Below are 72,089 nucleotides of genomic sequence, written 5' to 3'. Positions count from 1 at the left end.
AATTGTTGAGGTCACGTGTGGGGATCCTGGAGGCCAAAATGTCAGCAAAGGAAGGAACCCCATGAGTATAGTGCAGAAACTGAAACTCGAGGAAGTAAACCAGCGAAGGAGGAGGGTAAAATGAGACGGGAGGCGGAGAGACATGCCAGACGCGCGAGTCCGCTGTGTAAGAGCCTGGTGAAGGAATGAATCGGGGGCCGCTGTCCACCCTGAGGTGCCATGCCCTTTCCCCTCCCTCTGGTTCCTAAACGATCGCAGCTGGACAGGTACATGTACGGTTATGGACTGCCTAGTTGTGCACTAAGACTTTGGCAGTGGGGCCGGGCAGAGGGCACAGATATGCACGTAGGTCTGGATGTGGTAAAAAGTTGGGGGAAAAAAAAGTGAAAGTGTTGATCACTCAGTCGTGTCTGACTGTGTGTGATCCCATGATCTGTAGCCTACCAGGCTCCTCTGTCCATGGGATTCTCCAGACAAGAATACTGGAGTGGTTTGCCATGCCCCTCTCCGGGGGATCTCCCTGACCAGGGATCGAACCCATGTCTCCTGCATTGCAGACTGATTATTTACCCTATGAGCCACCAAACATGAAATGTATGTAAATATTTCAGGCTGGAGTAGGGGAGAGGGTATTAGGGTTCTCCAGAGAAACAGGACTAAACAGTTTGTGTGTGTATAAATGCCAATTATCTACACTAAATCTGAAATAAAAATTAAAAACTTTAAAAATGCCAATTACTTATAATGAATCATGTATGTATGTATGATTTACATGTATCATATATACTCATCTATATTATTTATATATAATCATCTATGTATTTTGCATATATAGTCATTTTATGATAAAATCATTTCTGTATCTCTGTCTCATCTGTATAGATTGTAAAATGTTGTCAGAAATTGGCTCGTGTGATTATGGAGACTGAGAATCTCCATGATCTGCCGTCAATATGCTGGAGAGTTGAGGGAGAAGACACTGTCCCTGCCCAGAGTCCTGGGTGATTCCCTCCTGGTGATCTCCCACTCAAAATGCTAAGTTGACCCTATTCTTTTTTCTTAAAGTGAAATTAAGTGTTTGATTAGAACAGAAGTAGAAGCAATGAGTTGCCCCTATTTAAATGCTTTAAGTTTAGGTAGCTGCATCTTTAGGGCTTCCCAAGTGGTGCTAGTGGTAAAGAACCATTTGCCAAAGCAGGAGACACGAGAGACATGGGTTTGTTCCTGGGGTTGGGAAGATCCTCTGGAGGAGGGCATGGCAACCTACTCCAGTATTCTTGCCTGGAGAATCCCATAGACAGTGGAGCCTCTGGAGGGCTACAGTCCATGGGGGTCATGCAGAGTTGGACACAACTGAAGCAGCTTAGCATGCACACACCTGCATCTTTAAATTTTACTTTTCTTTATTTGCTGTTAATTCCAGTGTCTCCTGTTCCCTGACATTAAAGTAATGGAGCCATTGATACTGACATCATTGATATCACATGAGATCTTCTCACTCTTTGGATTCTGGTCCTAAATCTCCTAACTGTAATGTATATGAAAACATTGATGACTGAAACTTATTCTGTATTTATAAATGAGGATTAGGCTACCCACTTAATGCTGCTGCTGCTAAGTCACTTCAGTCGTGTCCGACTCTGTGCGACCCCATAGACGGCAGCCCACCAGGCTCCCCCATCCCTGGGATTCTCCAGGCAAGAACACTGGAGTGGGGTGCCATTGCCTTCTCCAAAAGATATAGTAAGATAACAAAAAGTATTTTCAACTATGAAGCACTCTGCAAATATAAGGTATTAGTAGTTTCAAATAGTCCTCTGTAATGCAATGTCATCCCACAAACCTTTATGAATTAGGTACATCAATGATTTAAACATAATTTAAATTCATCCCACATCTAGAGAAACACATTGTGCTTCAAAATCTTCCTAGAAGACAACCCTGTTATTTCTTTGCTTAGAAATCTTCTATGCCCATTCATTAAAGTCCACAGTTATGAAATGAAATATTCTAAGAATCCATGTGGGCATAGTGTGGGAATAAATTTTCTGCAGGTAAATGATTTTTTCTTTTTTTGCAAGTCCAGTATGTATGCAGATTCTGAAACCCAGAAGAATAAGTAAGTATGAAACACATACCAGTTTAATAGTTAAAGTGAAAAGCAGTCAAGGATGGAGACAGGAGCCCTGAGAATTGTCATCTTATCACCATGCTCAGAAAGGATAGTGTCATTGGTGTTACACATTTCCTATTAGCACTATTGGCTAACTGTTCTTTTTTTTCACTCAGTAGAATATATTGATAAATGCGAGGAAAGGAAGATGATTGCATTTTCCATACTGCTTCTGATAATTTGACATTTATTTGAGTTGGCATCCTTTCTTTATTTTTCTAAGTTTGATATGAACTTCTTTTCTGTTATTTTTCAGTAGCTATGAATTCATGTATGTTGTGATTAACATGATATTTATCATAGTTCATAGAAACAGAGATAAGTCTCAAAAGCTCTTCTTAAGGGGTTAAGAAAAACATTAGTTGCTTCAGTTGTGCCCAACTCTTTGCAACCCCATGGACTGTAGCCCACCAGGCTTCTCTCTCCTTGGAAATCTCTAGACAAAAATAGTGGAATAGATAGCCATTCCCTTCTCGAGGGGATCTTCCTAACTCAGGGATAGAACCTGGGTCTCCTGCATTCCAGACAGATTCTTTACCAGCTGAGCCACCAAGGGGTTAAGAAGATGGCAAACAAATAAGCAATTCTGGGCTTAACTGCTCTGAAAGTTTTTCATGGGGTCTTCCAGGCAAAGTCTTGTGGTGAGGGAAAGTGGCTACAATTTAATGGGGGACTTTCTACTTTGAAAGCACAATAGAGAAAAAACAGGAGACAGATTTGCAGCATTTCCCAGAGAAGTCAAGAAGGGAAGGGACATAGAAGGAGAAAGACAGGGTGAAGAGTGGAAGTTATGAAAAATGCAAGTATGTGTGAATGAATGCCTGAAAGAACTAGTGAATAGAGGAATACGGACATGAGTCAATGGACAAACTATTGAATGACAGCCAGACGAACAGGAACTTAAATACTTAAGTGACTAAAATAATTTATACAACATGGGCTTATACAACAAAAGTATTGATAGTTCGTTTTGATTGCTTTAAAAACTCTGAAGCACAGAAAGTTAGATGAACACAGCTGTTAATTGTTTATAGATAGTAGCTGTGACAGCATTTATCTCAATTAATTCCAATATTTCTTCACAGGGTACTTCAGTATTTTTTCCATTTTAAGTCATTCATCTTTATTCATTGAGTCATCAGTATATATTAAGCATCAGCTCCATGCTGGCTGCAAGGGAACCTCGGCTAATACCGTGTGATTACATCAGAATCGTGTGATTACATCAGAATCGTGTGATTCAAAATGTATTAACAATTACTGTGTAATCACCATAAGCTCTGCTACTCTGGGCACTCTACACTTAGGAAGAAGTCAAAATGTATTGATTTGTGAGTTTTATCCCAGTGTTCATATATCGATACCTTATCATCTGTTTGTGCTTATCAGTGCTCTTTCGCTACCTGTAGAGTTTCTTAAATCAGACACACGGCAGGTGATGGATCAACAAGGGGAACTGGCCTTGCAAGTCCTGCTGTTTCCTCTATTATTACATGTCTTAACTCCTTCATGGTATCAAGTCTCCCTGTGGTTGCCGTTGTAAGTCATTTCTCTTTTCTACAGGCTCTTCATAATTTTTAGGGATGACCAAATACATTTTTACTTGTTATTGCTAACTCCCTCCCTCCCCCCCCCACCACAAAACAAAACCTCCTAGGATTTGTATCTGAGCCCCTGAAGGAAATGTGTTAATGAATAAGGATGGTCAAGGCTGCTCTTGTAGGTCAAAGTAAATATCAACTCTAAAATATGCAGCTTAGGTACTAACTAATTCCAGCCATGTCTCAGCTGTTCTCCTTCCCCAATTCATCACTTTCAATGAGAAAGTCTGAAGCAGGTCAGAGACTCCATCATTTATCAGCTCTTTGACTTACAGATGCATGTGAGTGAGAGGTGCATGTGTGAGGCCCATTTTTCTTGTGGCATTTCCTGGGGATATTTTCAGACACATTTTGTAAGATACAGTTTAATCTAATGTCCCCCCAGTTTCTTGGAGGGGCTGATAGACTCCAGGGTGAAAATTACATTGAGTTGTTTATTCTTTATTTTATTTGCTTATCCTTTTTTTTTTCTTTCATAGACTCGTTCCTTCCCACGTAAGAACAGTGGATATGTAATACAATAATTTTAGACTTCCCACTTTTACTTCCCTGTCATACATTTTAGTTTGAATGTATTTGCTCTTAATTTTTGTCTCATTGCATCTTGTCATTCCAAAGCCACTCGTTAGGAAGCTACAAAATGCCATACGTGGATTTCTGTGATGGAGGTACAGTGATGAGCAAGGTGGGCATGGCGTCTGACCTGGAGACTTGTTTCTTTGGGGGGGGAGTACCTCATTTTAAGATTATCTTCAGGGTATCTGCAAGTGTTATCTTGTGAATAAAAAATTGCAGTTACACTTTGGGGCATCATCAGCCTGACTCTGGATAGTGTCCCTTGAAGGCTTGTGGGGGAACTTGTCAACTGTGCCGTCTCTTTAATGTACGTCTGTATCTTGTGCTATATTCTGAAACCTATTCTTGCTTCAACTGCTGAAGAGTTAGCAGGAGACCATGTCTTCCATTAACTCCATAGTTTATCATCTGTGGCAGTGCTCTGGGGCTCTTCCTGAGCATTCTTTTTCTCAGGAGGGAGTAGATCTGGGAGAGCATCTAGAATTCCTTCCTGGGAAATATTATGTTTGTCTCTGTTTCCATGTTCTGCTGGCTTCCCAGGTGGTGTAGTGGTAAAGCATCTGCCCACCAATGTAGGAGACTCTGGTTCTATCTCTGGGTTGGGAACATCCTCTGGAGTAGGAAATGGCAACCCACTCCAGTATTCTTGCCTGGAGAATCCCATTGGCAGAGGAACCTGGTGGGCTAAGTCCATGGGGTCTCAAAGAGTTAGACATTACTGAGCACACATGTACACCCATTTTATGCCAATATTTGGTCTTTGATTTTGGTTCCTGACATGGAGCTCCTAAAACCTTTGTAATTTTCTGAGCCATGGGTGTGATAGGATCACCTGACAAGAGCTCCTGAATTCCTTGGAATTTCCTGGGTGGTAAAAGCATCTTTTGTTTAGATGAGCTGACTTCTGATGACTCCTGCGTGGGGACTGTCACAAGAAAAATCAGGTGTGATTAAAACTTAGGACTTGTAGTCTCACCTCTGTCCTTTAGAGATGGGAAAGAGGCTGGAAACTGAGTTAATAATTAATCATGCTGATGTGATGAGGCCTCTAAAAAATCTCTAAATTATGGGCTTCCCTCATAGCTCAATTGGTAAAGAATCTGCCTGCAATGCAGGAGACCTGGGTTTGACTCTTGGGTTGGGAAGATCCCCTGGAGGAGGAAATGGCAACCCATTCCAGTATTCTTGCCTGGAGAATCCATCCCATGGTCAGAGGAGCCTGGCAGGCTACAATCTGTGGGGTCCACAAGAGTTGGACATGACTTAGCGACTAAACCAACCAACCAAATGGCTTTCCAAGAGCTTTGGGGTTGGTGGACATATCCATGTACTGGGAGGGTTGTTGTTTAGTCTCTAAGTTGTCTCTAAGCTCCTCTGTCCATGGGATTTCCCAGGGAAGAGTACTGGAGTACTGCATCTCCGTGGGAGCAGACATTCTGGGCCCTTCCAGACTTGCCCTAGTCACCTTCATCTGACTGTTCATCTGTATCCTTTGTCATTGCCTTTATTATATAATAAGCTGGTAAACATAAGTAGTGCTGCCCTGAGTTCTGTGAGCCATCCTAGCAAATTTTTGAACCCAAAGAATGGTTGTGAGAACCCTGGTTTACAGCTGGTTGATCAGAAGTGCATGTGATAACCTGAGGAAGGGCTTCTGAGCTGGGAGGGGTCTTTTGAGACCAAGCTCCTAACTGGTGGCGTCTGTGTGAACCCTGGGGTAGATAGTGTCAGAGCTAAATTGAATCCTAGGTCACCCAGCTTTTGTCTGGAGAATGGGAGAATTGATTGGTGTGGGGAACACCCACAAAACCAGTCACAGAAGTATTCCACATGAGCAGTGGAGGAGAAACGAGTGCTTTTTCTTTTCACCTCTGAGTCACCCAACTCTTCGCTATTTGTCTACTATTTTTATTGTGTGTCATGTTTCTGAACAACAACAAAAATTCCACTACAAACAAAAATCGAGGTTTTGGGAACGACTTCCCGGGCACAGACCATCCCTTTGCAGACATTTGAAGGAGGGCTGAACAGGGACCTGCAGGGACCGGGTGGTGGCAGAGCCAGGCTGGCCGATGTGCCCTCTGTCACCTGCTGTCCCCTCTGTCCCCTGTCAGAGGGGCTGCTTTCATCCACAGTCTCCCCTCAACCCATGTACTTTGCAAGAGTTGCTTCGGTTGCATAGTCAAAATCAGAATCCCCAGGTGGTCCCAGAGAATTTGAATGGTCATCCCAGGTGGTTTGCTCACAGGAGTTTGAGAGCAAAAGGCAGAGATTGCCTTTGAAGATAAAGGTTTTTGTGAATGGATGCCCCAGCCTAGCAGAATGTCTTCCATCACTTCTCTGGTGGCACAGGTTGTGTCTTGTCCATCAGAAGCATCAGTCCTTTCATGCTCGATAAACTCCTCTGCAGGAGGCACTCCCCTGTCTGTCCCTCCCTGGGAATACTGGCTGACCTCCCAGAGCAGACCTCAGTGACCTTGTCCAAAATGCCAGCTCACTCGGCAGCACCGAACTTGAGGACTGTGTGCTTCCTGTGTCCTGACCCACATTTCTCCAAAAACACATGATGTCTGACTTTGTCCTCTGCCAGAATGTGAGCTCCCTGAAGGCAGAGGCTGTGCTTGTCTTTGTGGCCTCAAAAATAACAGCACTTTGTCACTGGAAAGCTCTCAAATGAATGAGCAGATGAATACATAAATGAATAAATGAGCAAATGAATACATAAGTGAATGAATGAATGGACTAAATTCTCCTTGACTGTTAACTGTGTTGTATTGAACAGGTCATTAAACTATTTGATCATGCTTCCTTATCTTAAACATGAAAGTTTTTTCCTTATAAAGGGCTCACACAATTAAATGGCAAAAACAACAAATCACCTCATTTAAAAAAAATGGGCAAAGGACTGAAATAGGCATTTCACCAAAGACATAGGAAAGGTCACAGGTACATACAAAGATTTTCAGCATCACTAATTTGCTGCCACTGCTGCTAAGTCACTTCAGTCGTGTCTGGCTCTGTGTGACCCCATAGACGGCAGGCCACCAGGCTTCCCCGTCCCTGGGATTCTCCAGGCAAGAACACTGGAGTGGGTTGCCATTTCCTTCTCCAATGCATGAAAGTGAAAAGTGAAGTCGCTCAGTTGTGTCTGAGTCTTCGTGACTCCATGGACTGCAGCCTGCCAGGCTCCTCTGTCCATGGGATTTTCCAGGGAAGAGTACTGGAGTGGGTTGCCATTTCCTCCTCCACACTAATCATCAGGTAAATGCAAAATAAAACCACAATGAGATATCACCTCATGCCTGTTGGAGTTACCATCAACAAAAAGACAAGTGTTGGTGAGGATGTGGAAAAAAGGGAACACCTGGATGCTGTTGGTGTGAATGTGAACTGGCACAACCACTACAGAAAAAGGCATGGGGTTTCCTCAGAAAAACTAAAACTGGAACTACCTTATGATCCAGCAATTTTACTTCTGGGAATATAGCCAAAGGAAATGAAAACAGTAACTTGAAGGGAGTTCCATGCATGCAATGGAATACTATTCAGCTGTAAAAAAAAGTGAGGAAATTCTACCATTTGCAACAAAAAGAATGGGCCAAGAAAGCAGTATGCTAAGTGAAAGTATACACAGACAGATATACTGTGCTTCACTTACATATGGAATCTTATAAAAATAAATAATTTCTCAGTTAAACTTGGGAGAAAAAGAATGCTTAAAATTTGTTACAATGACCAGATGAGGAAAATACTATGTACAAAGCACTTTCATTATTGGATCTAAGCTCATACTGCTCACCCCATGACATGCAAGTGGTTGAGAGATGAGTCTTGAGGGACGAATTGTTGGGGAAAGGAATAGCAACTTTATCCAGAAAGCCCAGGAAACCAAGAAGATAGTGGGCTTCTGTCTCAAAACACCATCTTCCTGAGTTCGGGCTCTTCTTATACTAAAAAGGGAGGGAAGAAGTCAAACACTTACTGGTTCACATCAGTCTCCAGAGGGGGTGTGTGGATTCCTCCCACCTGTAGCCAGTCATAGGTGGGCCTGGTTAGAATGTGTCCTGTGAGTGAAACAAAGGTGTTTTAGCTTAAAGCTCATTACCTAAGAGGCAGGATTCTCAGAAACTGGCCATTATGTGTAATTTAGGCTTACAGGCAGCATCCCTTTAGTGATTAACTTGTTATAGAATACAAAAAGTGCTTCTCTATTACGCTTTCACATTTTTTTTTTTCACATTAGGACATTGTAACAAAGTTAATAAATTTATAAGTATCACCTTAAATATATTTGTTATATAAAATACTGCTGTTTAATTAGGTCCCATTTGTTTATTTTTGCTTTTATTTCCATTACTCTGGGAGGTGGGTCATAGAGGATCCTGCTCTGATTTATGTCAGAGAATGTTTGCATATGTTTTCCTCTAAGAGTTTTATAGTTTCTGGTCTTACATTTATATCTTTACTCCATTTAAGGTTTATTTTTCTGTGTGGTGTTAGAAAGTGTTCTAGTTTCATTTTTTTACAGGTGGTTGATGAGTTTTCCCAGCATCACTTGTTAAAGAGATTGTCTTTTCTCCATTGCATATTCCTGCCTTCTTTGTCAAAAATAAGGTGTCCATAGGTGCGTGGATTTATCCCTGAGCTTTCTATTTTGTTTCGTTGATCTATATTTCTGTCTTTGTGCCAGTACCATACTGTCTTGATGACTGTAGCTTTGTAGTATAGTCTGAAGTCACGCAGGTTGATTCCTCCAGTTCTGTTCTTCTTTCTCAAGATTGTTTTGGCTATTCGAGGTTTTTTGTATTTCCATACAAATTGTGAAATTATTTATTCTAGTTCTGTGAAAAATACCATTGGTAGCTTGATAGGGATTGCATTGAATCTATAGATTGCTTTGGGTATTATACTCATTTTCACTATATTGATTCTTCCAACCCATGAATGTGGTATATTTCTCCATCTATTTGTGTCATCTTTGATTTATTTCACCAGTGTTTTATAGTTTTCTACATATAGGTCTTTTGTTTCTTTAGGTACATTTATTCCTAAGTATTTTATTGTTTCCGTTGCAATGGTGAATGGAATTGTTTCCTTAATTTCCCTTTCTGTTTTCTCATTGTTAGTGTATAGAAATGCAAGGGATTTTTGTGTGTTAATTTTATATCATGCAAATTTACTATATTCATTGATTAGCTCTAGTAATTTTCTGGTGGAGTCTTTAGGGTTTTCTTTGTAGAGGATCACCTAATTAAATGTTTTTGCACAATGAAGGAAACTATAAGCAAGGTGAAAAGACAGCCTTCAGAATGGGAGAAAATAATAGCAAATGAAGCAACTGAGAAAGAATTTATTTCAAATATATAGAAGCAGCTCATGCAGCTCAACTCCAGAAAAATAAATGACCCAATCAAAAAATGGGCCAAAGAACTAAACACATTTCTACAAAGAAGACATACAGATGGCTGACAAACATATGAAAAGATGCTCAACGTCACTCATTATCAGAGAAATGCAAATGGAAACCACAATGAGGTACCATCTCACGCTGGTCAGAATGGCTGCCATCAGAAAGTCTGCAAACAATAAATGCTGGAGAAGGTGTGGAGAAAAGGGAACCGTCTTACACTGTTGGCAGAAATGCAAACTAGTACAGCCACTATGGAGAACAGTGTGGAGATTCATTAAAAAACTGGAAATAGAACTGCCATACGACCCAGCAATCCCACTGCTGGGTATACACACCAAGGAAACCAGAATTGAAAGAGGCACGTGTACCCCAATGTTCATCACAGCACTGTTTATAATAGCTAGGACGTGGAAGCAACCTAGATGTCCATCGGCAGACAAATGGATAAAGCTGTGGTACATATACATAATGGAATATCACTCAGCTATTAATAAGAATGCATTTGAATCAGTTTTAATGAGGTGGCTGAAACTGGAGCCTATTATACAGAGCAAAGTAAGTCAGAAACAAAAACACCAATACAGTATATTAATGCGTATATATGGAATTTAGAAAGATGGTAACAACAACCCTATATGTGAGACAGCAAAAGAGACACAGATGTAAAGAACAGTCTTTTGGACTCTGTGGGAGAAGGCTAGGGTGGGATGATTTGAGAGACTAGCATTGAAACATGTATATTATCATATGTGAAACAGATCGCCAGTCCAAGTTTGATGATGCGTGAGACAGGGTGCTCAGGGCCAGTGCACTGGGATGACCCTGAGGGATGGGATGGGGAGGGAGGTGGGATGGGGGTTCAGGATGGGGACACATGTACACCCATGGCTGATTCATGTCAATATATGGCAAAAGCCACTACACTATTGTGAAATAGTTAGCCTACAATTAAAATAAATTAATTAAAAAATATCATTGTTGTTGTTCAGTCTCTAAGTTGTGTCAGACCCTGCGGACTGCAGCACACCAGGCTTCCCTGTCCTTCACCATCTCCCCCAGTTTGCTCAAACTCATGTCAGTTGAGTCATTGATGCCATCCAGCCATCTCACCCTCTGTCACCAATCCAGCCCCCGTCCCCGCCCCCCCCCCCCCCCCCCCCCCCCCCCCACCGCCCGCTTTTCCTCCTGACCTCAGTCTTTCCCAGTATCAGGATTTTTTCCTTGGGTTGGTTCTTCATATAAAATGGCCACAATATTGGAGTTTCAGCTTTAGCATCAGTCCTTCCAATGAATATTCAGGGTGATTTCCTTTAGGATTGAATCGTTTGGTCTCCTGGCTGTCCAAGGGACTCTCAAGAGTCTTCTCCAGCACTGCAATTTGAAAATATTATATTAATTTCTTTATTTGCATTTATTACATTTATTTCTATATGTTTATTTTGTATCTCTATGTCTCTATGTATATGTCTGGATATATTTTATATACTTGTATATATGTAAAATATTTCTGTATTTGTTTATAAAGCACTTTCACATAATGTTTTCTCATTTTGTCATTGTAATGTACTACATATATAATTGTGTGTGTGTGTGTGTGTGTGTGTGTATCTTCTTAGGGTTCAAAAAAGAAAAATTAAAGAATACTAAATCCCTAATCTGTTAACTGAGCAAGAAAAGAAAAGCATTCATGGCAACAATCCCTCTTTCCATGCAAACAGCTGATTATGCTAATTCCCTTCTTCCTCAGTGGTTTCTTCAACTTCTGGATAAATTATATACCTTTCTTCAGGAACTGTACTCTCTCAAAGTAAATCAACCTGACCTGCAAGAGTCTTTGGTTTTGCCTCTGTATTTGTTGTGCCAGTTTTTCACACCAAGCAGCAAAGGCAACTCTCTGGGGTGGGCAGGGGTTGGGAAGGCTGAGTTTATACACACAGGCTCATAAATACTGAGGCATGTCACCCAGACATAAGCAGGAAACATTTCCTGTGGTTGTTGTTGTTATTTCCTACCATTTTCTGAGCCTTGCTAGATCTATGGACTTAAAACTTCAACTGAATCTTATATTCATGATTAATGTTGAAATGTGAAGAATGAAGCATATACAAAGCAAATACAATGATCAGGGAGGTTTACCTTTTAACTGGGAACCCGTGTGTGTGAAATTTGTTGTTTTGAATAGGTAATACATGGAAAGGATTAAAAATCAAAATAATATAACAAGAGATAGAGTAATCTCCCCATCTCATATATGTGAGACGCTATCCTATAAACACAGTTCTGCCCTTTTTGATTATTAGTACATGAAAACTTCTTCATTCCTTTTAAAACTGCATATAGTTTTCTCTACTGCTAATTTTAGCTTTAGTCTGTCTGATGCATTGTAGCCCACGTTCTGCTATTCTTGGCCTTGCTCTGCCCTGTATAACATAGTCAGTATATGAAAATGCCTATTTTCTAGCTGGCAATTTTGAATAAGCAATGCTTTCTTTAATTTTTTAATCTTCTCTCCCTTTCTCATTTTCTGTCTTTTCCATCTTGTTCCACAAACTCTAGTGACATTAAATAACAGCCCTAAAAATGCCCTAATATTTATGTTTCCTGTGAGCATTTAACATTTTGATTGTGCTCCTTTCTGACCACAGGTGAGTCTGTCTGTCGGTCTTTTCTCTCCCTTTCCCCTGCGCTATTACTGAATGATTCTGTATAGCTCTGGCATATGTCCAAGCTAATGGAAATGACAAGATTCTTATTTCCTTGGATAATCTTTGGATCATCATCTTGATTCCCTCCTTGATGCTTCTGAATTCAAGAATATAAAGGCTTAATCATAAAGTATTTTATTGACTTTTCTGGGTTATAGTGACCATTATCCACTATTATCTGCCCATAAAAAATAAGATCATAAACTCTGAATAGTTATAGTTGAATTCTCTTTCAGTTCACTTATTACTTTATGTAAAGTATTCTGTTGGGTACCCAATGGGAAGAGGAGTGGAAAGAAAAAAAGCAATAATCTTTTTTTTTTTTTTTTTTGCCGTAATCAGCTTATCATGTAGAAAGGAAGACTATATTTCCCCATGTTATAGATTAGAAGTAATTTCCTTATTTATTAAAACCTCTCTATTAGATGCAATTAATGTTTGCATGTCTCCAGCAATACTGAACCGTGAAGTGTTTTTCACTCAAGGTCAGTTCAGTTCAGTCGCTCAGTTGTATCCGACTCTTTGCAACCCCATGAATCGCAGCACGCCAGGCCTCCCTGTCTATCACCAAGTCCCGGAGTTCACCCAGACTCATGTCAATTGAGTCAGTGATGCCATCCAGCCATCTCATCCTCTATTGTCCCCTTCTCCTCCTGCCCCCAATCCCTCCCAGGATCAGAGTCTTTTCCAGTGAGTCAACTCTTCGCATGAGGTGGCCAAACTACTGGAGTTTCAGCTTTAGCATCATTCCTTCTAAAGAAATCCCAGGACTGATCTCCTTCAGAATGGACTGGTTGGATCTCCTTGCAGTCCAAGGGAGACTTAACTTTCCATATTGTTACAACTGACCCTGATTTTGACCTTTCCAGATATCTTTATATTATAGATTTTTAATTTTATTGAGTTCAAACAAAACATTTGTTTGATTTTATTTGTTTTGTTTGATTTTATTTCTTTTAATTTGATTATGACTTTTTATGGCACAGATCTGTTCAGTCTTGGTGAATGCTTCCTTTATATTTTAAAAGACTGAATTCTGCTGATTTTGACTAGACTGTTCGCTAAATATATATTAAAACCCATCCATAGCATTCACCTATTCTAAAGCCTATTGTCCACTATTCTGTCACTTATCAGTATTGAATTCTTTGACTATTCCTTGTTTTTCTTCATGTAAGAACTCTGTTATTTCATGCATAAATATTTAGGGTTGTTATGTCTTCTTGATGAATTAATTCACCCTTCACTGTTATGAAATACCTTCTTTGTCCCTGCTGATATCCTTTGTTCTGAAATATATTTTTCTGATACTCATATAGCCACTCCAGTTAAAAAAAAAAAGCTTTATTATGGGAGATCTTTTTCTTTTCTTTTACTTTAAACTAGACATGTCATTGTTGAACTGTGCCTGTTGTAGTCAATAGTGTGTCTTGCATCATATTTGGTCTTACAATCTATACCTTTAATTAGATGTATAGACCATTTACATATCATATGATAACTTATATTGCAGAGTCTAAATTGACCATTTTGCTATTTGATTTCTATTTGTTTTATTTTTCTTTTCTCCTGTGTACTTATTTTCCTGCCTTATTTTGAATTGAATGTTTTAAAAAATTTTGTCCAATTTGTTGGATTATTAGCTACAAATCTTTCTGGTATTATTTTAATACATAGCTTATAGCATATAGTAAGTTACATATGTTTTATATGTTATATATACTGATATGTAAGTTTAGCATATATATTAGAATAAATATGTATTGGGTTGGCCAGAAATTTTGGCCAACATCTATAACATCTTATGGAAAAGCTCAAGTGAGCATTTTGGCCAATCCAGTAATACATAATACAGTATATATGTACCCATTGTAAATCTACTTATACATATATACTACATTACATAGTACATATTCCAATGTATATGCTATTATATGTTATAAATATAAATATTTATTGAAACCTGTCTTCAAATAATAATGACCACTATCCATAAAATATATTAGAACATAACACGGAATACATGCATGTGTTGGAGATATTTCAGGTTTAGTCCAGAACACTGCAAAAAAACATATATCACAGTAAAGCTAGTCACACAAAATTCTTTGGTTTCCCAGTGCATATAAACGTAATGCTTACCCTGTAGTCTATTAAGTGTGTCATAGCATCATGTCTAAAAGCATAGTGTGCATAGCCTACTTAAAAAAATATTTTATTGCTTAAAAATGCTAACCATCATCTGAGACTTCAGCAAATCATAAGAGTAACATCAAAGATCACTGGGAACAGATCATTATAACTAATATAATAAATAATGAAAACATTTGAAATATTATGAGAATTATCAAAATGTAACACAAAGATACAAAGTAAACAAATGCTGTTGAAACAATGCCATCAATAGACTTGCTCCATTCTGAATTGCCACTAATTTTCAGTTTGTAAAAAATGAGTATCTTTTTTTACAGTTCAGTAAAGTGAAGCACAATTAAATGATGTATGCCTGTGGTTTCATATTTTTCCTCTTACATAATTGGTGGCATACATATTAAGAATGTTATACTATTCACAGTATATGCTATAATAGTTATATATCTTTATATCATACATGTAATAAATTCTTTGTTAACTTTTTTTAAATTAATTAACTTATTTTAGTTGGAGGCTAATTACTTTACAAAATTGTAGTGGTTTTTGCCATACATTGACATGAATCAGCCATGGACGTACATGTGTCCCCATCCTGAACCCCCCTCCCACCTCCCTCCCCATCCCATCCCTCAGGGTCATCCCAGTGCACCGGCCCTGAGCACCCTGTCTCATGCATCAAAACTGGACTAGCGATCTGTTTCACATATTATAATATACATGTTTCAAGGAAATGGCAACCCACTCCAGTACTCTTGCCTGGAAAATTCCATGGACTGAGGAGCCTGGTAGGCTACAGTCCATGGGGTCGCAAAGAGTCGGACACGACTGAGCAACTTCACTCACATGCTATTCTCTCAAATCATCCCACTCTCACCTTCTCCCACAGAGTCCAAGAGACTGTTCTTTACATCTGTCTCTTTTGCTGTCTTACATATATGGTCATCGTTAACATCTTTCTAAATTCCATATATACATGTTATGGCACCCCACTCCAGTACTCTTGCCTAGAAAATCCCATGGATGGAGAAGCCTGGTAGGCTGCAGTCCATGGGGTCGCTAAGAATCAGATACGACTGAGCGACTTCACTTTCACTTTTCACTTTCGTGCATTAGAGAAGGAAATGGCAACCCACTCCAGTGTTTTTGCCTGGAGAATCCCAGGGACAGGGGAGCCTGGTGGGCTTCCATCTATGGGGTGGCACAGAGTCGGACACGACTGAAGTGACTTAGCAGCAGCAGCAGCAGCAGCAGTATACTGTATTGGTGTTTTTCTTTCTGACTTACTTTGCTTTGTATAATAGGCTCCAGTTTCATCCACCTCATTAGAACTGATTCAAATGTATTCTTTTCAATGGCTGAATAATATTTCATTGTGTATATGTACCACAGCTTTCTTATCCATTCATCTGCTGATGGACATCTAGGTTGCTTCCATGTCCTGGCTATTATAAACAGTGCTGCAATGAATATTGGGGTACACGTGTCTCTTTCAATTCTGGTTTCCTCAGTGTCTATGCCCAGCAGTGGGATTGCTGGGTCATATGGCAGTTCTATTTCCAGTTTTTTAAGGAATCTCCACACTGTTCCCCATAGTGGCTGTTCTAGTTTGCATTCCCACCAACAGGGTAAGAGGGTTCCCTTTTGTCCACACCTTTTCCAGCATTTATTGTTTGTAGACTTTGATAGCAGCCATTCTGCCCAGAGTGAAATGGTACCTAGTGGTTTTGATTTGCATTTCTCTGATAATGAATATTGAGCATATTTTCATGTGTTTGTTAGCCATCTGTATGTCTTCTTTGTAGAAATGTCTGTGTAGTTCTTTGGCCTATGTTTTTGATTGGGTCATTTATTTTTCTGGAATTGAGCTGCAGGAGCTGCTTGTATATTTTTGAGATTAATTCTTTGTCAGTTGTTTCATTTGCTATTATTTTCTCCCATTCTGAAGGCTGTCTTTTCACCTTGCTTATAGTTCCCTTCATTGTGCAAAAGGTTTTAAGATTAATTAGATCCCATTTGTTTATTTTTGCTTTTATTTCCATTACTCCTGGAGGTGGGTCATAGAGGATCCTGCTGTGATTTATGTCAGAGAGTGTTTTGCCTATGTTTTCCTCTAGGAATTTTATAGTTTCTGGTCTTATATTTATATCTTTAATCCATTTAAGGTTTATTTTTGTGTATGGTGTTAGAAAGTGTTCTAGTTTCATTCTTTTATAAGTGGTTGATGAGTTTTCCCAGAACCTTTTGTTAAAGAGATTGTCTTCTCTGCATTGTATATTCTTGCCTCCTTTGTCAAAGATAAGGTGTTCATAGGTGCATGGATTTATCTCTGGGCTTTCTATTTTGTTCCCTTGATGTATATTTCTGTGTTTGTGCCAGTACCAAACTGTTTTGATTACTGTAGCTTTGTAGTATAGTCTGAAGTCAGGCAGGTTGATTCCTCCAGTTCCATTCTTCTTTCTCAAGATTGCTTTGGCTATTTGAGGTTTTTTGTGTTTCCATACAAATTGTGAAATTATTCTAGTTCTCTTAAAAATACCGTTGGTAGCTTGATAGGGATTGCATTGAATTTATAGATTGCTTTGGGTAGTATACTCATTTTCACTGTATTGATTCTTCTGGTCCATGAACATGGTATATTTCTCCATTTATTTGTGTCATCTTTGATTTGTTTCATTGATTCTTTGTTAACTTTTAGAGAGCTTTATTTCATGAGAAAAAAACTATAATAACCCACGTTGTTACTATTTGCAATTTTCTTTTCTTTTTTTTTTTTTTTGCACAGATCTAGATTTCTACCTGTTTTCTATCATTTTTATTCTACATGATCAATTTAACCTTGACCTCCTATAGTTCCCTCAGATGAACATGGAAGGGTACCATGTTGAGACTGCTGGCTGTCTCTCCATCTATGCATATTATTCCTTCTGTTGTTCTTACCTGGACAATCTGGGCACATTCATTTCAGTTTAGTTGCTCAGTAATATCTGACTCTTTGCAACCCCTTGCAGTGCAGCATGCCAGGCTTCCCTGTCTGTCACCAACACCTGGAGCTTGCTCAAACTCATGTCCATCGAGTTAGTGATGCCATCCAACCCTCTTATCCTCTGTTGTCCTCTTCTCCTCCTGTCTTCAGTCTTTCCCAGCATCAGGGTCTTTTCCAAGGAATCAGTTCTTCACATCATTTGGCCAAAGTACTGAAGTTTCAGCTTCAACATCAGTCCTTCCAATGAATATTCAGGACTGATTTCCTTTAGCATGGAGTAGTTGGATCTCCTTATAGTCCAAGGGACTCTCAAGAGTCTTCTCCAACACCACAGTTTAAAAGCATCAATTCTTTGGCACTCAGCTTTGTTTATGGTCCAAATCTCAGATCTCTACATGACTACTGGAAAAACCATAGCTTTGACTAGATGGACCTTTGTTGGCAAAGTAACGTGTCTGCTTTTTACTATGCTGTCTAGGTTGGTCATAGCTTTTCTTCCAAGGAGCAAGCGACTTTTAATTTCATGGCTGCAGTCACCATCTGCAGTGGTTTTAGAGCCCAAGAAAATAAAGTCTGTCATTGTTTCCACTGTTTCCCCATCTATTTGCCATGAAGTGATGGGACTGGATGCCATAGTCTTCATTTTTGGAATGCTGAGTTTTAAGCCAACTTTTTACTCTCCTCTTTCACTTCCATCAAGAGGCTCTTTAGTTCTTCTTTGATTTCTGCCATGAGGGTGGTGTCATCTCTGTGTCTGAGGTTATTTATATTTCTCCCGGCAATCTGATTTCAGCTTGTGCTTCATCCAGCCTGGCATTTCTCATGATGTACTCTGCATATAAGTTGAACAAGAAAGAATACAATATACAGCCTTGACGTACTCCTTTCCAAATTTGGAGCCTGAACCTGAACCAGAACCTTTGCCTGATTGATCCTGTCTCTGCTACATCCTTGAATCTACCTCCAGGCAGGAACCTTTTGTTATTATAGTATACAGTCCATGGAATTCTCCAGGCCAGAATACTGGAGTGGGTAGCCATTCCCTTCTCCAGGGGATCTTCCCAACCCAGAGATGGAACTGAGATCTCCCACATTGCAGGCAGATTCTTTACCAGTTGAACCACAAGGGAAGCCCATATAGTTTATAGCATATAGTATATATTTTATATGTAATTTATACTTACATATGTTTAGCACATATATTAGAATAAACATGTGTTGTGTTAGCCAAGAAGTTCAGCCAGCATCTGTATCATCTTATGGAAAAATCTGGGTTCACCTGAACCATTTTTATTCTCTCCAGGATCATTGTTCTCTTTTACCTGATTCTCAGTGTCTTGTGAATCATTGTTTCACATATCTTGTTCTTTTTTTGTCAGTTGATTTGAGGTTGCAGTGTAAATACCTTCCTTTATCATTGTATCTTAGCCAGCAGGGCAGTCTTATTTTCATTTTTGATGGATCGTCTTGCTGGAGGTGAACTTTTTGGTTGACAGCTTTTTCTCTCAGTGCTTTGTCATTCCACTCCTTTCTCACCTATGCTATTTCTAATAAGAGGTCAGCTGTTAATAATCCTACTGTTGTTCCTCTGTATGTGATGAGTACTATTCTTTTGCTGCTTTCAAGATTTTCTCTTGGTCAATGGCCGTTAGCAGCTTGACTGTGATATGTCTAGGTATAATCTAGTTGTTATTATTTGAGTTTCTTAGATGTATACATCAATAATCATCTCTTGGTCATTGGCCGGTAGCAGCTTGACTGTGATATGTCTAGGTATAACCTAGTTGTTATTATTTGAGTTTCTTAGATGTATACATCAATAATCATCATCTGATTTGGGAAGTTTTCAGTTATTATGTTTTTTTACCCCTTTCTCTCTCCTCCTCTATGGGATTATCATTGCATATATGTTTCATGCTTGCCTGGGAAATCACATGGATAGAGAAGCCTGGCAGACTGCAGTCCATGAGGTACAAAGAGTTAGACATGACTAAGCTACTAACATTTCAAGTTCAACTACCTATTTTCAAGTACCTGTTTTCCTGAGGAATGTGCAGGTCTGACTTTTGTGCTGTGTTTTTGAATTCTTATTTTTCAGTCTAGTTTTCTAGGGGTTGATCCTAAGACTTAATAACATACTGGTCAGCCAGTGATTTGGGGAAAAAATTGTGTTCAGTCTTCTTGAGGTGATAAGTTTTCCAGCCTCTACAGATGGATTTGTGCAGTGGGGCAGGAGAAGTATGTTAAATGTTCTTAAATCTCTGAATTTTTACTTTCTGCTGCTCTCTCCAGTTCTTCCCTCCACATGAAAATTTATCCAGCCTGGAGTCTGTGGTGAGCTTCTATGGCTCTTTCATTTCCAGGATCTCCATGTTACACATATGGCTGTGCTTCACTTCTGCAACTGGACTAGACCTCAGGCTAGCAGAGGTGCAAATTTTCCCATTTATTTCTCAACAGAATTTGATATTTTCACTAATAATGTCACCATGCATTTTCATTCATCACCTCAAGTCATGTTTGCCTCCTCTGGCAGCAAGACTACTTGTTTTAGTTGTCAGCTCTGCCCTGAATAAGATTTCACTGTCACTGACTGAGTTTGGGGTGCTTGAGAAATCACTGGGCAAGAAAGTCAGAGACATGTACCTTTCTCGCCCAAAGTTCCATTAGCTTCTCAGGAATTAAAGTTTGTCATTTGTTTTGCCCTTTCAAAAAATTTCTGAGCCTTTAATAATGTTGTTTTTGTCTGTTTTATAAAGTTTCTTTTTGTGTGTGAAAGGCATTCTGCAACCTCCCATGCTGTCTAACTGGAGGTTTTATCTTTTAAAGACATGAAAATGAAAAGGCTGTCATAGAGATATATGGTGTGTATATATACACAGGCACACACATATAAATATAAACATACCATTATGTATATATACACAGCATAATGTATAGATAAACAGCATTATAAGTGTGTGTGAGATGTATATATGTATATAGATGTATATATACATTTGTATATATAATTTTGCCACTTTTCATTTTTTGTATGCATTCAAATTTTCAACAGGCATACTTTTCTCTGGTGTGATAAACTTCATTTAATCTTTATTTCAAAGATGATATGTTACTGGCAGCTAATTACCTCTCTCTATCTCTTTTCTGCCTTTTATTTTAGAAGAGAGTTCACTCAGTAAAGAACTCTGGATTGCAGTTTCCTTTCTTATTCACCCCTGACTGTTGCCTGTGGTATTTGATGAATTATCTCTCATTCTTGTCTTTGTCTTTTGTGTAGTAAGCCCACAACCCTAGCCCTTTGAGATGCTTCTGAGATTTTTTCTCTTTATTGTTGGTGTTCAGCAAAATGATTATGATTACCTCAGAGTGGGTATTGATTATGTTTATTCTCCTTGCAATTTGAGTTTTTTGAATCTTTGGATTTATAGTTTATATAAAATTTGGAAAAAATTTGGTGTTATATCTTAAAGTACTTTAATATTTTTTTACCCTCAATTAATATATTTATTGGACCCCATACTATTACTTTCTTTTTTTAAATTAATTTTATTTTATTTTTAAACCTTACATAATTGTATTAGTTTTGCCAAATATCAAAATGAATCCATATTACTTTCTAACTTACTTAAGATCTGTTTATGATCTTTTATCTTTTTTCCCTCTATTTCTTTTTTTATTTATTTGTTTTTTAATTGAAGGATAATTGCTTTACAGAATTTTATTGTTTTCTGTCATACCTCAACATGAATCAGCCATAGGTATACATATATCCTCTTGAACCTCCTTCCCATTTCTCTCCCCACTCCACCCCTCTAGGTTGATACAGAGCCCCTGTTTGAGTTTCCTGAGACATACAGCAAATTCCCATTGGCTATGTATTTTACATAGGGTAATGTAAGTTTCCGTGTTACTTTCTCCATACATCTTAATTTGATCATTTTCTATTGCTGTGTCTTCTAGTTTACTAGTTTTTTTTAAATTCTGAAATACAGAATCTGTTATTCATCCCAGCCAGTATGTTTTCTATGCCTAATATCATATTTTTAGTATCTAGAAGCTCTATTGTGCTCTTTTTTATATCTTTTGTCTCCTCACCACACTCACAGTTTTCTCAGCCTTCTTGAAAATGCAGAGCCTATTTCTAATTCCTGTGTTTTATCTCCCACTAGATATTCATTTCTGTCATTTTAACATTGTTCATTTTTTTCATGCCTCATAAATTTTTATTGGTTGCCAGACATGCAGGACTTTATGTTGTTTGTTGTTGGATTTTGCTTCATTAATACACTGTTAGATTTTGTTCTAGCATGCACTTAAGTGATTGGGATCCTTTCAGGACTTCTTTTTTGACTTTTTTAGGGTGAGTCCAGATAAGCCTTCAGTGTAGGGTGAATTTACCTCTCTAGTAAGGCAGAATCCTCATGAAGACTCTACCCCGTGTATTATAAAGATTTTCCACTGTGGTTGGAGTTCTAGGTGAACTCTAGGAATTTGTTCATCTCAAACCTGGCTTATAGTTCTTTCCAGACTTTAGAAATCTTCTCCTTATGTGTGAACGTTAGAACTCAGCCAGGGTTCAAGAGCTCCTCTGCCCACGGTGGGGGTGGGGTGGGATGTGGCAGAGTTCCATCCCCTGGAAGGCCCAGGATGGTACTGCTCAATTTCAGTAATTTTTTTTTTTTAACATTTCAGATATTGATTATTTTTTTATTTCTAGATGTATATTTCTGTGTATTTGTTGCTGTTGTTCAGTCACTAAGCTGTGTCTAGGTCTTTGTGACCCCACGGACTGCAGCATGCCAGGCTTTCTTGTCCTTCACTATCTCCCAGAGTTTTTTCAAATTAATATTGATTGAATCGGTGAGGCTATTTAACCATCTCATCCTCTGCCTCTCTCTTCTCCTTTTGCCTTCAGCCTTTCCCAGCATCAGGGTCTTTTCCAATGAGTCAGCTCTTTGCATCAGGTGGCCAAAGTATCACAGCTTCAGCATTAGTCCTTCCAATGAATATTCAGGACTGATTTCCTTTAGGATGGACTGGTTGGATCTCCTTGCAGTCCAAGGGACTCTCAACAGTCTTCTCCAACACCACAGTTCAAAACATCAATTCTTTGGTGGTGATGTGCATACTCGTATATTTATATATTATTCAATTGCTTTGTTGAGATTTCCTAATTTTCATTTATATAAATATATAATTTTTCCCTTTGTACCACTAAACACATTTAAGGTCGCTATTTCCAACATGAAGTGTTTGCTTAGATGATTTTCTTTTTCTATGAGAATATACTGAATATATGATTCTGGCCCTTTGTATATTGTGTAGTGATGGCATATATCCTCAACATTGTGGATATTATGTTGTAGACATATGGATTGTGTAATAGTCTTTGTAAGAATATGGCAGTTTTGCCTTAGAAGGCGATCAACTGGCTACATTCATGTTGCAGTTTCTGTTGCATATGTGGCAGGTAACTCTTCAGACCTTGGGTTGCTTTGTTTCTGTCTGGACTCTACACAGGAGTTCATGGTTCAGCTGGAGACAAAAGCAGAGTTTATATACATAACTTGAACTTCAGCTTTATGGCTCTCTCCTTTCTGCAGTCCTGGTTGCCCCAGGCACGTTTGCCAGTTCCTTCAACAAGAAATGGAACAGAATTTATAGCAGAATCTCTCCCATCGTGCAGCCTTCATGACTGGTCCAGTAGTTGGGGAAAAGCTGAAAAGATGGGGACCTCATCTGTAGCTGACTGCTTCCTTTAAGTTTCAACTCCCCTAAAAATCTGCCAACTTTGTGCAGGCTCCAGAGTGCTCAGAAAGGCTTTTGTTGTTTGTTTGTTTGTTTTTAATCTTGCCCAGAGTTCATAGTTGCTGTCTCAGGCTGGTCATTTTGTTGGGAACTCTCTGCTTCATAGTAGAATTTCTTGTCACTTGATTTTTAAGTGAATTTCCCAATAAAAAGGCTTGTTTCTGTTGGCTACTTGATGGCATATCACTTTGAGACTCAAATAAAACTATGTTTTTCTGTACAGGTGTTGTATAATGTAGGCTTATCTGTGTGAACCTGTTTGTTAAATTGTTATCATGGTATGCATAAATTTCAGATATTATCATGAAGAAAAGATTAGGGGTAATGGTGACTGATAAAATTGCTTGAAACCAACTAACTCAAATTCATGTGACAAAGATACAGATTTAGGTCTTGTCTTTTGAATATTATGCCTGTTAGGATATCAGATAAGAGTCTAAATGAAGAATTTCTCAGTAAAGTATTACTATATGAATTTTAGTACATATATTTTTGTGGTACCAATTATAATTATTCAGAAGTTTTTCTTTATTAATTTTCTTTGTTCTTTGTTGTGATCCATATAGAGGTGAATATTGAACATTTAATTAAGGGACATTACATACATATTTTATTTTGCTAATATTTTTAAATTGTTCTATAGCAAATACATTAGTGAATTGAAACTTTGATAGGTTCTGATGGTGGTGGTAGTTTAGTCGCTAAGTTGTGTCTGACTCTTGCAACTCCATGAACAGTAGCCTGGCAGGCTCTTCTGTCCATGGGATTTTCCAGGCAAGAGTACTGGAGTGGGTTGCCATTTCCTTCTCCTTGATAAGTTCTAGATTGCTATAAATATTATAAGGCTCTGAGTGATGATGGTGAGCTATTAAATTTAATAGGTGAATTCAGATTTCAGTATCAAGTAGGGAAATACATATTACTGTCCTATTTTCTAATTATTCTGTAGCATTCCTCTTTATTGCTTTTCACAGAGATTAAAGGCTCATGAAACATAATTATAACTTTGTTATGTCCAAGACACAACTTAAGATTCTTTTTCATGGCCATTAGGTAAATGTAATTGCTTGTTTTCAGAGAAGTGTCCATTTGCAAATAGGTAAGACAGTAAGTTCTACTTGGAGGAGAAAATCTGACCACTTGAGTGAGTGGTGAGGGTGTGACAGTTACAGCACCATAATTTTAAGAGTCGGTTGAGGGACGTCCCTGGTGGTCCAGTGGTTAAGACATCACTTTCCAGTGCAGGTGGTATGGATCTGATCCCTGGTCGTGGAACTAAGAAGGTTCCAGGCTCTTGACCTTAAAATATATGGTTGCTTTTTTTTTTTTTTTCACTTTCATAAATATTTATACTTTTATCACCCTAGAACCCAATAGCTATAGCTTTGTACAGACTTTCTTTAAGGGTAGAAAAAAATCAAGAACAGTCCTAGTAGAACCTGCAACAGATTGAAACTTACATGAGGTATTCTTCCAAAATTGGTATTAGTTTCCAGGTTAAAAAAAAAAAAAAAGAGGTGCACGTTAAGGCCACATTGACCTAAAATCATTTTACTCTTGGTCTAACATGCTTTAAAAGGAAGGTGTAAATGTGCTGTCAAAATCACTAGCATTGGCACGGGGAGACTAACATTCCAGCCCTGACTCTGATGTTCAGCAGATCCGTGGTTACAAGTATCTTCATCTGACTCAAAATTAGTTTTTCACAAATAAAAAGCAGATGGATAAAAGCCTGAGCTACATTTAGTGACTAGGAAAATCTACATATCACAACACTTTCACTGTTTGAAATAAAGTAGTAAAAACGGGTGCTTTAAGACAGCAAAGGATAGGGACTTCTCTGGTGGTCCAGTGGTTAAGACTCTGCACTTCCAATGCAGGGGGCATGGGTTCAATCCCTGTCGGAGAACTAAGGTCCCACAAAAATCCAAAGTCAGCTCCATCCACATAATAAAAGGAGGAATAGTAAGTATAAAAGTCAGGAAGGTTAATGAAAATTGTGAAACTTTGGCCAAGAATTTAGACAAAGAACGCAAGAAGACTGCCTTGGCAATTACACAGTAGCCACTGAGCAGAAGCCTTGTGAAGAGCTAGTTATGCTTTGGCCACACCATTCTGCCTGATTAGAACTGGCCATAATGCAAGAAGAAGTAATTAAAGAACCCAGAATGCTCTTGAACATTTCAGGTATTTAAATATCTAAGCCAAATGTGCTGGGGAATGATGTTAAGCACTGAGAAACTTCTTTGCATTAATTAGAAGATTGAATACAAATGAAAGTCATCAATATCCAGCTTGGGCTCTGAAAAAAGCCGGACTTCCTATCTCAAAGCACATTTACCTTAATTGCAACTCAAAAAGCTTCGAAGTCTTTTCCCCTTGAAATTATATAGGCTTTTATCAGAAAGGAGATCAGCTTATTCATGATATTCATTGCAATTGTTTCTTCTTATATAGACCTTCAGCAACTTCAATATAGGAAATATTGCAAATGATTATATGTGTTGTCTTTATCCTAGATTTAACTTTGATCAAATTTGTTCTTAAAATATCTGTAGTGCTTGCAGAGAACAAATTAAATTCCATGCAAATAATACTGATGCAACTGATAAGCTAACGATCTGTTCCTGCTATTCAATAAATGTTCTTGAAAAAGAACCAGTTAATTCAAAACTGCAAGGAGATCCAACCAGTCTATCCTAAAGAAAATCAGTCCTGAATATTCATTGGAAGGACTGATGCTGAAGCTGAAACTCCAGTACTTTGGCCATCTGATGCAAAGAACTGACTCACTAGAAAAGACCCTGATGCTGGAAAGAGTGAAGGTGGGAAGAGAAAGTGAAAGTGAAGTCGCTCAGTCGAGTCTGACTCTTTGAGACCCAGTGGACTGTAGCCTACCAGGCTCCTCCCTCCATGGGATTCTCCAGGCAAGAGTCCTGGAGTGGGTTGCCATTTCCTCCTTCAGGGGATCTTCCCGACCCAGGGATTGAACCTGGGTCTCCTGCATTCCAGGTGGATGCTTTAACCTCTGAGCAACCAGGGAAGCCCAAGAGAAGGGGACAACAAAAAATGAGATGGTTGGATGGCATCACCAACTCGATGGACATGGGTTTGGGTGGACTCCGGGAGTTGGTGATGGACAGGGAAGTCTGGCCTGCTGCAGTGCATGGGGTCACAAAGAGTCAGACACAACTGAGTGACTGAACTGAACTGAATTCAAAACTGGGTACCTGTGCAGACTCTATACATGGACATTACCAGATGGTCAACACTGAAATCAGGTTGATTATATTCTTTGCAGCCAAAGATGGAGAAGTTCTATACAGCCAGCAAAAACAAGACCAGGAGCTGACTGTGGCTCAGATCATGAACTCCTTATTGCCAAATTCAGACTTAAATTGAAGAAAGTAGGGAAAACCACTAGACCATTCAGGTATGGCCTAAATCAAATCCCTTATGATTATACAGTGGAAGTGAGAAATAGATTTAAGGGCCTAGATCTGATAGAGTGCCTGATGAACTATGGAATGAGGTTCGTGACATTGTATAGGAGACAGGGATCAAGACCATCCCCATGGAAAAGAAATGCAAAAAAGCAAAATGGCTGTCTGGGGAGGCCTTACAAATAGCTGTGAAAAGAAGAGAAGTGACAAGCAAAGGAGAAAAGGAAAGATATAAACATCTGAATGCAGAGTTCCAAAGAATAGCAAGAAGAGATAAGAAAGCCTTCTTCAAAGATCAATGCAAAGATATAGAGGAAAACAACAGAATGTGAAAGACTAGAGATCTCTTCAAGAAAATTAGAGCTACCAGGGGAACATTTCATGCAAAGATGGGCTCGATAAAGGACAGAAACGGTATGGACCTAGCAGAAGCAGAAGATATTAAGAAGAGATGGCAAGAATACACAGAAGAACTGTACAAAAAAGATCTTCACGACCACGATAATCACGATGGTGTGATCACTGACCTAGAGCCAGACATCCTGGAATATGAAGTCAAGTGGGCCTTAGAAAGCATCGCTATGAACAAAGCTAGTGGAGGTGATAGAATTCCAGTTGAACTATTTCAAATCCTGAAAAATGTTGCTGTGAAGGTGCTGCACTCAATATGCCAGCACATTTGGAAAAATCAGCAGTGGCCACAGGACTGGAAAAGGTCAGTTTTCATTCCAATCCCAAAGAAAGGCAATGCCAAAGAATGCTCAAACTACCACACAGTTGCAGTCATCTTACACGCTAGTAAAGTAATGCTCAAAATTCTCCAAGCTAGGCTTCAGCAATATGTGAACCGTGAACTTCCTGATGTTCAAGCTGGTTTTAGAAAAGGCAAAGGAACCAGAGATCAAATTGCCAACATCCACTGGATCATGGAAAAAGCAAGAGAGTTCCGGAAAAACATATTTCTGCTTTATTGACTATGCCAAAGCCTTTGACTGTGTGGATCACAATGAAGTGTGGAAAATTCTGAAAGAGATGGGAATACCAGACCACCTGATCTGCCTCTTGAGAAATCTGTATGCAGATCAGGAAGCAACAGTTAGAACTGGACATGGAACAACAGACTGGTTCCAAATAGGAAAAGGAGTTTGTCAAGGCTGTATATTGTCACCCTACTTATTTAACTTATATGCAGAGTACATCATGAGAAACGCTGGGCTGAAAGAAGCACAAGCTGGAATCAAGATTGCTGGGAGAAATATCAAGAACCTCAGATATGCAGATGACACCACCCTTATGGAAGAAAGTGAAGAGGAACTAAAAAGCCTCTTGATGAAGGTGAAAGTGGAGAGTGAAAACGTTGGCTTAAAGCTCAACATTCAGAAAACTAAGATCATGGCATCCAGTCCCATCACTTCATGGGAAATAGATGGGGAAACAGTGGAAACAGTGTCAGACTTTATTTTTTTTTTGGCTCCAAAACCACTGCAGATGGTGAGTGCAGCCATGAACTTAAAAGACACTTACTCCTTGGAAGGAAAGTTATGACCAACCTAGATAGCCTATTCAAAAGCAGAGACATTACTTTGCCAACAAAGGTCTGTCTAGTCAAGGCTATGGTTTTTCCTGTGGTCATGTATGGATGTGAAAGTTGGACTGTGAAGAAGTCTGAGCACTGAAGAATTGATGCTTTTGAACTATGGTGTTGGAGAAGACTCTTGAGAGTCCCTTGGACTGCAAGGAGATCCAACCAGTCCATTCTGAAGGAGATCAGCCCTAGGATTTCTTTGGAAGGAATGATGCTAAAGCTGAAACTCCAGTACTTTGGCCACCTCATGCGAAGAGTTGACTCATTGGAAAAGACTCTGATGCTGGGAGGGATTGGGGGTAGGAGGAGAAGGGGACGACAGAGGATGAGATGGCTGGATGGCATCACTGACTCAATGGGCGTGAGTCTGGGTGAACTCCGGGAGTGGGTGATGGAGAGGGAGGCCTGGCGTGCTGCGATTCATGGGGTCGCAAAGAGTCGGACACAACTGAGCGACTGAACTGAACTGAAACTGAATGCAGTCTTGCAGGGAAGGAGGTGCTATTGCTGTTACCCTGTCCAAGCTTGCTTTGCTTGCTGCATGAGAGGCTAATGAAACTGAACGATGAGGTTTTGAGGCAAAGGATACTTTATTGAAAAAGTCAGTTAACCAAGAAGAAGATGGCAAACTAAAGTCTGAGAGTAACCATTTTGTTGGGGTCTGGAAGTCAGGTTCTTTTACAGAACCAGAGAGAGGGGCTATGAAGAACTAAAGTCAAAAGGCAGAAAGAGAGGAAAAGGCAGTGGGGAAGTAAAGTGAAGTGGTCTTCAGTCTTGCAAAACATCTCCAGGAAGAGGTAACCTTTGGAAGGAGTGTGTTAGTCTCTTTTTTCTTACAGTCATTCACAGGTTGTTGTTTTTCAGTTGGTAAGTCTCTTCTGACTCTCTTACAGGTTAAACTTGGACTTTTATAAGTTATGGGGGCTTGATTCTCAAAGGAGAAACATTTCTTCTACAAGAGATAGCAGTTTTTGACAAACTGCTGATTGATTTGAGCTTCTGATTCCACTGAAAAAGCAGGCATGAAAGGAAGTGGCATTTCTGGCTGGCACCTCAGGAATTTTGAGCATTTCCTTGAGGAAGTACCAGAGTTAAGGGTGTAGAATCTGATGCTTCTTGGGGCTGCTGAAGTTCTCAGGCTGGAAGGGTAGGAGGTTGAACTTGTATTGTGCATAATGTTGTATTTTGTATATATTATTATGCCTTGACATCTTTCAAAACCTTTATGGCTGCCTCTCCCTATTGGCTGATTCTTAGAGATAACAAGGTCTTGGCCAGGAGCATGTCTCTTGCAAAACTAACTCATCAAGAGCCTACTCCACTCTCTGGCCTGTGCAGCCCAGGAGGCAATGTTCTCCTGCTTCAATCATCCCTGCAGCCAGGTAGCAGACAAGTAGGGACTGTCTGTATAGCCCCGAGTCTGATCAGTTCTTCAGACAAGTCAATTCTAACTGTTCACCCTGCTTTTTCCATGGAACCCCAATAAAGACTATGGCCTGAGTACTCTCTTCACCTTCTGACCATCCCAGTGCCTCCCATCTCTAGGACCTGTAAGTATGAGACTTTTTTTTTTTTTTAACCTGAATCTCTCCTCTGCCCCCTTTAGAGTCCATACCTGGCTGACCATCTAATAAAATAATACAGAAACCCTACAAATAAGCAGTTGAAGAAAGGATGGGGCCCACAGTTACATTTCCTTCCATCTCTCTCTTTAATGAATGGTTTGGTGGCAAGCTATTCATGAAATTATTGGGTTAGTCGAAAAGTTTGTTTGGGTTTTTCCACTGCATCTGAGAAAGATGCTAAGAAAACCCAAATGAACTCTGGCTTAACCCAGTATGTCCAAAGGTGTATTGTAGTGCTGAACACCTGTCAGATTTATTTCTCTTTTTCATAAGTGAATATCATAAATAAATGGTTCATATTATATATAGGATGGATGAACACCAAGGTCCTATTGTATAGTGCAGGGAACCAGATTCAGTATCCTGTGATAAACCATAATGGAAATGAATATGGAAAATAATATATATGTTTAACTGAATCACTTGGCTGTATAGCAGCTAACACAACACTGTAAATCAACTAGATTTGAATACAGTAAGTTTTTATATAATAAATAAATGAATGGTTCAGTTGCATGCCAAGTTATTTGCTTCCCATCCAAGATTTCCTGCCTCACTTACCATTCTCACACACTTTTGCTGAGACTGTACCTCCCAATGAAATATTTGATTTTGAGTTTTGCCTCAAGCTCTATTTTCCAGAGACCTCGCTCACCAGTGGTCCTCCTAAAATCCTGTGTCTCTGTAGATGCTGACATGACACTCTTTCCCAAGACTATGTTCTTCCTGTCTTGAACTAGGAAAAAATTGTATAATCCCTGTTCATTTTTTGTTATTTCTCAGTTTAGCTTTCTCTCAGTCTCAGTAGAATCCTTCATAAGACTGTGCCCCCAAGATCTCATCTTGTTTATTAAACCTTCCAGTTAGTTTGAAAGAAAAACACAGTTGAACTCTGTGGTAAGTTGTTTCCTTTCTTGACTAAATGTATAAATACTTGAGGTGCATCAAAAGGTCTGTCTTCCCAGTCTTTTCTTCTTATCTTCTTTGGTGTGTACGTTCTTACTGCTAAATAACATTTTGCTCTGGGTTTTCGCTTTGGGTTGAACTCAGGTAAAGATGAGGAGCATGTTTGCTTTGTCTAAATTGGAGAGTAGGCCAGGTTAGCCTCTGCACAGAATTTCTTTCTTCCTCTCTAAGACTGCAGTCACTGCCAGTGAATTCACAGAATTGTTTCGAGTGGGTCTCGATCAAGAGCAGCTGTCTGTTCAACAGAATATTTAACACTTAAGTCCTTGGAGTCAAGGCTAAATAGCGTCTTACTGTAATTTTCCTGGTTTATTAGAGACAGTCAGTGCAAACTTTGTAAATTCTTTTATTTTTCATGCTAGTATATCTTTTCTTTCTTTCTTTCTTTTCTTTTTTTTTTTTGGTATTTGTAGCCCCATGGCCATTCTCAAGCTCTGAGTTTACAAACTTTAAACAAGTGTATCCTATAAAATGGTCACTGTGCTGCATTCTCTTAGGAGACTAGGCTGAATTCTCTATGGGAGAATAAGATGAGGGCTTTCCTGAGGGACACCTCCTGACATAGGAGAGCATCTGTGAACACATACAGACTCTCCCTAGGACAAACTCTCAAAATGATGCTGCAGTTCTGAAGAGTTCTGCAACAGTGGATGGAAATTCTCAGGGATGTGCAATTTAAAATTACTAATACTATTCATACTTTATGAAGCCTAGGAAAACATAGGTGACAGTTATATACAATATTGTAAAACAAATTGTATTTCTCTTCTCTGTTAGGTAAATTTAAATTTACGTTTTTCAGGTGGAGGAGCCAAGATGGCGGAGGAGTAGGATGGGGAGAACACTTTCTCCCCCACAAATTCATCAAAAGAGCATTTAAAAGCCGAGTAAATTCCACAAAACAACTTCTGAATGCTGGCAGAGGACATCAGGCACCCAGAAAAGCAACCCAAGTCTTCGAAAGGAGGTAGGAAAAAATATAAAAGACAAAAAAAGAGACAAAAGAGGGAGGGACGGAGTTCCATCCCGGGAAGGGAGTCTTAAAAAGAGAGAAGTTTCCAAACATCAGGAAACCTTCTCACTGCTGAATCTGTGCTGAGCTTTGGAAGCACAGAGGGTAACATAACAGGGAGAAAAAATAAACAATTAAAACTTGCAGATTGCGAGCCCTATGGTACCTCCCCCAGCGGAGAAGCAGCGCAGATGCCTGCACACGCCATTAGCAAGCGGGGGCTGGGCAGGGAGGCGCAGCCTGGACTGCATCGCTTAGATAAGGACCTGGCCTGAATACCCTGAGCGCTATCTGAGTGAAATAAACTGGGCTAGTAAACCAGACTGTGGGATATCTATCACGTGAAAAGCCAGCCCTAACCTAAGACACCGCCAGGCCCGCGCACGGAACAAAGGACTGAACAGAGATAGCCAGCTACAGACCTTCCACCTCCGGTGACAGGCAGCCAGAGCCGGAAGGGGGCAATCGCAGCCCCAGAGAGACATTATCTATAAAACTGTAAGCAGGCTTCTTTGTTAACTAAAACTTCTTGGGGGTCTGGATGGTCAACATCTCCCTGAGAAGGTGCGCTGGTTGTACACCTAGATAATTGAGCAGCGGGGAGGCGATAAGTCGCAGCAATCGCGCTCGCTAAACACCTCATCACCTGAGCTGCTCGGACCTGGTAAGGGCACAAAACGCAGGCCCAACCGAGTGTGCACCTCTGAGGACTACCCGAATGCCTGAACCTGAGCGGCTTGGACCTGGGAGGTGCAGGCAGCCCAGGGCCGGCCACAGATTGTTCCCGGCGGAGCAACCTAGAGCCCGAGCAGTGTGGGTAGGGAGGCTACACCTACCGTGAGCGGGGGCAGGCCCAGTGTGGCTGAGGCACTGCGAGCACACGCCAGTGTTACTTGTTTGCAGCGTCCCTCCCTCCCTCCCCACAGCGCGACTGAACAAGTGAGCCTAAAAAAAAAAAAAAAAGTATCCTCCACCGTCCACTTTGTGTCAGGGCAGAAACCAGACCCTGAAGAGTCCAGCAAACAGAAGAAGCTATAACAGAGGGAACCGCCTTGGAAGCTACAGGCAATAGATTAAAACCCTGTCGTTAACCAACTACATAGGAAGAGGCCTATAGATCTTGAGAAATAAAAGTCGGACCAGGGAACTAGCCAAAAATGAGCTGAACCCACAATACTCACAACAAAACCAGAGAAAGTCCTCGATATATTTTTATGATCATTCTTTCTTTTTTTTTTAAATTAAAAAAAAAATTGTAAGTCCTCTATTATTCCTTTAATTTTCACTTTTATAACCTATTACTTTGCAAAAAAAAAGACCCTATTTTTTTTTTCAGCAAACTTCATATATATATTTTTTATAATTTTTTGACCTCGTTTTTTTTTTTTTTTCTTTAACATTGTATTTTTGAAATTCCAAACTCTTCTCTAGATTTTTAATTTTAGCTTTTTGGTATTTGTTATCAGTTTTGTACCTATAGTTTTTTTATAATTTCTGTGACTTTTTATTTCCCTCTGTTTCTTTCTCTTCTTCTTTTATATAACATTGTATATCTGAAATTCCAAACTCTACTCTAGATTTTTAATTTACGCTTTTTGATATCAATTTTGTACCTGTATTTTCTTTATAATTTTTGCGACATTGTTTTTTTTTTTTTTTCTCTCTCTTTTTCTTCTTCTTTTTTTTAACATTGTATTTTTGAAATTCCAAACTTTACTCTAGATTTTTAACTTTTGCTTTTTGGTATTAGTTATCAATTTTGTACCTATATTTTCTTTATAATTTTCACGACCTTGTTTGTTTTTGTTTGTTCGTTTTTTCTCTCTTTCTTTTCTATAACATCGTATTTTTAAAATTCCAAACTCTACTCTAGATTTTTAATTTTTGCTTTTATGTATTTGTTACCAATTTTTTACCTTTAAGAACCCAATCTTTAGTACCCATTTTTCACTAGGGAACGAGATTACTCGCTTAACTGCTCTCTCTCCCGTTGGACTCTCCTTTTTCTCCACCAGGTCGCCTGTGTCTCCTCCCTAACCCCTCTCTACTCTACCCAACTCTGTGAATTTCTGTGTGTTCCAGATGGTGGAGAACACTTAGGGAACTGATTACTGGCTGGATCTGTCTCGCTCCTTTTCATTCCCCCCTTTTATCCTTCTGGCCACCTCTGTCACCTTCCTCCTTCTTCTCTTCTCTGTATAACTCCGTGAACATCTCTGAGCGGTCCAGTTGTGGAGTGCACATAAGGAAGTGATTGTTGACTAGTCCACTCTCTCCACTACTGATTCCACCTCATCTCATTCAGGTCACCTCTAACTCCCTCCTCCCTCTTCTCTTCTCCATGTAATGCTGTGAACCTCTCTGGGTGACCCTCACGGTAGAGAAACTTTCCATCTTTAACATAGATGTTTTATCACTGGTGCTGTATAGAAGGAGAAGTTTTGAAACTACTGTAAAAATAAGACCAATAACTGGAAGCAGGAGGCTTAAATCCAAACCCTGACTCCAGGGAACTCCTGACTCCAAGGAACATTAATTGACAGGAGCTCATCAAACGCCTCCATACTGACACTGAAACCAAGCACCACACAAGAGCCAACAAGTTCCAGGGCAAGACATATCAAGCAAATTCTCCAGCAACAAAGGAACACAGCCCTGAGCTTCAAGATACAGGCTGCCCAAAGTCACCCCAAAACCATAGACATCTCATAACTCATTACTGGACACTTCATTGCACTCCAGAGAGAAGAAATACAGCTCCACCCACCAGAACACCGACACAAGCTTCCCTAACCAAGAAACCTTGACAAGCCACCCATACAAACTCACACACAGCAAGGAAACGCCACAATAAAGAGACCTGCACAAACTGCCAGAATACAGAAAGGACACCCCAAACTCAGCAATTTAAACAAGATGAAGAGACAGAGGAATACCCAGCAGATAAAGGAACAGGATAAATGCCCACAAACCAAACAAAAGAGGAAGAGATAGGGAATCTACCTGATAAAGAATTCCGAATAATGATAGTGAAATTGATCCAAAATCTTGAAATCAAAATGGAATCACAGATAAAGAGCCTGGAGACAAGGACTGAGAAGATGCAAGAAAGGTTTAACAAGGACCTAGAGGAAATAAAAAAGAGTCAATATATAATGAATAATGCAATAAGTGAAATTAAAAACACTGTGAAGGCAACAAATAGTAGAATAACAGAGGCAGAAGATAGGATTAGTGAATTATAAGATAGAATGGCAGAAATAAATGAATCAGAGAGGATAAAAGAAAAACGAATTCAAAGAAATGAGGACAATCTCAGAGACCTCCAGGACAATATTAAATGCTACAACATTCGAATCATAGGAGTCCCAGAAGAAGACAAAAAGAAAGACCATGAGAAAATACTTGAGGAGATAATAGTTGAAAACTTCCCTAAAATGGGGAAGGAAATAATCACCCAAGTCCAAGAAACCCAGAGAGTCCCAAACAGGATAAACCCAAGGCGAAACACCCCAAGATACATATTAATCAAATTAACCAAGATCAAACACAAAGTTAACAAATATTAAAAGCAGCAAGGGAAAAACAACAAATAACACACAAGGGAATTCCCATAAGGATAACAGCTGATCTTTCAATAGAAACTCTTCAAGCCAGGAGGGAATGGCAAGACATACTTAAAATGATGAAAGAAAATAACCTACAGCCCAGATTACTGTACCCAGCAAGGATCTCATTCAAGTATGAAGGAGAAATCAAAAGCTTTTCAGACAAGCAAAAGCTGAGAGAATTCTGCACCACCAAACCAGCTCTCCAACAAATACTAAAGGATATTCTCTAGACAGGAAACACAAAAACGGTGTATAAATTCGAACCCAAAGCAATAAAGTAAATGGCAACAGGATCATACTTATCAGTAATTACCTTAAACGTAAATGGGTTGAATGCCCCAACCAAAAGACAAAGACTGGCTGAATGGATACAAAAACAAGACCCCTCCATATGCTGTCTACAAGAGACCCACCTCAAAACAGGGGACACATACAGACTGAAAGTGAAGGGCTGGAAAAAGATTTTCCATGCAAATAGGGACCAAAAGAAAGCAGGAGTAGCAATACTCATATCAGATAAAATAGACTTTAAAACAAAGGCTGTGAAAAGAGATAAAGATGGTCACTACATAATGATCAAAGGATCAATCCAAGAAGAAGATATAACAATTATAAATATATATGCACCTAATACGGGAGCACCACACTATGTAAGACAAATGCTAACAAGTATGAAAGGAGAAATTAACAATGGGGAGGGAGGAGGGAGGAGGGTTCAGGATGGGGAGCACATGTATACCTGTGATGGATTCATTTTGATATTTGGCAAAACTAATACGATTATGTAAAGTTTAAAAAAAAAAAAAAAACAATAACACAATAATAGTGGGAGACTTTAATACCCCACTCACACCTATGGATAGATCAACTAAACAGAAAATTAACAAGGAAACACAAACTTTAAATGATACAATAGACCAGTTAGACCTAATTGATATCTATAGGACATTTCATCCCAAAACAATGAATTTCACCTTTTTCTCAGGTGCACATGGAACATTCTCCAGGATAGATCACATCCTGGGCCATAAATCTAGCCTTGGTAAATTCAAAAAAATAGAAATCATTCCAAGCATCTTTTCTGACCACAATGCAGTAAGATTAGATCTCAGTTACAGGAGAAAAACTATTAAAAATCCCAACATATGGAGGCTGAACAACACGCTGCTGAATAACCAACAAATCACAGAAGAAATCAAAAAATAAATCAAAATTTGCATAGAAATGAATGAAAATGAAAACACAACAACCTAAAACCTGTTTTCTAACATGATGAATTATTTTTATAGTTGGTATTATTATTAAAATGTTTTTACATTAAATGTATAATATATGCTATTAATCTTATACCTGTGTACATATTCATACGCATACATTTGCACACACACATGTGCACATGTGATATTGAACCCCAAATCAGGTTACCATAAGAAAACATAAGTACTATTAAGAGAATTACTTAGAAGTGACTGAACAGCAACTTCCAATCACACACACACACACACAGAAATGCAGAAAACTAACAAACTGAGACTCATCATTAATTTATGTATAGTTCAGTTCAGTTCAGTCGCTCAGTCATATCTGACTCTTTGCGACCCCATGAACCACAGTGCTCCAGGCCTCCCTGTCCATCAGCAACTTCCAGAGTTCACCCAAACTCATGTCCATTGAGTCAGTGATGCCATCCCATCATCTTAACCTCTGTCATCCCCTTCTCCTCCTGCCCTCAATCTTTCCCAGCATCAGGGTCTTTTCAAATGAGTCAGCTCTTCGCGTCAGGTGGCCAAAGTATTGGAGTTTCAGCTTCAACATCAGCCCTTCCAGTGAATGCCCAGGACTATGTATAAGATTTTTTTAAATATGCCTTTTGATTAAAAGTAATAAAGTCTTGTGTGTGTCTGTAACTGGTAGATAGTTGAATATTTCTTCTTTGTTTTAACATGCTTATAAAAAGGAAAACTAACTTCTGAGAAAATAAGTCAAATATTAAGATGTAATTTCTGCCGGCTAATGGTATGCTGAAGCCTTTGACTGTGTGGATCACAACTAATTGTGGAAAATTCTTAATGAGATGGAAATACCAGACCACCTTACCTGCCTCCTAAGAAACCTGTATGCAGGTCAAGAAGCAACAGTTAGAACCCAGACATGGAACAACAGACTGCTTCCAAATTGGGAAAGGAGTACGTTAAGGCTGTATTTTGTCACCCTGCATATTTAACTTATATGCAGAGTACATCATGTGAAATGCCAGGCAGGATGAAGCAGAAACTGGAATCAAGACTTTCTGGAGAAATATCAATAACCTCAGATACACAGAAGATACCATGCTTATGGCAGAAAGCAAAGAGGAACTAAAGAACATCTTGATGAAGATGAAAGAGGAGGGTGAAAAAGCTGGCTTAAAACTCAACATTTAAAAAATGAAGATCATGGCATCTGGTCCCATCACTTCATGGCAAATTGATGGGGAAACAATGGAAACAGTGACAGACTTTATTGTCTTGGGCTCCAAAATCACTGGAGATGGTGACTGCAGCCATAAAATTAAAAGATGCTTGATCCTTAGAAGAAAAGTTATGACCAACCTAGACAGCATATTAAAAAGCAGAGACATTACTTTGCCAACAAAGGTCCATCTTAGTCAAACCTGTGCTTTTTCCAGTAGTCATGTATGGATGTGAGAGTTGGACCATAAAGAAATCTGAGCACCCAAGAATTGATGCTTTTGAACTGTGGTGTTGGAGAAGACTCTTGAGAGTCCCTTGGACAGCAAGGAGATCCAACCAATCCATCATAATGGAAATCAGTCATTGGAAGGGCTGATGTTGAAGCTGAAACTCCAATATTTTGGCCACCTGATGGGAAGAGCTGACGCATTTGAAAAGACCCTGATGCTTTGAAAGATTGAAGGCAGGAGGAGAAGGGGATGACAAAGGATGAGATGGTTGGATGGCATCACTGACTCAATGGACATGAGTTTGAGCAAGCTTCAGGAGATGGTGAAGGACAGTGAGGCCTGCCGTGCTGCAGTCCATGGGGTCGCAAAGAGTTGGATGGGACTGAGCGACTGAACAATGATAAGAAATGGTAGGCAGCTTCCTGGTGCTGCTGCTGCTGCTGCTGCTAAGTCACATCAGTCTTGTTGGACTCTGTGCGACCCCATAGATGGCAGCCCACCAGGCTCCCCTGTCCCTGGTATTCTCCAGGCAAGAACACTGGAGTGGGTTGCCATTTCCTTCTCCAATGCATGAAAGTGAAAAGTGAAAGTGAAGTTGCTCAGTCGTGTCCAACTTTTCACGACCCCATGGACTGTAACCTACCAGGCTCCTCTGTCCATGGGATTTCCCAGGCAAGAGTACTGGAGTGGGGTGCCATTGCCTTCTCCCAGTGGAATTCCTGATGGCTCAGTGGTAAAGAATCTGCCTGCCAGTACAGGTGAGCCAGATTCCATCACTGGGTTGGGCAGATCCCCTGGTGAAGGAAATGGCAACCCGCTCCAGTATTCTTGTCTGGAGAATCCCATGGACAGAGCAGTCTGGCGGTCTATAGTCCAAAGGGTTGCAAAGTGTCGGACATGACTTAGCAACTAAATAAACATTGAATATTTACTGTCATTGGTTCTAAAAATGAACTATGAATCCCCAGATAGCTGTGAATGCTCCAGGCAGTTCAGGAAAAGCATCAGTGCCTTCTTAGACTTTGTAAGTTTACTTCCACAAATTCAGACATCCTGAGATCTCTCTAGTGAATCTCTTGGATTCTGGTATCTTTAGCAATCTTTAGCAAAATATGTTTGTAAGTGACGAGTGGTTTATGAGGCTAGTTCAGTTCCAAGAGTGGTCAGTGTGAGAACATCAGCAGCTCTTGCCTTGAGCATAACGTACAGCACTGTTCCCCTTGCCTGGGCCCTGCCTGGCACCCTGACTTTGGCACTGCTTCCCCTTGCTGGATTCTTTGTGTTGTTACTCATAAACCCCACATGCTGTTTTAAGGCAGTAGCTCTCCTTTTTCTCATAGAAATGAAAACAAGAAATCGATATGTCACTAGAGCAAATGCCTGGGAAATATCCCTTAGAAATCAACCGGCAGGAGGATCCTGGCAGGCTATAGTCCATAGGGTTACAAAGTGTCAGACATGACGTAGCAAATAAATAAACATTGAAAATTTACTGTCATTAGCTCTAAAACTGAAGTATGAATCTCTAAATAGCTGTGAATGCTGTATTACCCGTATATCTGAAATTTTTAATATATTATTAATATATTACCCGTATATCTGAAAGGTTGTATGAGAGGACCTTAGGGCCCTTTGATCGCATGAATTGGGCATTTCAAGGTTTTTCAGCATCCTTGTGATAAATACTGGGTTTTCCTTGGTAACAAGACTGTGACTTCCTGATGACAGGAACTGCTTAGTACCGTCCACTCTGACAGCCCTCGAGCTCGCCTGCCTGGGTGAACACATTTGAAGAAACGAATGAATGAATATGTGAATGGGCCAGGTGTGAAATTGCCAGTTCCAACTTGCTGTTGGAGTACTGCGTTTCCACCCCAGCACTGGAATTCTAGTGTAGGAGATTTGGTTCTGCGTGTTTTTTCATCCAGTTTCTGTTCTCAGTGTGAAAGGTGAATTGTTCTTCCTGCTAAGAGGAAGCAAGCATACAGGCATCTGGGTGGCTAGCGATTGGGAAGGAAAAGCAGATTGCAGAGTAAAAGGAGGCTTTTGCAAGGAAACATTTGGAGAAAGCAAGCCTGCTGTGGAAAGCAAATCTGTATTTCACATGATGCTGTTGGCATTTTAAAGGGAATATGTTGATTTAGGAGTCGGGAACCTTCATCTTAGAGATGTAACAGCAGGGGTACACTGAAATTTGAATGAAGCCCAGAAAAGATTTCTTTTATCTTTATCTTGAAAATTTATATATGTGTGTGTGTGTGTGTGTGTGTATAAAAAAATCTAAAACTTAGCCCCTAATCAAGGCAAGGCATAAGAAATTGAATTTTCAAGTTTATCTTATTCATTGTGAATTGGTAAAAAGCAGTTTGCAATGTGTAACACTTCATTCATTCTTGCAAAAGCAGCATGCTGAGAACCATTAGGAGCTGGGCACAGGGTATAGTTCAGTGACTGAAAGAGACTGTGTCTTAGTCCTTTAAGTGGGAGAAACAGACAAATGAAGGAGGGAGATTGGAGCATTTCACACACGATGATGGGAGCGTGATGCCGGGTTTGCAGAGTCTGAAAGAGCCGAGCGAGGGGCTGAGCTGGGACCGAGGGAAGGACGTTGGGGAGAGGAGAGTGTGTCTGCAGGTGCTGAGACAGGCATGAGCCGGCTGTGCAGGGGCCCTGGCAGCGCGAGCAGGACACTGTGATGATGCACATACACTACGGAACACACTCGTGAGCCTGGTGCCGGGGCTGCCTGCTCACCCTCTCCTGTTCTAGAACAGCCTCCTCAGTAGTAGACACACGGCAGCCTGCTGTGCGACCAGGCAGGGGCACCAAGCACCGTCTGTGGAAAACAGTGAAAATTCTTCCCTTTGGAAAAAATAAATATAGAAAGAAAGCTCTAAAATGTTCCACCTCCAATGAGTGTTACTGTATGCTGTAAACTCTGGGAAATAGTGAATAATGAAGGACAAGGAAGCCTGTCATGCTGCAGTCCTTGGGTCGAAAGCAGCTTAGCGACTGAACAACAACTCCATAACTCTCACTTGCATTGTGTGTTATAGTAACTAATAAAATTCAAATATTGCTTTTTAAACCAATCTTGACATTATTTCCAAACTCTGTCTCAGGCTAAACTGCTTCCTGATATCCCCTCCCCAGTGTGGGTTTTAGACACATTTAAGCAACAGGATAATTTAAAAGATTATTCTTTCCCACTGAAGATAAACAAGCCAGAAACATATCAACCAAATGAAAGGGCAGAATGCATGCTTGTGTGTGTTTATTTATGTGTTTACATGTATATGTCCACATACATGCATTATGTTTGGGTGTGTTGGCATGTGAACATGTGTGTACATGCATGTTTCTGTGTGCAAGTGTGTATTTGTATTTTGTGTGTAGGTGTGCACACGTGTGTGCCCATATTTGCATGTGTGCCTATGGACATATATTGTATGTTTTATGTGTATTGTGTGTATACATGCATGTGTATATGTGACTGTGTCTGTGTGTGGTGGGGAGAGGCTGTGAGCCAGGTCATGGGGGACTTCTAGAGTACGCTTTGTCTGCACCAGTGTGAGGGCTTTGAGCAGAGTAGAGCTAGAACTTAACTTAGTTTTGCAAGGATCACGGAGGCTGTTCTGGGCAGAACGGCCTTTCAGAGGGAAGGGGACAGGCCAGAGGCCCACTGGCCGTGACTGTAGGGGCCCAGGCAAGTGAGGACTGTGGCTGGGGTCAGTGCAGGACAGATGGAAGGGCCGAGGACAGGGGAGGATTTTGAGTCAGAGCTGTGGGTTTAAGTCCTAATTCTGTGATAAACTAGCTGGGCGAGCCTGACTATGGCATTGATAGTTTCCCTAACTACTCGATCTTCTTCAAAGCAATGTTCTGTGAATAAGATGATCTCGATATATAAAAGCATTTCCTAAAGTCTCAATGGCTTTGTAATTAAGCCTATTGCTTGGGGCAGAATTCTTCAAACAGCAAATCAAATGAGTGGGTCATGAAATTAGTTTAGTGGGTCTCTTTTTAGCATTTAAATAAAAATAAAACAGAATAAGAGAGAACAGAAGGCATTTTGATGTTTCGGGAAAGGTTTGCATGGAGATTAAAGAATGAGGTTTGGAGTCAGATGGCCTCGCCTTCCAGAATGCAAGATTCCACAAATTAATTTTTATCTCTGATCCCAGTGTTCCTATCTGAAAAGTTAATAGAGTTAAAACGCATTTTTTAATGCCTTTGTAGAACATGATTAATCAATTTATTACTTCTGTTTATACCTTTCCAAAGCTAATGATTTACAAGCTCTGCTTTGATTACAGCAATTAGTAAATGAAAATGTGTTTGCATTTCTACCAGTCTGTTTACATTTCACAAGTCTTACTTTTCTCACAGGGGAGCCTTGTACTTATAGCTGTAATCAGGGCCAACCATCTCGAACATACAATCAACAGATCTAAAAAAACTAGTGCCCATAATGTACTGTTTTCACACCTTGGACAAAGTTTAGTTTCTTCTTCCGTATTGTCATGGGTATTTTAGTTAGGAAAACCAGTATAATGCACAGGAAGCAAGAGTAATTTATATTGCATACTCAAATTTCAGACCTTCCCTTTGTATCTGAAATATAATTTACCAAATAACATTGCCATGTACCATTTTCAGAAACATGCACATGGGGTATGCCTCTACATACATATTTTTTCTACTGATTCTTAAGAGGATAAGGAAAAATAGTTAACAAAGGAAAGTTAAGAGCAAATTGTCTTAAGATTTTATTTATTTATTTTTGAATTTTTAAAATAGAAAAAAATTAAAATTTTCTATATTGACATTCAGAAAGTATTTTTCCAGCTTTATTGAGTTATAGTTGATATATAATACTAAATTGTATACCATAGTGATTTGATATGCATATATATTCTGAAATGATTACCACAAAAAGGTTAGTTAACCCACTAAACATTTCACATAGTTAGCCTTCGTGTGTGTGTGTGTGTGTGTGTGTTGAGAGCATTCAAGATCTACTCTCATAGCAACTTTCAATTATACGATACCTATTATTAATTATAGTCACCGAGATGTACATTAGTTTCCCAGAATTTATTCCTCTTGTAGCTGGAAGTTTGTACTCTTTGATCAACGTTTCCCCATTTCTCCTACCCCCAAGCCCTGGCAACTAGTAATTTACTCTCTGTTTCTGTGAGTTTAGCTTTTTTAGATTCCACATATAAGTGGGATCAGACTGTGTGTGTTCTGTCTGACTTATATCACTTCATATAATGCCCTCAAGATTCCCATCTTGTCACAAGTGGCAGGACTTCTTTTTAAAGGCTGAATAGTCTTCCATACGAGAAGGCAATGGCAACCCACTCCAGTACTCTTGCCTGGAAAATCCCATGGACAGAGGAGCCTGGTAGGCTGCAGTCCATGGGGTCACTAAGAGTCAGACACGACTGAGTGACTTCACTTTCACTTTTCACTCTCATGCATTGGAGGAGGAAATGGCAACCCACTCCAGTGTTCTTGCCTGGAGAATCCCAGGACGGTGGGGCCTGGTGGGCTGCCGTCTATGGGGTCACACAGAGTTGGACACGACTGAAGTGATGCAGCAGCAACAGCATGTATATATACCACATTTTCTTTATCCATTTATCTGTCTATAGATAGTTTGCACGTCTTGACTATTGTGAATAATGCTGCAACAAACATGAGAGTATTGATACATCTTTAAAATAGTGATTTCACTTCCTTTGGATATATTCCTAGAGGTGGGGTTATTGCTGCTGCTGCTAAGTCACTTCAGTTGTGTCCGACTCTGGGCAACCCTATAGATGGCAGCCCACCAGGCTCTGCCGTCCCTGGGAGCAGCTGCTGCTGCTGCTGCTAAGTTGCTTCAGTCGTGTCCGACTCTGTGTGACCCCATAGACGGCAGCCCACCAGGCTCCCCCGTCCTTGAGATTGCTAGATGAGGTGGATTCTCAGTGGAAATATTGATACATCTTTAAAATAGTGATTTCACTTCCTTTGGATATATTCCTAGAGGTGGGATTGTTGCTGCTGCTGCTAAGTCACTTAAGTTGTGTCCGACTCTGGGCGACCCTATAGATGGCAGCCCACCAGGCTCTGCCTTCCCTGGGAGCAGGTGCTGCTGCTGCTGCTGCTAAGTTGCTTCAGTCGTGTCCGACTCTGTGTGACCCCATAGACGGCAGCCCACCAGGCTCCCCCGTCCTTGAGATTGCTAGATGAGGTGAATTCTCAGTGGAAATATTGATACATCTTTAAAATAGTGATTTCACTTCCTTTGGATATATTCCTAGAAGTGGGATTGCTAGATGAGGTGAATTTTCAGTGAAAGTAGATTAGATGGGGGACCAGAGTAGGAAGGTAATGTTACATTTGATAGAGATGTTTAGAGGCCTTGATTAACAACTTAGAATATTAAAATTGCATTTTAAATTATAAAAGCAATACATTATTTAAAAATACAGATAAGATATAGAAAAGAAGTGTGAAGCATATAGACTACTTAGAAAAGAAAAAGCAAATTTAAGTATTAGTTTCCTTCCTTCCAGCCCTTTTATGTGTCATACATTAGCCTCAGGAAAAATTTATAAAGAAACTCACAGACATTCCTCCAAATAAGATATACAAAAGGTCAATAAGCATATAAAAAGGTGGTTACCATCATTAGTCACTGCTGCTACTGTTGCTAAGTTGCTTCAGTCGTGTCCGACTCTGTGCGACCCCATAGACGGCAGCCCAACAGGCTCCCCCGTCCCTGGGACTCTCCAGGCAAGAACACTGGAGTGGGTTGCCATTTCCTTCTCCAATGCCTGAAAGTGAAAGTGAAGTCGCTCAGTCGTGTCCGACCCTCAGCGACCCCATGGACTGCAGCCTTCCAGGCTCCTCCATCCATGGGATTTTCCAGGCAAGAGTACTGGAGTGGGGTGCCATTGCCTTCTCCAGGAAAATACAAATCAAGATCATAATGACATATGGCTTCATGCATACTAGAAGAGCTATACTAAAAAAAAAAAATACTAAATGTTGATGAAAATAATAAGTGTTGACAAAGATGTAGAGAAATTAGAACTCTGATACACTACTAATGGGAAGATAAAATAATGCAACTGCTTTGGAAAATACTGTGGCAGTTCCTCAAAAGGTTAAACATCATTACAATATGAGTCAGTGATTCTATTGGGTATATATCCAAAAGAAACAGACATGTTCACAGAAGAACTTGTACATAAATTTTCGTAGCAGAATTATTATAATAGTCAGAAACTTCAAATAGCCCACATATCTTTCAGTGGGTAAATGCTTAATGCGACTGTGGTACATCCATACCATGGCATACTACTGAGTAGTGAAAAGTAGTGATACATGCATCGACTTTGATGAATTGCAAAGGCATTATGCTGAGTGAGAGAAGACAGTGTCAAAAGGCTACGGGCCAGATGATTTCACGTATTTAATATTCATGAAGAGGCAAAAACTATAGTGATGAAAAAAAATTAGTGATTGTTAGGGGATATGAATACCCACTCCAGTGTTCTTGCCTGTAGAATCCCAGGGACAGGGGAGCCTGGTGGGCTGCTGTCTATGGGGTCGCACAGAGTCGGACATGACTGAAGCAACTTAGCAGCAGCAGCAGGATAAGGATATGACTATAAAGAGGACAGCATAAGGGAGTTTATAGAAAATGAAACATTTCTCCATCTGATTATGGTGGGGGTTGTACAAATATATGCAATTGTTAGAAATCCATAAAAATGTATACCAAGAGGAAAAAAATCAATTTTGTTTTAGGATAATTTTGAAAATAAAATATACTTTAAAAATAAATGCTCAATAATAAGGAATTAGTTATACAAAACAAGATTTCTTATTAGAGTATATAATAATTTGCAGCATGAAAAATATATCCTAGATGTGTATTCAGTTCAGTCACTCAGTTGTGTCCTGCTCTTTGTGACTCCACGGACTGCAGCATGCCAGGCCTCCCTGTCCATCACAAACTCCTGGAGTTTACTCAAATGCATGTCCATTGAGTTGGTGAAGCAATCCAACCATCTCATCCTCTGTTGTCCCTTTCTCCTTCTGCCTTCAGTCTTTCCCAGCATCAGGGTCTTTTCTAGTGAGTCAGTTCTTTGCATCAGGGGGCCAAAGTATTGGAGTTTCAGTTTTAGCATCAGTCCTTCCAAAGAATATTCAGGACTGATTTCCTTTAGGATGGACTCGTTGGATCTCCTTGCAGTCCAAGGGACTCCCAAGAGTCTTCTCCAACACCACAGTTCAAAAGCATCAATTCTTCGGCACTCAGCCTTCTTCACAGTCCAACTCTCACATCCATACATGACTCCTGGGAAAACCATAGCTTTGACTAAGATGGACCTTTGTTGGAAAGTAATGTCTCAGCTTTTCAATATGCTGTCTAGGTTGGTCATAACCTTCCTTCCAAGGAGTAAGTGTCTTTTAATTTCATGGCTGCAGTCACCATCTGCAGTGATTTTGGAGTCCAAGAAAATAAAGTCTGTTTCCATTGTTTCCCCATCTATTTGCCATGAATTGATGGGACAAGATGCCATGATCTTAGTTTTCTGAATGTTGAGTTTTAAGCCAACTTTTTCACTCTCCTGTTTCACTTTCATCAAGAGGCTCTTTAGTTCTTCCCTTTGTGCCATAAGTTTGGTGTCATATGCATATCTGAGGTTATTGAAATTTCTCCCAGCAGTCTTGATTCCAGCTTCTGCTTCATCCAGTCCAGCATTTCTCATGATGTACTTTGCATATAAGTTAAATAAGCAGGGTGACAATATACAGCCTTGGTGTACTCCTTTTCCTATTTGGAACCAGTCTGTTGTTCCATATCCAGTTCTAACTGTTGCTTCCTGACCTGCATACAGATTTCTCAGGAGGCAGGTCAGGTGGTCTGGTATTCCCATCTCTTTAAGAATTTTCCAGTTTGTTGTGATCCACACATCAAAAGAACACATAGATGTGTATTAAAATATGTTAAACGTTGTATTAATAATATTTTAGATTTTAAACCAATTATCAAATATTATTTTTAGTAATTTTTGTTTTAAGATTTTAGATTAACATTACATTATTATTGATACATTCTTTTCTGCCTTTATGAGATAATTCCCTGTGAGCTGTACGAGCATTCTGTCATTTTTCTGTAAGTCAGTCAATCAAATTCTACCTGGCTACTTATGGTCACTTCATATTTTGTCAAAGTGAAAGAAAGTGAAAGTGAAGTCGCTCAGTCATGTCCAACTCTTTGTGACCCCATGGACACCAGGCTTCTCCATCCATGGGATTTTCTAGGCAAGAGTACTGGAGTGGGTTGCCTTTTCCTTCTCCAGGGAACTTCCCGACCCAGGGATAGAACCCAGCTCTCCCTCATTGTAGACAGACGCTTTACCGTCTGAGCCACCAGGGAAGTCTATTTTGTCAGAGGACCTAATATCAGAGGTATCTTGGTCATTCTAGGATGGCAATATAAAATAACTTCTTCCCACAAGAATATAATTAAACAAAATGAAAGCACAGAGTTGAAATACGCCAAGGCTTTTCCTCCCTAGCTTAAGAGCCATATTCCACTTGGGTTTTCCCGAGGGGCAGATCCATGGTTCTTTGAGGTCAGATGGTTGTGAAAACAGGAGGATCTGGCAGATCTCAGGTATCTAGCCCTGCATCTTTATCCTTCGTTGCTTGGAAGCTATTTATTAGGACACGCTTCTTCATCCTAAAATGATTACATTCCCAAGATACACTGTATATAAAACTTATTCCCTAGAACAGTAGATATGTGTGTAGGGTTTGTATCAATATCTAGGTTTGACTTTAAAATAATTTTTATTTAACTAATGACTGTCCAGATGTCCATCTTAGCTCTATCAACTATACTATATAAAATAAAAATTTTAAAAAGGCAAAAATTAAAAAAATAGAAAGTATTTGAATTTTATTAGTTATTATAATATATAGTGAGAGGGAAGGGTATAAAGGCTGATCCCAAAATAAATTTTACGAGAATATATGTTGGATTCAAAAAGAAAATTTTAGCAGTTATTTTCTATATTTTTTCTAAATAGAGAGTTTTTACTATTTTTCATTGGTCATAGGGACTCTTGCTTGGTTATGTGTTAGTATGAGTTAGAACATCTAGAGTTGGGAGTGAGGTGCCCTGATGGAAGAGTGGGGTTTCCATGATAGGAAGAGGTGGATGGGGCCATCTCCATCATTGGGTTCACAAGTTTTATAGCATATTTTAATTGACCTTTGTCTAATAATGTGCTTCTCGGGTGGCACAGCAGTCAAGACTCCACCTGCTAATGTAGGAAACACTGGAAACTCAGGTTTGATCCCTGGGTCTGCAAGATCCCCTGGAGTAGTATTCCTGCCTGGGAAATTCCATGGACAGAGGAGCCTAGCGGGATGCATTCCATGGGGTCGCAAAGAGTCAAACACGATTGAGCAAATGAACACTAATAATGTAGATTTGTAAGGTATCCGGTTTTTACCAAACTAAAACTCACAAAATGACAAAAAGAAGTGAAAAAAATATTCTCATAGGAAATCTGTAGAATGAAAATAATACCAGTGAGGCAAGCACAGTAAGAAAAGAGCAGAGACTTGTCCTAAATCAGACTTCATTCAGTCCTCAAGATAGTTATTTTCTAATGCATCCTAAAGGAAGTACTGTCTTGAGGTGGGAAAGCTTATGCTACGGAGAGTCTTAGTTTGGAAAAAAAACTTTTTTGAAAATTTTTATCTGTTTTTTCTTCATGATTTCTATTTCAGAAAATGAGAGTTGTCTGCTCTAAAAACTTCATAGTTACACACTGAAAGAAACAGCCTTGCAAATAAAATTTAAAATCCTTGAAATGAGAGTGGTATGAAATATTTTTTATGTTAGAACAATTTTAGATTTACAGAAAAATTGGTAAGGTAGTACAAAGAGTTTGCATATCCTGTACCTAATTTCTTCTCTTGGTAACCTATTTAATATAGTACATTTGTTACCATTAATGAATCAGTATTGACACATTACTATTAATTAAAGCTTTTATTTTTTGTCATGTTTCCCTGGTTTTTACCTAATGTTGTTTTTTCTGCTCCAAGGTTTCATCTAAAAATACCACAGTGCATTTAGGATCTGTTTGGCTATGACAGTTTCTTGATTTTCTTTTGTCTTAATAAGCTTGAGAGGTTTCAGGCATGCCATTGAGGCATTTTATAGCATGTGTGCATGCTTAGTTGCTCAGTTGTCTTCTCTTTGTGACCCTTTCATAGCCAGGCTCCTCTGTCCATGGGGTTTTCCAGGCAAGAATACTGGAGTGTGTTGCCATTTACTCCTTCAGGGGATCTTTCCGACCCAGGGATTGAATGCACGTCTCCTACATTGGCAAGTGAATTCTTTACCACTGAGCCATTAGGGAAACCCAGGCATTTTACAGAATGCCCTTCAATCGAGATTAGTCTGGTGTCCTTTCTTCATGATTAGTTATGGTTATGGATTTTGTGGAGGAATATCATAGAGGTGAAGTGCCATGTTCACCACATCATGTCAAGGGTATTACCAAGAACACGATCTTACTTGTAAATATTAACTTTGGTCACCTGAAACAGTAGTTACTATATCTCAAATACATTGGTTTCAGACATAAAATACAACACCTTCCAACTGATTTGTTAGAAAACTGATATACACAAGGGGAAACGATAATTTACAAAACTTTGGTGTATTTGATGGATGAGATAGTAAATGTAGGCCATGATCCCCACCTTCCATTTTTGAAGTCACAGAGTTTCCTAGTTATGATAGCCTGCAAACATTGAAACAATCTGAACTTAGATCCAGATCTCCAAATTGCCATCTTATAAAGAGTTAAACAAATTTTTGAAGTTAATCACATTCAGTAATATTCAGAACCATAAAATGGTTTTGTTTAATTATTAAATTGAACAAATAAATATGTATCAGTATATTTTAACAAAATTAAAATGTAATATATATTTTCATGCTTTCTTCATTAAAAATATCTCTTTTCCAGTGCTTCTGAAGGGTTGAAGCTATCAACTTGGCATTCAAATGATCTTCTATGAATACTAGAGTTTTACAATTGGAGAAAACTCATTTATTTAAACAAAAATGCATTGTTTATCCAATAATTACCCGAAGTTCTTCTTGTAAACTGCTAAACCAGTGCACAGAGAGGGGTTATAACTGTTAGGAGCAGAACTAGGGTTAAATGCAAATATTTGGGTTCAGAGGGATGTGGATTTCTCTCTCAGCTGTGAAATCTGAGTGACTTTGGACAAGTTATGTAGCTCTGTGGAGCCACAGTTGTTTCATGAACAAAACTAGCACATAGTTTTTATGTTAAATACAAGCCCATGTTAGCTCCTGACTGATACCCATGAGTGCTAGTCCCTTCCTTTCCTCCTCCTTTTTTCCTATGGTCTTCAATCATACTCAATAGGAATTATAAAATTATTTATTTGAAAATAAGATGCCATAATACTTTTAATTAATATATCAACTATTGTTTTTCTCCTTGGCTTTATTTTTTTTAAGCACTCCTTGGCTTTAATATTTGAGTTTCTTTCATAATTTTCTTTTTAAAAAAAATCACTTTATTGAGGTTGACTGACATGTGAAAAGTTACACTTATTTAATACATACACTTCTTTAAATTTGGGGATCATTATAGTTCTGTGAAGTGAAGGCAATGGCACCCCACTCCAGTACTTTTGCCTGGAAAATCCCATGGATGGTGGAGCCTGGTAGGCTGCAGTCCATGGGTCGCTAAGAGTCAGGCATGACAGAGCAACTTCACTTTCCCTTTTCACTTTCATGCATTGGAGAAGGAAATGGCAACCCGCTCCAGTGTTCTTGCCTGGAGAATCCCAGGGACAGGGGAGCCTGGTGGGCTGCTGTCTCTGGGGTTGCACAGAGTTGGACACGACTGAAGCGACTTAGCAGCAGCAGCAGCATAGTTCTGTGAGACCACCACCACCATCAAGGTGTAGGCAGGTCCATCAACTCTGAAAGTTTCCTCCCACCCTATTGGTTCTTCTTCTTATTTTTAAATAAGAACAAAATGTAAAGTGTCCAATACAGTATTATTTGCTATAACCACTCTGATGTGTATTGATTTCAAGAATGTATCCACCTTGCATAATTGAAATTCTATATCCTTTGACTTTAAATTCCCATCTCCCCTATCCGTAAACCCTGGGCACCAGCATTCCACTCTGTTTCCATGAGTTTGACCTTTTTAGATTCATGTATAAATGAGGTCATGCAGTATTTGTCTTTCTGTGTCAGGTTTATTTCACTTAGCATAAATAATAAAGCCATTTAAGTCCACCCATGTTATTGCAAATGGCAGGATTTTTCATTTTTAAAGGCTGAATAATATTCCATTGTATATATAGACCATATTTTCTTCATTCATTCATCCAGCCATGGACATTTAGGCTGTAGGAATAATGCTGTCATGAACATGTGAGTGCAGTGACCTCTCATTGAGGTCCTGCTTTCAATTCCTTTGGATAAACACCCACAAGTGGGTAATGTGGTAACCCGAGGATTGGTGCATCTTCCCCGAGTCACTGATCTCTGGATTACCTGAGCTTCCCCTTTTACCCTGTCAGTGTACCTCAAATTCCTTAGCAGCTCTCTGTATTAAATATGTTTTACTTAAAATATCCATTGTTTTTTTTTCAGCCAGCTATTTGGTACAATTATATTCAGCATGGAAGATGAGAAATGTTCAACAGTTAAGAAAAAATCACATTCCTTGTATTGACTATTTGGATTTAAAAACCTTTTATGGAAAATTATGATGCCATAAACATCATAAATAAATGAAAATTTACTCTAAAATAATAATAAAAATATATATTATATAGTTTTTTGAACAGTTCCCTGAATTTGTAATTTAACTCTAGGTATTCTATCAAGACATAGAAATAAATAGTTTTTAGTTTTGTTTCATTGTCTGAGAAAATCTCCAGCAGAGTAGTATTTTTTTTTTAACATGAATGGAAAATACTAAAACAAACTGGAACAAAAATTAGTAGGCAACAGAAAAGACGTAAGAAACAAAAGTTAACACTAAAAATAATCTTCAGTTTCTCTATTTTCTGTTTCTGAAATGGATGAATTGACTGATGGGTAATTTAGCTTCTAAAACAAAGTTGTATGTATGTGTGTCTGTGTATTCTCTAAAGAAGCTGATTTGATTATAACAATATTTCAGTCTCTGGGAACGCTAACAATGTATCAACATATACACCATATTACAGGATTTTTAAAAAGTTAATAACAAATGATTTTAAATGTATTGTTTTAGATAACAGTTCAGTTGGTAATGAATCCACCTACTGGTTCGATTCCTGGGTCAGGAAGATCTGCTGGAGAAGGGATAGGCTACTGACTCCAGTATTCTTGGGTTTCCCTTGTGGCTCAGCTGGTAAAGAATCCACTTGCAATGTGGGGAACTGGGGTTGATCCCTGGGTTGGGAAGATCCCCTGGAGAAGGGAAAGGCTACCTACTCCAGTATTCTGGCCTGGGGAATTCTATGGACTGTATAGGCCATGGGGTTGGAAAGCGTCAGACACAACTGGGCTAATTTTACTTTCACTTCCACTTTCATTATTAAAAAACACTGGTTTGGAATTTGTGAGATATCTTTGTATGGTTTTAGTTGATACATGAGAAGTTTAAAATCTTTATATTTTTTTTAAATCTCATTTAAAAGTTAACCAAATAAAGTTTGGCACATCAACCAAACTCTTCCTTCAGAGGTTCAAATTGAAGCATTCTGAGACTCTCTTCAAATATGCAAAACAATTTCAACCTCCCTTCCCTTTTCTTAGGTGTTAGCCACAGGCAGCCAAAATGAGTTTTCTTATGATGACATCAAGACAAATGCCCCCTTAACCTATGTGATGTAGCACCGACTCTGAATGTGTACAAGTTAGCTAGTCTAAGAGTCCCGGGTCATGTTTTCTATGACTTGTGTGAGACCTTTATGATGGGCACTAAGTATCTTTTCAGGTGGATTATATCATTTTAGTAGAATGGCAATCATCTTTCCCAGTTCTGAGATTACTATAATTTCTTTACTTTTATTGACAATCTGTACTTCACATGAAACATTTATCAGGTGAAGGTCAAACTAACTCATTTCTAAATGACTATATTTGGCAAATTCTTATCATTTAGCAGGGATAAACATGCCAAAGGGATTCATATATTTGCCTTTATATACTCATTATTTTTTGTCTAAGAGCATTAAGTCATTGTAATCTCTTGAACCTTAATTATTTTAAATTTTGAATGAAATGGGCCTTTAAAAACTTATAGGCAGATAATTGCCTCTGTGAGTTATTAACACTAATTTTCTCCATTAGTCTCTTTGAAGCTCTGTGAACTTGATACCTACAGAGCCGGCCTCTGAATTCATAGATTCTACTGGTCCACTTAAAATTATTTAGAGGTTCTAACTTACAGTCCATATTTCCATGCCATTTAGAGTGAAGTGTTAGTTGCTCAGCTGTGTCTAACTCTTTGCAGCCCCAGGGACTGTAGCCCACCAGGCTCCTCTGTCCATGAAATTATCCAGGTAAGAATACTGGACTGGGTTGCCATTCCCTTCTTCACGACATCTTTTGAACCTAGGGATCGAACCTGGGTCCTCCATTGCAGGCATATTCTTTAACATCTGAGCCACCAGGGAAGCCCCATTTAGTAGTTACTAGTTTAAAAATATGCAAGTATTCACCTGCCATAAAAAGAGGAACTGAGGAAGAATGCTTTGGTTCTCAGCTCAAGTAAAATTAATAAATAGATTTAAATTCAGCCTGTTCCAATAACACAAATATGATTACATGCCAATTATTAAGTTAGGGTGAATTACTTCCACTGAGAAATATACCAGAACATCAAATGTTTTCATTATAGAATGTCCCTTTATTCATTTCATGCCAGAAACATCAAGTATGTTGTGTACATTTAAACACACGAAGTAAAGACAGAGACAGGAGGGTATTGTATATTTCACCTACAGTGTCATGAAAAATATCCTAAGGGAAGGAGATGGCACCTTAAGTGAATATGTGCACTTTTACTGCATGTATTGTGCATATATACATACATAGAAGATGGATAGGTAGATAGATAAATAATAATATGAATGTAAGAATAACCACAATACAGATATGCTCCTGTCTATCCTTAATTGTGCTGATTTCAGCATACCTCTGAGACTATTCTGTGATTTTCTGGGAGTCTTCTGTTCTACTGTAAGCATTTCCTCAACTGTGCCAGCTCAACCTCACAGGCACAGTTTCAGTCTGTTCATATCAGTGATGTCTCATCAGCCATTGCAAATGATATGGCCAAACCCAGAGTCAGAGGTAGGAAGTAAATCCCTCTTGCCATGAGGCTGAGATGTGAGTGCAGAGTTCTTTTAGGGAATTCAAAAATCAGAATCAGTCTAACAAAATTATTTGTCCTTCCAGGAAGCTCCTTCCTTCTTCTAATGGTGCTTGCATTGCATTATGATTGTTGGCTGACTTTTCTTTCTACCATTAAGGACTGAGCCCCTACATCCTCAGATAAAGAAACTGAGTAGTTTCCTGTGAGTTGATATCACCTAGTTGACGTTCTATAAAGATGCTTAACATTTGTTCATTGATGGCAGAAAGATGGAAGCAGTTGTTTTCTGTGATACATTTTTATTTATTAGAAACACTGACATAAATGAGGAAAGCTAAAGAGGGGAAATTATCTGGGTCATTGGTTATACTATTGGCAATGCATTTCTTTCCTTTTCTGTGTGAAGCTTAAAGGAGATCTCAGAACTTCTAATGGATAATGATTTTCTAAGTGTCTCCTACTGCAGCCATCTTTGTCAAAACCCTTCAGTCCACATAGGGAATTGGCTCCTAAAATCTGTCTTCCTTCTCATGTGCAGATACAGAACTAATAAATATCCACTCCTTGTTTTACTCAGATTATGACCTGTAACTGTTCTGAATCTTATAATGTAACTTTAGGAATGCAGCAGGGTTTTTAAACTGTTTGACATTTACTGGTCTCAAATACAGAGTGAGACAATCAAGAGACTTCTTAAAATCGGCATATCATTCTTTTTATGTGTGTGTATATTCATCTTTTTGTCTGGGTTACTTCTGTGTTTATAGAAAGATGTTTATTTAATGTGGGTAATGTTTAGCTTGATCATAAATGAAAGATACTGAAAATACAGAAGCTTAAGAAAATTTATTAGAAGAATTAAGGGAAAAACCCATAATAAAATGGAAATTTGCACTCATCATTTGTACTTAAATTTTGCGTTTTGACTCTGAGCTTTATGGGTGTGCAGAAGATCAAAGCATAGAATTACAGTATAAAGAGCAAAGTAAAATCAACTTGGAAAAGAATAATACCTATATGCCGGGCTTATTCCCTCAAAACTAAGGTAGCTGGAAGCTATATCACACTAGGGGATTCTGAGGAACAGATAACTTGATTATTTAGCTTTAGAAGATTAAATGTACTAGTTGTGCTGTGCAAGTATCGTGGAAAAGCTTCAGAGATTTCTTATTTTCCTTCTTGGTCAGGTCACAGCATCTTCATTCCCTCATGATCTTTTTTTAATCTTCAATTCTTTTTCATCTTGAGTCTCCTTTTAGCTCCACGAGGCTAAATCTTATTCCAAATTTATTTACAGAGTGCCATTCATCAAAACAATGATCATAACCCTTTCCCGAGCAAGACACCCTTGGGCTGAATCAAGAAGGCAAACAGTAAAATAATTATTTGGTTAAAGTTATTTCGGAAAGCACTCTGCTTGTCTCAGTCCAGCACACTTGCTGATTCACGAGGCTGGCAGAGGCTGCTGTTGGCTTGTTTATCAGCTGCAGCACCCATTCTAAGCCAATAGTCTGTGTCTTTGATCATTTACTAGAAGTTCTGGAGTCTCACAGAATGTGGCCTGGAGATATTCTTTTTGGATTGTGGTGCCAGCATGAAAAAAAAATCTCTCTTCCTGCCAACTGGTGGGCTTCCCTGCTCCCCCCGAGTATAATAGGCTGGGACTTTGACAAATTCTTAACCACCATCAAAACATTTGCACCCTTTGTAGTGAGGCTTAGGATGTGTGGTCAAATTCGGAATCCGTACAAGCTCCGTCGTGCCCTGAGGCAGTCAGAAAGAAGAGGATGGAAGCTAGTACCCATAATGAGAAAATGTGCAGAGGTAGGGAGGAAATTTATTGCTAAATGATTTTGGTGCTCTCCTTAAAGGTAGTAAGGTGGTCTGTGGGGTCAGAGAGGAGAGCTGACATAGCAGACACAGAGACCAGGTGGGGATTCCTCTTCCTCTCTGGTTCCTAAGTGCCCTGTGCCCTTGAAGTTCAAGTGATCCTATACCTAAGAGTTACATGCAAGACATATGTGAAGGGGTGTTAGGGAAGAGTGGTCTAGTGGGAAATGTTCAGGATTTCTTAGCCCAAGATGCCTTTGTTATTGATTTGGCTGGTTGTCTGAGTCTACAGCATATGCCCACTCCTCTGGGCTCTTAGCGGGGTGTCCCCAGGATTAACCCCTATTCTTCAGGATCTTGACTATTGGTTCTGTCTGGCTAGCTAGACTTTTAGCCTTGACTTCCCTGGTGGCTGAGCTGGTAAAGAATGTGTTTGCAATGCAGGAGACCTAGGTTCAATCCCTGGATGGGGAAGATCTGCTGGAGAAGGAAATGGCAACCCACTCCATTATTCTTGCCTGAGAATTCCATGGACAGAGCCTGGTAGGCTACAGGCCATGGGCTTGCAAAGGGTCAGACACAGCTGTGATTTTCACTTTCTTTTCTTGGAAACATTGCTGCATGTTATGAACAGGATGTTTGTATCCCTCCAAACTTCATATGCTGAAGCCCTCAATCCCAATGTGGATGATGTGTGGAGACTGGCCTTTGGGAGGAGGTGAGATTTAGATGAGGTCATGAGGGTGGAGCCCCATGATGGGATTAGTGCCCTCATAAAGAGAGACACCAGAGAGCTGTGCTGGCATTTCTCTCTCTCTCATCCCTTTGTGAGGACACAGTGAAAAGGTGGTCATCTCCAAGCCAGAAAGAGGGTCTTCACCAGGACCCAACAATGCAAGCACCCCAATCTCAGACTTGCAGCTCCCAGAACTGTGAGAAATAAGTTCTGTTGTTTAAAGCACCCAGCCTGTGGCATTTTGTGATGGCAGCCCAAGCTCACTAAGCTGTTTCAGTAATGCACTAATGATGGTGATGACTATGATGACATCAGTGTCAGTAGTAGCTGTACCAGGGATGTAATGGTAAATCTCTTCTGAGTGTGATTAGAATACATATGATATCTTAAGGAATAGTGGAAAGGGACTAAATATTACTTTTGGTGCAGACCTTGAGAAGGTCTTAACTTTCTTTTAAGAAGGTCTTAACTTTTTTTTTAGTAAGAGTTAACTTAGCATTTTGTATAGTCAGGAGTTCCTGATTCAAGAAACAGTTGTTAAGTGTTGATGTGAAATTGGGGTTGAGGGGTTGGCAGAGGCCAGACTCCCAGAGTGCTTTTGAGAGTTGAGAGCATGAAACATCTTACAGCTGGAAGAGCCTGGGTAGTGAGTTTACATCAAAGCCACAGTTGACAAAGCTCTGTTGAGAAATGACCTTTAACCATTTCCGTTATTTTTGTTTGCATTTCCCCTCAAGACTTTAACCCTTTAAAGTCACCTTTCACATGCCCACTCCTTTGTGCCAGCACTCAGACAAGTGGGTCTAATGCTCTAGGTTTCCATAGTTGGAGTGGGGCTTACTCTTTGCTGCACAAAAAACAGAGGCTGGAGGGAAATGATAATTCTTTATTGGGGGTCAGTATGGTGTCAGACATGAGCAAAACAAGCATCCACCACCATCATAGAACAGATAAACAAGAGTTCTCCAGGTGGAGAGAAACACTGTGTCATTCTGAGAAGAGAGGTCAGAAACTATTGGGTTGGCTAAGAAGTTTGTTTGGGTTTTTCCACAACATTTTTTTGGAAAAAAACAAATGAAATTCTTGGTCAACCCAATTGAAAGTTACCAAAGTACAAAAGAGCATATTGCATTTATTAAAGAAAAATTTGAGTATGACTAGAGATTAATGCCCTTGGCCAAGTGGGTTGCCTTTGAATCTGGGAAGGAGAATTGGATTTGGGAGATGAAAATTTTGTATTCCAGTGTTCTTCGAGGACTATTGTGAGGGATGTTTAGGAGTTGGACATTACTGCAATCTGATAACTGTGCTATGTGTCCTCCCTAAAATGCCCCCAAATTAATATTTTGAAATTCTAATGCCCAATGCGATGGTGTTAGGAGAGGGATGGGGGTGAGGGGAGGCATTGGAATGTGATGAGCTTATGAAGGTGGGGCCTTCGTGAATGGGATTAGTGCCCTTATCAAAGAGACCCCAAAGAGCTCGCTCCTCCTCCTGCTCCACCAGGTGAGGACACAGTGAGAAGGGGCCTTCAAAGAACCAGAAAGTTCTTACCAGACAGAGAATCTGCCGACAGCATGATCCTGGGCTTCCCAGCCTCCAGAACTCTGGGAAATATGTTTCTGTTATTTATAAAGCCACCCAGACTATGGTATAGTTTGTTATGATGCCCAAGTGGTTTGAGATAGACCTTTACTTGCCGTTATTTATTTGCAGTTCATTGTTAACCCCTGTCTGCATTGGTAGTGTCAAATAGCAGCCTGTAAGGAGCCTAAATCTGTAAGATGAGCCTGCTTAATTATCTTTTCCAACCAAAGTATTCCTATCATCAGAGAGGACTCAATAAATGCTCCTGGGGAGCATGGAAAATGACTTAGAGCGTGTCTACTGAACATAAATATACATGTGTGTGTGCGCACGCATGCTCAGTCATGTCCGACTTCTGAAACCCAAGGACTGTAGCACTTCATGTTCCTCTTTCCATGGAATTTCCCAGTAAAGAATGCTGGAGTAGGTTTCCATTTCTTTCTCCAGGAGATCTTCCTGACCTAGGGATTGAACTCGCATCTTCTGCATGGTCAGACAGATTCTTTACCACTGAGCCACCTGGGAAACCTATCAGTATGCACAAACATCTTTTTATAGCTTCTGTTTGAGCTTAAAAGTTAGGTGAATTTGAAATTTTTCTTCTTAAAATGTCATGGGAAAAAATAATTGTAGAATTAGATTGAAAATATGTTTACGTTTTCAATATTCATTCTCCCCTTCTCCTTTATCTGTAAACCTCTCAGTGTGTTCTTGTGTTTGCCATCCTGACATGACAGTATCCACAGGAAAGATGGTGCTGTCTCCAGCACATGGTCAATACTGATTCATCTAAGCCAGTCATGGGGCTCTCATCACAGAGGCCAGTCATTTATTTAGGAATTACGTACAAGAAGGAGATAGGAACATTTTTTCTTGGTCTTAAAAAATAGATGGTGACATATTCCTCTTCTTTTCTAGACATTCTTGTATCTGACATTCTTGTGTTTGAATGTGATGTCTTGGAGCTGTGGTATTTATTCTGTGAATATGGGGTAACCACAGCCTGAGGAGAGTGCTCCTCTGTGGAAAGTGACAAAGCAAAACAGAGAAACAGTCTAGGGATTTGGGGCTTCCCAGGTGGCACAGCGATAAAGAATCTGCCTGCCAATACAGGAGACTCAAGAGATACAGGTTTGATCCCTCAGTCAGGAAGATCCCCTAGAAGAGGAAATGGCAGTCCACTCCAGTATTCTTGCCTGGAAAAAGCCCGTGGGCAGAGGAGCCTGGTCGGCTATGGTCGAGGGGGTCCAAAAGACTCAGACACAACTGAGCACATGAGCACACTGTAGACTTGCCTCTCCGTGATTTCACTGAGTCTCTGGATTAAACAAACTTGGAGTTCGCCTGTGGACCTGCTGCTGTGCAAGGTGATGAAATGTCTGTAGGACACTGAGTTCAGGCTTTCAGACATTCGCAGGATAAAGCTTTCTTTCTTTACCCCTAAACCTTTCAGAAAAGCTGACAGTTCACAGAGAAACACAATAATATTAATCTCATGAATTTGTCTCTCTCCACCCACCACATGTCTTTGAACCCCTTAGATAATTCACACGTGCCTTGTGAAACTCAAGCTACCTCTTTCTTCATGGTGAATAGGTCATATGAACTTAATGCATGTACTTACTCATGATAAAGTATGTAAAGATAAAAATACATGTTCTATGTTACTGAGTCCATCATACTGCTCACTTCAGGACAGGCCCATAAACTGACAGATGAGCTGTTGGGGCAAGGAATAGTAGTCATTTTAGTCAGAAAACCAGCAGACAGAGAAGACGGGGGACTCGTGTCTCAAAGAACCATCTTAACTCTAGTTATAATTCAGGCTCCTTTGTATACTAGAAGGGGTGAGGGTGTGGCTGGTTGGTGCAAACTTTTCAGAGCTGGCCAGGCCCCCGAGGGGATGTGTAATCATTTGTTCTTGTTCCTGTCTGGATAGTGATATTCTGGAAACCTCTAAGAAGACTAATTTTATTCTCTGTTCTGCAACTTTTTATCTCTATATGAATGAAAATTGTCATATATTTAAAGGTCAAGTCTGGGAGACAAAGACTTGAGAAAGGGCTATTGTGTATATTTCAGGCTATAGGTAGCATTCCTCTACAAAGGTGCAACCAAGCACAAAGGTCAGAGCTAAAGGAATAGATCCAATAAGGAATCAGGTTTGTTCTTCTCTGTTACAAGACAGTCATAATGAAATAGCTTCCTATTATATATATGCATATATGTAGATGTGTGTGCTAAGATGCTTCAGGAGTGTCTGACTCTTTGTGACCCCATGAACTGTAGCCAGCCAGGTTCCTATATCCATGGGATTCTCCAGGCAAGTATACTGGAGTGGGTTGCCATGCCTTTCACCAGGGGATCTTCTTGACCCAGAATGTGAACCCGCATCTCCTGCAGCCTCTGCGTGGCAGGTGTATTTTTTTTTTTTTTTTTTACCACTGAGCCACTGGAGAAGCCCTTATGTATATACATATCAGTTCAGTTCAGTCATTCAGTCATGTCAGACTCTTTGCGACCCTATGGACTGCAGCACCCCAGGCCTCCCTGTCCATTACTAACACCCAGAGCTTTCTCAGCTCATGTCCATCGAGTCAGTGCTGCCATCCAACCATATCATCTTCTGAACTCTCCTTGTCCTCATGCCTTAACTTTCCCAACATCAGGGTCTTTCCAATGAGTCAGTTCATTACATCAGGTGACCAAAGTGTTGGAACTTCATCATCAGTCCTTCCAATGAATATTCAGGACTGATTTCCTTTAGATTGAGTGGTTTTATCTCATTGCAGTCCAAGGGACTTTCAAGAGTCTTTTCGAACACCACAGTTCAAAAGCATCAATTCTTCAGTGCTCAGCTTTCTTTATGGTCCACCTATCTCATCCATACCTGACAATTGGAAAAACCATAGCTTTGACTAGACAAACCTCTGTCAGCAAAGTAATGTGTCTGATTTTGAATACATTGTCTAGGTTTGTCATAGCTTTTCTTGCAAGGACCAAGCGTCTTTTAATTTTATGACTTCCATCACCATCCACAGTGATTTTGGAGCCCAACAAAATACAACCTGTCACTGCTTCCATTGTTTCTCCATCTATTTTCCATGAAATGATGGGACTGGATTCCATGATCTTCATTTTTTGAATATTGAGTTTTAAGCCAGCTTTTTCTCTCTTCTCTTTCAGTTTCATCAAGAGATTCTTTGGTTCCTCTTCACTTTCTGTCATAAGGATGGTGTCATCTGCATACCTGAGGTTATTGATATTTGTCCCAGCAATCTTGATTCCAGCATGTGCTTCATCCAGCCAAGCATTTCATATGATGTATTCTGCACATAATTAAAATAACCAAGGTGACCATATATAGCCTTGACATACTCCTTTCCAAATTTTGAACCAGTCTGTGGTACCATGTCTGGTTCTAAGTCTTGTGTCTTGACCTGTATAAGATTTCTCAGGAGGCAGGTAAAGTGATGTGGTGTTCGCATCTGTTTAAGAATTTTCCAGTTTGTTGTGATCCGCACAGTAAAAGGCTTTAGCGTAATCAATGAAGCAGAACTAGATGTTTTTCTGGAATTCTCTTGCTTTTTCTATCATCCAACAGATGTTGGCAACTTGATCTCTGGTTGCTCTGCTTTTTCTAAAGCCAGCTTGAACATTTGGAAGTTCTCAGTTCACATGTTGAAGCTGAGCTTGGAGAATTTTGTGCATTACTTGCTAGAATGTGAGATGAGTGCAATTATATGGTAGTTTAAACTTTGTTTGGCATTGCCCTTCTTTCAGATTGGAATGAAAACTGACATTTTTTTCAGTCCTGTGGCTACTGCTGAGTTTTCCAAATTTGCTGGCATATTGAGTGTAGAACTTGCACAGCATCATCTTTTAAGATTTGCAGTAGCTCAGCTGGAACTCTATCACCTCCACTAGCTTTGTTTGTAGTGATGCTTCCTAAGGCCCACTTGACCTCATACTCCAGAATGTCTGGCTCTAGGTGAATGATCACACCATCGAGGTTATCTGTGTCATGAAGATCTATTTTATAGTTCTTTTGTGTATTCTTGCCACCTGTTCTTAATATCTTGTGCTTCTGTTAGGTCCACACCATTTCTGTCCTTTATTGTGCCCATCTTTGCATGAAATATTCCCTTGGTATCTCTAATTTTCTTGAAAAGATCTCTAGTCTTTCCCATTCTATTGTTTTCCTCTATTTTTTTGCACTGATCACTGAGAAAGGCTTTCTTATCTCTCCTTGCTGTTTTTTGAAACTCTGCATTCAGATGGATTTATCTTTCCTTTTTTTCTTTGTCTTTAGCTTCTCTTCTTTTCTCAGCTATTTGTAAGGCCTCCTCAGACAACCATTTTGCTTTTTTGCATTTCTTTTTCTGGCGATGTTTTTGATCACGGCCTCCTGTATAGTGTTACAAACCTCCATCCTGTTTTTCAGGCACTCTGTCTATCAGATCTAATCCCTTGAATCTATTTCTCACTTCCACTGTGTAATTGTAAGGGATTTGATTTAGGTCATACTTGAATTGTCTAGTGGTTTTCCCTACTTTCTTCAATTGAATTCTGAATTTGACAATAAGGAGTTCATGACCTGAGCTTTTTCCTTGGAGAAGGAAATGGCAACCCACTCCAGTGTTCTTGCCTGGAGAATCCCAGGGATGGGGGAGCCTGGTGGGCTACTGTCTATGGGGTCGCACAGAGTTGGACATGACTGAAGTGACTTAGCAGCAGCAGCAGACCTGAGCCACAGTCGGCTCCCAGTCTTGTTTTTGCTGACTGTATAGAGCTTCTCCATCTTTAGCTGCACAGAATGTAATCAGTCTGATTTCTGTATTGACCATCAGGTAATGTCCATGTGTAGAGTCATCTCTTGTTTTGTTGGAAGAGGGCCTTTGCTATGACCAGTGTGTTCTCTTGGCAAAACTCTGTTACCCTTGCCCTACTTTATTTTGTACTCCAAGGCCAAACTTGCCTGTTACTCCAGGTATCTCTTGACTTCCTACTTTTGCATTCCAGTCCCCTATGATGAAAAGGACATCTTTTTTGGGTGTTAGTTCTATAAGGTCTTGGAGGTCTTCACAGAACTGTTCAACCTCAGCCTCTTCGGCATTCTTGGTTGGGGCGTAGACTTGGATTACTGTGATACTGAATGGTTTGTCTTAGACACAGAGATCATTCTGTCATTTTTGAGATTGCACCCAAGTGCTGCATTTTGAACTCTTGTTGACTATGAGGGCTGCTCCTTTTCTTCTAAGGAATTCCTGCCCACAGTAGTAGATATAATGGTCACCTTAATTAAATCTGTCCATTCCTGTCCGTTTTAGTTCACTGATTCCTAAAATGGTGATGTTCACTCTTGCCATCTCATGTTTGACCACTTCCAATTTACCTTGATTTATGGAACAGTCCAGGTTCCCATGCAATATTGTACTTTACAGAATCTGACTTCTATCACCAGTCACGTCCACAACTGGGATTTCTTTTCACTTTGACTCAACCTCTTCATTCTTTCTGGAATTATTTCTCCACTCTTCTCCAGTAGCATATTGGGCACTTACCGACTTGGGGAGTTCATCATTCAGTGTCATCTTTTGCCTTTTCTTGCTGTTCATATACAAATATATATATATATATATATGGAAGCTTCCTCATGGGAGAGACTGACTGTAGAGGAACCAGGATCTTGTTGTGATGGACGGGGCCATGCTCAGTAAATCTTTAATCCAATTTTCTGTGGATGGGCTGGGCTGTGTTCCCTCCCTGTTGCTTGATCTGGGGCCAAACTATGGTAAGGTTAATGATGGTAATGGTGACCTCCTTCAAAAGGACTTGTGCAGACACTGTTGTATTCTGTGCCCCTAATGCCATAGCAGGCCACCGCTGACCCATGCCTCAGCTGGAGACTCCTGGACACTCACAGGCAAGTCTGCCTCAGTCTCTCATGGGGATACTGCTCTTTTCTCCTGGCTCCTGGTGCACAGAAGGTTTTGTTTGTGCCCTCCAAGAGTCTGTTTCCCCAGTCCTGTGGAAGTTCTGTAATCAAATCCCACTGGACTCCAAAGTAAAACTCCCTGGAGGTTCTCTATCCCTTTGATGGGTCCCCTGGTTGGAAAATCTGTTGTAGGTCCTAGAACTTTCTTAACTCTGCAAGAATTTCTCATTGTTCTGCTGTTTGTGGGTCATCTGCCTGGTGGCTCTATGGTGGGGCTAATGGCAATCTCCTCCAAGAGGGCTTATGCCACATGCTGCGTGACCCAGGTCTGCTGCAGCCAGAGCCCCTGTCCCGCAGCAGACCACTGTCCCATGTGTCTTCAAACAATGCCAAACATTCAAAAGCAGGTCTGGCTCAGTTTCTTGTGGGGTCCCTGGGTCCTAGTGAGCACAAAGTTTTGTTTGAGCCCTCCAAGCATCTCTGGTGGGTATGGGGTTTGATTCTAAACGCAGTTTCACCCCTCCTACTGTCTTGTCGGGGCTTCTCCTTTGCCCTTGGGCGTGGTGTGTCTTTTTGGTGGGATCCAACATTCTCCTGTCAATGGTAGTTCAGCAGCGAGTTGCAATTTTGGAGTTCTTGCAGGAGAAGAGAACTCTTTGCATCCTTACCAAGCACCAAGGCCCACAGGAGAAGGGGTCCCCAGATTCTACTCTACTCACAGTTTGCAGCCAATTTCACCTATTGCTGGATTTCCAAGGACATCTTCTGGGAGGCACTCTAAAATGTCTGTATCCTGGAATAGTTTTCAGTGTCAGGAGAGGAGCAAACAAGAATTCAACTTCTAATCCTTTATAGCTTCTTATCTCCTATCTTGCATGGATCAGGGGCACCAGCCCTTCTAGGTTGTATTATCCAGCTTCTTCTTTCCCTCTTTCTCTCTCTCTCTTTTTTTTAATTTAGGCTGTGGCCCAGGCACGGGGCCCATGGAGCAGGTGGGCTGGGGGGAGGATGCGGGTGAGGGGAAGGGCAACAGACAGTCAGCAGTCAGGCCACCTCTGCCCTTTTTCTTTACACACAACAGAACATATATATATATATATGGTCATATGTATATGACTGCATATATTTATTATATGGTTTTATATATACACACACACAAATATATATGTAATTTGTTAGAGATTGTCTAGTGGCAAGGCTTGATTTTGATTTGGGGGGATTCTATTCAATTTAATGCTAGGGGAAACATGTTCTGTGTGCAAAACAGACATCTTGTGAAAGCTAGTTGTTTTTCCCAAAGTCCAAAAGTTTGTAAAATACATTCTCTATACAATATAAACAAGATGCTTTATTTATAACATCTTAATTCCACCTTTCACTATCCTGTTCAGTCCGGTTTCTGCACTAGTTTTCAAACAAGGACTTTGATATGGAACCTGAGTGAGGGCCCCTGGGGGCTCCTCAGAGGCAACGATAGACGCCAGAGAAGCCATTACCTTTCCTTTTAGTTTTCCTGTGCCATTTGTGTTGAAATAAGGCAGAAGAGAGAGAAATCATCTGCACTTTTTCTCTCAACTTTTACTTCAAAAAATAAATGAGATACTACTTGTGCATCAAACAATGGAATATTTTTCTTGTCATAAATTCTGAAATGTAATTGGTTGGACATCTCTATGGCCACTTTATGTATATCAGTACCTGTTAATTCTGACGTAATTTTTCATGGCTTCCTTACATTTATATGCATGTTTAGGGTTTGGGTTGTGCCTTGTAGTGTATGAAGTATGTAGTTAAGCTGCTTGAATTGAATCCTGTCAATATTTTAATACCAAACACTAAAACATATAGATTTTATCTATTCTATGAAATTTCTGGTAGGGGTGAATTTTTCCTACTGTTATTTGTGTGTGAATGGAATTGATTTTTCTTATTATTATGAATTTGTGTGTGAATGGAATGGATTTTTCTTATTATTCATTTCTGGAGGAAAAAGTATATATTTTTGTCTAATAATAAATCTGTATTTTCTTCATCAGAACTGTTTAAGTAACTCTGTTTCTTTTAGCAGTATTCTTAAGTATGGTAAATGGAACAGAAGGAGGGAAACACTCCTGTTTATATGTGGATGAAATTAAACTCAAACTAGAAATTTCATATATCTGGAGGTCAAGCCACGTCTTTGCAGCTGTATTTTCCATCTGTATCTCTTCTTCATGGTCCGTCTCCTAGATTTTCACCCTTTAACATACTGTGCTTTCTCAGTGACTCCTGTTATTGAAAATGACACTAATCTTTTAAGTCTGAATTTTAATCGTCTCATATCCAAATTTTAACCTTAATATGATTTTGTTTGAGCTGTCATTTCTTTTCCTTTCTAGAAGCAAGATGTTAGCAACATAATAGGGTGGTTTAAAATATTAAATTCATATAACCCGTGGACAGGAACAGAATAGATCATTTAGTACAAGGGAAATGATAGAACAAATGTTTACTGGATCTTATTCCTTAAATGTGGAATCAAAGAGTCACCAAACTAAAGGAGCTGATGTGTTCTCCAACCCTTCATCTTGATTTCACACACACGAAGACTCAAGCTCCAAGGAGGGAATAACATGAGAAGGTCACTAAGCTGCCTAGTGACAGAGCAGAAGGCTGAGACCCAGGCCTTTGGATGTCCAGGGAGACATGCTCATCCCCCTGTCAGTGGACCTATACAACCAGACCTCATTCCAGCCCAAACCTGTATTTGTATTACCCAAGACATCCATCAAAATGCCAGTTGCAAATTGACCTTTCAAAGCATTAAGCGACTTAATTATTTTGCAGAATTTAATTTGATGCTCTAATGCCAGCTCACTGCTGGATTGAGACATTTCCTGTTTCATAAAGTATAATTATTTGTGTATTTTGAGTTTGTTGCTGATAGCAGCATTATTGTTTCTGGGATTAAGGAAGGGCTTTGGATATGCCATACATTCTCATACACATGAAAGTCATTCTACATCTATGATTACCTTCTTCTAAAGTGTCCTTTGAAGAATACTGGTTTAAACTATACAGTTGCTTTTTCCTGATTTAAAACTGGCTGAACATTATAAAAGGGATTTTCAGAACTTTAAAAAGATACATTCAGTGTGAAAGAGAGTCGGGTTGTGTTGGAATTATTGTTACTGATGGCAGGTTTGAAACGTCAGAGTTTGGAGCAGAGAGAGGCAAGGCCAGTAAAGGAGATGGGTGGCTTTTGCCCCTAAAACCCTGAGCTCCTCAAAAGGTTTGAGCAAAGAACTTTTTGATTTTTTGAGTTTTTTCCTGTGGACAATTTTTGAAGTCCTTATTGAATCTGTTACAATATTACTTCCGTTTTATGTTCTGGGTTTTTGGCCCCAAGGCACATGGAATCTTAGCTTCCAACCCAGGGATTGAACCCACACCCCTTGCCTTGAGGGTGGAGAGGGGGGCAAAGTCTTAACCGCTGGACAAACAGAAGAGTCCCAGGAAAGCACTTTTAAAGGCAAGGTGAGGGAGGGGCATGGAGAGGTTAATTGGTGCAAACTGCTTTGTGTTGGAATCCTTTGTTCTTTCGTCTGCCCACCTAGGTCAGGTCTCTATGTTCCTCTAAATCTCCAATGTGACACATGTTATTCTCTGTTCTTCGACTTTCTATCTCTATATAAATGGCTTCCTAAAGCCCTGAGAATAGGCTGTCCTGTATTTTTCAGGCTGTAGGCAATATTCTTTTGCAAAAGGTGCAGAGCCAGTGTGACTAAGGACATGCGACAAAGCACAAAGGCTGAAGTAAAAGGAGCAGATCTAATAAGTGGAGTCAGATTTCTTCTTCACTAGTACACGTACTAATCTAGAAGTCTTAAATCCACCCTTTGGTAACATGATGATTTTGAATAAATCAGTTAATTCTTCTAAACTGTAGTCTCTTTATCCATACAGAATAGAATATATATGGTCCTGTCAGTATTTCTGGTGTTAAAATTGCCTACATATTTGAGAATAAGATCGATACATACAAAGTTGCCTCAAAGAAACAGAATGGACTTTGCATCTGTAGTTCTTATATAATATTTTATTTTTATTTTTTTATTTTACAATATTGTATTGGTTTTGCCATACATCAACATGAATCCACCATGGGTGCACACGTGTTCCCCATCCTGAACCCCCTCCCACCTCCCTCCCCAATCTGTTTTAGTTATTAATAAACTTGTTTAAAGAAATAGTTATTCATCAGAAGAGGAGTCAATCTGCCATGGAGTCATAGGGGTAAAAGGAATTTTTGATATAAGCCATGACAGTCCCCTCAAATACATATGAGGGACAAGGAATCCAGGTCCTTACTTCAGATAATCTTGTATCATCCATATGACCATTTCTGTCATTGGATGGATGTGTCAGGGAGGCCTTGATTAAGTTATGAAATGTTCGGTTTAGCTTATCCTGCCTGATCTACTTCTGGGATTGTCAAATACCCTTCTCCTTGTGACCTGACTTCCCAGCAGCTCTGTGGGCCTGCATCACCGCTTATGACAATGCTTACTTATTCTTCCTTTCGTGCCCGAGAGTAGGCTGTGCATGGCCCCTTCAGGCTGGCCTCAGGGGACTGACTCTGTTTCCACTTGTGGATCTGTTTGGAACTACTTCTCCCTGTGAGTTTGACGCAGATCTGCCCCACAGAATTTGTTTTGGCTGAAAAGCAGCAGCTACACCAGGAAAGCTCTTCTCATTGTGATGGCAGAATAGCCAACCCAACCCTGAAATGTGTTTCAGGATTTAACTGTATCACATCTACTAAGATCCCAGAGGAAAAAGCAAGTCATGTGGCTGAGTTGAACAGCATCAGTCAGAGAACTGGATTACCCCTACGAAGGTTGGAGGGAGGGTGGCTATTTTGAACCATAATCTCCCACAATCTACCTAGAGAAAATATTCTGGCTACTCAGGCATGAGAATTTGAATTCACTAATACTTCTATAAATTAGACACAAGAGCTTGGTTACTGTGAAATCTGTATGAAAAACTACCATTTGGGGCCCTTAGGAGAGTTTTTAATTCTTCCTTTAAGGGCTAGTCCCAGAACTGAATTTGTAGTATGGGCATGTTTCCTCTGTGTCTCATCCTGGCTTATTTCTCTTGAGACAGGGCAGGATCTCAGGGTTTGTGTATGAATTAATGAATAAAATATGAATGAATGAGAGCTCCTCAAGAAGCACTCCAAACACAAATATAATCATTTTTATGAGTGATAAAGGGTACAAAAAGATGAAGACCTCTTCTTTGGTGGTGTTCATGGGATTTCCCAGCTCGTACACTGGGGAGGAACCAACACTTTATCCTCTTCTCATGTACCCATCTGGCTGCAGACTTGAGAAGGGACCTCTCTGCTCTAGGAGAGATGAATTATGTGGGCCCCCATTACTTTATGGCAAATAAAGGGGGGGAAAGGTGGAAATAGTACCAGATTTCTTCTTCTTGGGCTCTAAAATCACTGCAGATGGTGACTGCAGCCATGAAATTAGAAGACGTTTGCTTCTTGGCAGGAAAGCTATGGCAAACATAGACAGTATATTGAAAAGAAGAGACTACTTTGCTGACAAAGGTTCATATAATCAAGGCTATGGTCTTCCCAGTGGGCATGTGCAGTTACGAGAGCTGGACCATAAAGAACATGGAGCACTAAAGAATTCAAACTGTGGTGCTGCAGAAGACTTCTGAGAGTCCCTCAGCCAACAAGGAGATCAAACCAGTCAATCTTAGAGGAAATCAACCCTGAATACTCACTGGATGCTGAAGCTGAAACTCCAGTATTTTGGTCATCTGATGCAAACTGTTGACTCATTGGAAAAGTCCCTGATGCTGGGAAAGATTGAGGGCAGAAGGAGAAGAGGGCATGAGAGAATGAGATGGCTGGATGGCATCACTGATGTAATGAACATGAACTCGGGCAAACTTTGGGAGATGGTGAGAGACAGATGGGCCTGGTCCTTGGGGTCGCAAAGAGTCAGACACGACTAATGTCTAAACCACCACTGCTGCTACCACAACCACAATACCCTTCCATAGATCTGATGTTCTGTGGTCTTATCTTCAATTACCTGCTCTGATGCCACATGCCATAGTTCTTATGGGAGAGAAAGCAAAGTGTGTATCAGCCCATGGGAATAAGAAGCAACAGCTCAGGTGTGTCTGTTGGAGGACACAGCTGGGACCTTGGCAGTGTGCAGTCATTAGTCAACAGGAGTAACCCTCAGTCTTGCCAGTCCCCTGTATCTCTGACCGCTCTTCCCACAGGCTAGTTAGTGCACATCATGGGAATAAATCCCACAGAGCGGCAGACTCCTGTGCTGGGCGGTTGCTGCCTCAGTGTAGAACAGGGCTGTCTCTTACCATCTCAGTCAAGTAGTTAACTTTGTACCCAGTTTTAATTTTGTTGGTATTAACTTATCTCTATTCAAATAACTGGTGTGTTACCAGTTTTCTAAATGGACCTGAACAAATGTAAAAGCATACGGCTTACAGAGGGTATTTATTCTGGAGTGAATATCTGTGTCTTCCGTCAGAAGCCTTGTGTTGAAACCTAACCCCCAAGGTGATGGTGTTAGAAGGGGGGCCTTTGGGAGGTGGTTTCCTCATGAGTGAGATTAAAGCCCCCAGACAGCTCCCTGGCCCCTTCTGTCAGGACACAGCAAAAAGAGGGCCATCTTTTACTCAGGAAATAGGCTCCTGGAGACACTCCATCCACAGGCGCCTCTGTCCTCAATTCCTGGCTCCAGAACTGTGAAGAAGAAGTTTCTGTGGTTTTTAGGCCCCTAGTGTGTGGTTTGTATTCTGTGACAGTAGCCTGAGCTTATTAAGACAGCCCTGAAGTAGAAATGGAGACCGTAAGACAGACACATGTGTTCTTCGGCTTTGTAGGAGGGAGTAGATACAACATGGGGCTTCCCTGGTGGCTCAGCAATAAAGAATCTGCCAGTGCAAGCGATGCACATTCCATCCCTGGGTCAGGAAGCACCCCTGGAGAAGGAAATGGCCACCCACTCCAGTATTCCTGCCTGGAAATTCCTATGGACAGAGGAGCCTGACGGGCTATAATCCATGTGATTGCAATGAGTCAGATACGACTTAGCGATTAAACCACAACAACAAATACCGCACAAGAGTATGCTATCCATTTTGATATTTGGCAAA

This window comes from Bos indicus x Bos taurus, chromosome 27 (genome assembly GCF_003369695.1).
Source record: "Bos indicus x Bos taurus breed Angus x Brahman F1 hybrid chromosome 27, Bos_hybrid_MaternalHap_v2.0, whole genome shotgun sequence".
Taxonomy (NCBI): Eukaryota; Metazoa; Chordata; class Mammalia; order Artiodactyla; family Bovidae; genus Bos; species Bos indicus x Bos taurus.
The sequence above is the reverse complement of the archived record's forward strand: the minus strand, read 5'-3'. Positions refer to the sequence as shown.